The following is a 60,948-nucleotide window of genomic DNA, read 5'->3' as shown; positions in this document are numbered from 1 at the left end:
GGCTGCAGAGTATTATGAACCCCCTTCCAAAAGCAGAGCCTTCCTTCCTCTGAGGTGTTCTCTTGCTACGACTTTTTTTTTTGAGGATTTAGCCCTTTTAGCTAAGCTTCTGCTCAGACTTCTCCGAGAATGAGCCTCAAAGGAAGCCTGATCTCGACTTCTTTTCCCCCCGAGTGTCCTCCTTAGGCACTCTAGATCATCCTGAGCATGGTGACAGTCTCTTTCGACCCTAGATCTCTACCTCTCGAGGTCTTCAATTTTTCTTTTGGCCCTTCTCAACTCATCATCTCGACGATTGATGATCTCCCAGACTTTTCGATGGGCCTCCTTAGAGAAGCCGAACTCTTTGGTTAGTTCACCATTATTTCTCTCTACCTACTCCAATTGATACTTCAGTAAATCAATCTCTTCCTTGATCGCTGTAAGCTCCAATGATGAGGCATCTGAAGTAGCATCGGTGAAGCTGGCTAAGTAGTATCTTATCTGTACAAAAAATTTACAAACAGACATCAAAATACTGCTGTTGAAAAATATGTCCCAAAAACCAATCGTCAATCTGTTGACAGTTGAGCAACCTTGTATTGTAATTGATTTATTAATAAATAAAATATATTTTTGATATTTTCATCATAAGTTTTCATCTTCTAATGAACTCTGTTGTTGTGATGAAGTCCTTAGGACTATTTAGATTCGATAAAGAGAAGATTTATTGATTAGTCCTTAAAACTGTTCATGATCAAATGATAGGCTGTTAACAAGGACGACAACTTCTATCGAGCATAGGTCGCTGTAGGCCATATGAGTTGGTTGTCCTCTTAACCAAGGAGTATAGAAATATTGATATGGCATACAGGTGAGATGTAAAGGTACATCCTCATTGAACGTGACCAACTCCAGAGCATTCTGTTGTCGAGAAAGTCTCTGATGGGATATAGGTATAAGTGTCCCTTAGACCTGAGATCACCTCAGTGACTTGCAAGTAACTCACTGTATTTTGGTACTGGACTAATTAAATTTTTAATTCAGTGATGAAAAGCTTCTGGGCATAGTCAAGTACTTGTAAAGTCGGAGTGTGATCAAGATGGGATTGACCACTCCAAGAGTTGGAGAAGAATGAGTCGTTGTATTTCAATTTAGCAAAACCTTGGCCAGGATAATCCATCAGATGGATTTAATATTTTGAAATACAATGTGGACAACCTGATCAGAGTTGACTGTTGAACTCTGAGGTGTCCTATGAGTATTTTGGTCAAGAGGATGAATTATATGAAAACTATATCCATATGGGTTCTAAGGATGTTGTTCTACACATTCGACCTATCCGACCATCGGGTACCAATGCTAGATAATCACTTCGATTGATACAAAAATTTATTCCTATACTACCGACTTAGATTCGGACCTATGAGGTCACACACATTGGCGTTCACAATCCGATCAGATGGTTGATCAACGATTAAGAATCGTTCTAGGGTTAAACGATCAATACGATTGACATTTAACCTAGTGTAAGTATTACAGGAGGATCGATTAGCAATTTGATTGTTAATTGACTTAATTTGATTAAGCCAATGAGCTGAGATTAAGTCTAATTGAATATAATTTAATTAGATTTAGTTTGAGCTTGATTAGATCAAATCCAATTGATTTATTGGATAAGCCAAGTGCAATAAAAAATTAGTCCTAGTCCAATTAGGACTTGGATCAATCTAATTTTTAATTCGATTAAAAAATTAAATCAAATTTAAATTTAATTTAATCTAATTAAATTAAATTCTTAATTAGATTAAGATCTATTTTAATTAGATTGATTTAGTTTTGGTTTGATTTAGTTTGAGAAATCAAATTTGAACAAGTCATAGATTGAATCCTAGTAAGACTAGGATTCCACCTTGCGCCACCTTAGCCCCCCATGCCAACTCTCTCTTATTTTATGCGACAAAATCTTCTCTCCCAGGCCTTCACGCATGCCCAAAGTTTTTCACTTTTTCTCTCTTACATGGAATGTGGTTGTGGACCACGTCAAAGTAGGAATTAGTTTGGATTTCAAATTCTATGAGATAGAATTTTAGAAAACCAAAACTCTTTCCTTATGGCACTGATTTTATCCAGATTTTTTTTGAGATTTTTGTGACTTCTATGGCACATATTGTGTATCCTTTGCTGGTGGTCCATGGTAGAAAAAGAAAGAGGGGGCGCCCATGAGTTGGGCACCCCTTGTCTTACCTTGTTTGGATTTTTTTTGACTAGGTATTTGACCTAGACAATGATTCTTCATATCTTTTTATTTAAGATGAATTTTTTTTTGAAATTTTTGTGAATTATAGAGCATTGAGAGACCTTTGGGGCATGTAAAAATTAGAGAGAAAGAGTATAGAGATAGAGAGATATAATAGACACAAAACTAAGTGTCTGGGTTAGAGCAAAGAGAAGAAGAAGAGGATCTTCTTCTAGGGTTGCTGTGTTCACCTCTTCCCTTCCTCCATCTGTGAGTTTTCTAAGAGTATCTCATATCTAAAACTCTTTCTCCTACTTCTCATTTTTAAAAGAATCTAAATCAAGAAGAAAGAGGTATCTGATCGACCATCGAAGAAGGATCAGCACAGTACTAGAATACTGTGCTGATTTCCTAGACTAGGACTTCTGATCGTGATTCGTGGGCTCGTGTGGATGGAGGTTGGATATATGTACGGCTCACAACATCATCCTCAAGCTTGGATCAGCAAAGTTAGAATGTCTAACTTGCAAGGTAATAGATCTGATCTATTATATTTTACATACATTAGATGTAGTATAGAAATATGTTGATATGATCAACATGTAGTTTTTGCTCTTTATATTTTAATTTCTGATTTAATATCATATAATAATCATGTAATAGGATCTTAGATCTAGGGATTCTCTAATTTTATAAGATAAATTTTGATTTATTTTAGTCTTCCGCTGTCTGATCTTGAAAAAATTTCAAGATCTAATCCTGAAATTCTAGATCTGGTTCCTTCAATTGGTATCAGAGCCTAGGTTGTTTATTACATGATTATTTATACATGCTTAGATTATTTCTTAGATTAGATTTAATTTATAATCTGATTGTTAAATCTAAAATTAAAATTTTTAGATCAATCACAAACTGTAGGTTGTCCTACTGTAAGGTTTACCCCTTACAATGCAAAGGTTGTCCAAGTTCGTATAGATCTATCTTTAATCATAAATTTGTTAGATGTGATCTAGATTAAATTTATAATTTATTAGATTTAAAAAGTATTTAAATTTAAAATAAAATCTTTTTGTTAATAATTTCTGTGCAAAGAATCATCATATATTTGTCTAAGAAATTTGCGCAGTTTAAAGTTAAAATTGTTTCAATTACATGAACCTATTTAAATTAGATTTAAAATAGTTTCATGCTTATTTCACTTGCATTTTGATTATGAATCAAACATGCAACTTGGTTGGTAAGAACTATGTTATAAAAATATTTTACAAACATAAAAATTATTTTTAAAAAATCTAACCCCAACCGTCAGTCCAAAATTTAATTGAGAATTAAGAAGTTGTTTGATTAGATTCTAGGATTATGAATTGAAGAACCTAAGACACAAACCATAACACATTGGGTTAATGGGTTAGTGAAAATTAGATCCATTAATTGGGTTAGACCTAAAGTTAGATTAAAGATGGACTTAATTAGAGAATTGACTAAATCTAATCAATTATTGTCTTAGATTAGGTCAAGGATTCTCTAGATCAATTACAATAGTTGTAGTTGGTCAAGTCCATGTCTTTAACGAGAACCAAATGGACTTGATTTTTGGCTAAGTGGTCTAGCACGAACTGTTAGGTTGATCTAATTGAAACTAATTAAACCAGTTGGTGTCTAAGGTAAACCAGACCGGTGATTTTTAATTGGCAGCCCGCTTACCTGGCCATTTCTGATCGTATCGAAAGCAAGCTTTGGCAGACCTTCCCATCGATCAAACTTACCTGATCTCTTGGTGAAATTAAATTTTGATCGGATCACTTGACTTTTCGAGCTGACCCATGTCAGCTAGGTAAATCAGTGTGACTGATTTAGGTGCTCCCAGACCAGCCCTTTTAATGGTCTCCCTTAAGCTGACTTGGTGAAGCCAGTGGGAGGATCATGATAAGCTGGTTCATCTGACCTCCTCCTCTAAATCAATTAAATTTTTTAAAATTATTAGGTTCTTAAAATAAAATAGTTATGATGATAACTAGATCATAGCCTCTTATTAAGTGGATGATAATGGGTCCATCAGTTGGATAATCATTAGAGGCCCAAAGGCCTGGTGCTTATCAGCTGTAGAATTATCATTCATAATATGATTTATTGACTGCATCTTTCTAAATAGTGGTTAAGTTAGCCAATCAAAGTTGGACCTAATTATTCATTGGCTAGATGGGCCAAGTATGGTCATGTTAATAGTTGGACCTAACCAGACCTTTTCAATGGAGGCCAAAGCCTACTGATTCGAGACTGGGATAAAATAAAAATTATTAAAAATTATTTAGAGAAATAATTGATTATGAACCTATCCTTAGATGTACATGGGTTGGCCAACCAAAGTTGGACTTGTGTGCAGTCTAAGTGGATTCTAGTACCCACTAAGAAATTAGGGTAATTCCTCGAATTGGAGGTAGAAGCTATCAATTCGATTAAAATAGTGAGAGAAACTTTTTGATTAAAGTCTAAATCTTTAGGTTTAATGAATCAATTACTAATTAGATTATGGTTTTTTCTTGTACAGATATGGCCACTTCTCTATCACTCCGATCATTGTTGGACAATGATAAGTTGGTAGGACCCAACTTTGGTAGCTGGTATCGAAAGTTGAAGATAGTCCTAGAGCATGAACGGATCCTATATGTGATAATGGATCGTGCACCTGAGGAGCCAGTTGTCAATGCACGTGGAACAGTCAGAGATACTTACCAGAAGTGGCTCAGTGATCGGACCACAGTGCGCTGCATCATGCTGGCTGCCATGAGCAACAAGTTCAGTCACAGATTTGAGATGGCTCAGCCAAAGGACATGCTTCAAGTATTGGAGGATGTCTTTGGCACATCTGATGATACGGAGAGGCACAAGACTAGTTGTGCCATCTTCAATGCCAAAATGCAGGATGGTGCCTCTGTCACTGATCATGTATCGTACATGATCGAGCTGATGGAGCATTTGAGTAAGCTCGACTTTTTCTTGCATGAGCAGCTTGAGAAAGTACAATACTGAACTCACTGCTCAAGTTTCCTCACTCATTATAGAATGATAAAGCCTGAAGTAAACTACCACGGGTTACTGGGGTTGCTTTAGAACTTTGAGAAGAATCACCAACTCCACAAGGAGTCGGTGAACTTAGTGGGAGGTTCGTCTTCTAGTTCTCGATCTTTTAAGAAAGGGAAGAAGAACAAGAAGAAAAAAGTGAAGAAGGTGCAAGTTCAGGCTGGGACATCTGTGTCAGGCCAGACCAAAAAGATCAAGCCCAATAAGAGTCAAGCTGAATGCTTCTTTTGCAAGAAGCGGGGGCATTGGAAGAGGAACTGTCCTCAGTTCATTGCCTCGCTGGACCCAAACAGACAGAGAAAGAAGCAACCTGTTGCTAGGCAAAGTATTTATATGATAACTCCTTGTAATTTCTCTATTTGTGATATAACTGACTGGATATTGGATACCGATAGCCCTTACTATATTTGTAATTCGTTGCAGGGGTTGCAGGTCAGTAGGAGATTCGAGCAAGATGAGAGGTTCCTGAATGTTGGAGATGGAAGATCAGTTCTAGTTCTAGCATTAAGAATCTTGAAACTTGTATTTGAGTCATATACTGTTGTTCTTAATGATTGTCATTTCTGTCCCAGTTTCTTTTTAAATATTATTTTTGTAGGCCTTTTGGCCAAAAATGATTATGAATTTCAATAAAGAAACAAGTTTGTAATATCATTATGAATGATGTTACTATTTTTTGCAGACATTTAAACAATGGTGTGTATATGTTATCACAACCTGTTAACGTAGTTTATTCTACAGGCAAGCACCCTAGATTAGATAGTGTATCAGATATCTACTTATGGCATTGTAGGCTAGGTCATATAAACAAGAACAAGATAAACAAGTTGACTCAAGAGGAAATCGAAGTCAGTGATTGTGAATCACTTCCAACCTGTGAGTCCTGTCTTCTTGGTAAAATGACCAAATCACCTTTTACTGAAAAAGGTGAGAGAGCTACTAAGCTCTTGGGCCTAGTACATACTGATGTATGTGGGCCCATGAGCACAAGTGCTAAAGATGGATATTTTTACTTTATCACTTTCACGGATGATCTATCCAGATATGGATATGTCTATCTGATAAAACATAAGTCAGATTCATTTGAAATGTTCAAACGATTTCAAAGTGAAGTAGAAAAATAAACTGAAAAGAGTATTAAAACTCTTCGGTCTGATCGAGGAGAAAAATACCTTTCTGGTGAGTTTCTCACATATCTAGGAGAGAATGGAATTCTCTCTTAATAGACTCCTCCAAGAACACCACAGTATAATGGTGTGTTTGAAAAGAGAAATCAAACTCTGTTAGACATGATCCGATCCATGATGGGTTTTGCTAGCTTGTCGATATCCTTCTGAAGATATACACTCGAATCGGTCTGTTATCTGTTAAATAGGATTTCAAGTAAGTCTATAATTAAGACTCCATATGAGATATGAACAAGGTGTAAGCCAGTACTTTCATACCTTAGGGTCTGGGGGTGTCCGGCCTATATCAAACGGTTAGTTACAGATAAACTTGGACCTAGGTCTGATAAATGCACATTCATAGGGTACCCCAAAGAGACCAAAAGATATTTTTTCTACCATGCTGATGAACAAAAGATGTTCGTCAGCCTTAAAGCAATCTTTTTAGAAATGAAGTTCCTTGATGAAGGAACCGTTGCCTCTAAGGTTGAACTTGATGAAGTTCAACAGGTAGAAGGACCGACACCAATAGCTGAACCTGAGTCGGATTTGATTAGATCAGATTCAGAGCCCAATGTACCTGCACCATTAAGACGATCTGGTAGAGTACCACGTCAGCCAGATAGATACTATGATTTCTTGATCCGAGACGGTGATCCCATCGAACTCAATGAGAACGATGAGGATCCGATCACCTATATGGATGCAATACAGAGATCTGATTTTGAGAAATGGTTTGAAGTCATGAAATCCGAAATGGGGTCTATGAAGGTCAACGATGTATGGACATTGGTTGACCCACCTGAAGGGGTTAAACCCATTGGGTGTAAATGGGTCTTCAAAAGAAAGAGGAGCGCAGATGGAAAGGTGGAGACCTATAAAGCCCATCTGGTTGCCAAGGGGTATCATCAACATTATGGTATTGACTATAACGAAACATTTTCCCCTGTGGCAATGCTCAAATCTATTCGAATAATGCTTGCAATAACTGCCCATCTGGATTATGAGATCTGGCAGATGGATGTAAAGACAACTTTTCTGAATGGAGAGCTGACCAAAGAGGTGTATATGATACAATCTGAGGGGTTTACATCCACAGATGAGTCCAAGGTGTGCAAGCTTCTGAGATCTATTTATGAATTGAAGCAAGTTTTTCAGAGTTGAAACATACATTTTGATAAGGTGATCAAAACGTATGGTTTCGTTAAGAACGGAGAAGAGCCCTGCATCTATAAATGGATAAATTATCCAGTTGTGATATTTTTTATCTTGTACGTGGATGATATTCTCTTAATCGGGAATGACATCCCCGTACTACAGGGAATAAAAGTTTGGTTGTCATCGCAATTCTCCATGAATGATTTGGGTGAAGCATCCTACATCCTAGGGATAAAGATCTATAGGGATAGATCTAAAAAGATACTTGGATTATCTCAGTCCACGTACATGACACTATGCTGAAGAGATTCAGCATGGAGAATTCCAAGAAGGGCTATCTACCGATAGGCCATGAAATTTTTCTCTCTAAGAAGGATTGTCCGACAACTCCTGAAGAGAGAGAGCGTATGAGTAGAGTCCCATATGCTTCGGCTGTGGGATCTATCATGTACGCCATGACATGTACAAGGTCAGATGTGGCATACTCACTAGGAGTAGTGAGTGGATACCAAACTGATCCTAGAGAAAATCACTGAAAAGTGGTTAAAGCCATTCTTAAGTATTTGAGAAATACTAAGGACTAATTATTGATTTATGGTGAGTCAGATCTGAAACTTATGGGGTTCACAGACTCCAGCTTTCAATCTGATCATGATGATAGCAGAAGCGTGTCGGATTATATCTTTACTTTGAATGGTGGAGCCATCTACTGGAAGAGTTCCAAGCAGTATACTATGGCAGACTCTGTTTGTGAGGCGGAGTACATCGCAGCATCAGATACTGTGAAGGAAGCTGTATGGCTGAAAAAATTCATCATCGAGCTCGGAGTAGCACCCTCCCTCAATGGTCCGATCCTGCTTTTCTGCGACAGCACTGGTGCCATTGCTCAAGCGAAGGAATCCAAAGCACACCAGCAGACAAAGCATATTTTACGTCGCTTCCATCTGATCTGGGAGATCGTGGATCGAGATGACGTCGACCTTCAGAAGATCGATGAAAATGAGAACCTGACCGACCCCTTCACTAAAGCCCTGGCGATAAAGGAGTTCGATAACCACAAGTCGAAGATGGATATTAGATACTGTGCCGAGTGGCTTTAGGATAAGTGAGAGTTGTTAGAAAATATATTCCAAAAGCCAATCGTCAACCTATTGACGGTTGAGCAACCTTGTATTATAATTGATTTGTTAATAAATAAAATATATTTTTGATATTTTCATCATAAGTTTTCATCTTCTAATAAACTCTGTTGTTGTGATAAAGTCCTTAGGACTATTTAGGTTCGATAAAGAGAGGATTTATCGATTAGTCCTTAAAACTGTTCACGACCAAATGATAGGCTGTTAATAAGGACGACAGCTTCTATCGAGCATAGGTCGTTGTAGGCCATATGGGTTGGTTGTCCTCTTAACCAAGGAGTATGGAGACACTGGTATGGCATACATGTGAGATGTAAGATTACATCATCATTGAACGTGACCAACTTCAGAGTATTCTGCTGTCGAGAATGTCTCTGATGGGATATAGGTATAAGTGTCCCTTAGACCTGAGATCGCCTCAGTGACTTGCAAGCAACTCACTGTGCTTTGATATTGGACTAACTGAATTTCTAATTCAGTGACGGAAGGCTTTTGGGCACAGTCAAGTACTTGCGAAGTCAGAGTGTGATCAAGATGGGATTGACCACTCCAAGAGTTGGAGAAGAATGAGTCGCTGTATTTCAATTTAGCAAAATCTTGACCAAGATAATCCATCAGATGGATTTGATATTTTGAAATACAATGTGGATAACCTGATTAGAGTTGACAGTTGAACTCTGAGGTGTCCTATGAGCATTTTGGTCAAAAAGATGAATTATATGGAAACTATATCCGCATGGGTTCTAAGGATGTTGTTCTACACATTCAACCTATCCGATCGTCGGGTATCATTGCTAGATGGTCACTTCGATTGGTACAAGAATTTATTTCTGTACTATCAATTAAGGTTCAGACCTATAAGGTTACATACATTAGAGTTCATGATCCGATCGGATGGTTGATCAATGATTAAGAATCGTTCTAGGGTTAAATGATCAATACGATTGACATTTAACCTAGTGTAGGTGTTGCTGGAGGATCGATTAGCAATCAATTATTAATTAGCTTAATTTGATTAAGTCAATGGGCTGAGATTAAGTCTAATTGAATATGATTTAATTAGATTTGATTTGGGCTTGATTGGATCAAGTCCAATTAGTTTATTGGATAAGCAAAGTGCAAGAAAAAACTAATCCTAGTCCAATTAAGATTTGGGTCAACCTAATTTTTAATTCGATTAAAAAATTAAATTAGATTTAAATCTAATTTAATCTGATTAAATTAAATTTTTAGTTGGATTAACACCTATTTTAATTGGGTTGATTTGGTTTTGGTTTGATTTGGTTTGAGAAATCAAATTTGAATAAGTCATAGATTGAATCCTAGTAAGACTAGGATTCCACCTTGCGCCACCTTAGCCCCCCACGCTCACTCTCTCTTATTTTGTGCGATAAAACCTTCTCTCCCAAGCCTTCACACATGCCCAATCTCTTACATGGAATGTGGTTGTGGACCAAGTTAAAGTAAGAATTAGTTTGGATTTCAAATTCTATGAGATAGAATTTTAAAAAACCAAAACTCTTTCCTTATGGCACTGATTTTATCCAGATTTTTTCTGAAATTTTTGTGGCTTTTATGACATATATTGTGCACCCTTTTCTGGTGGTCCATGGTAGAAAAAGAAAGAGGGAGATCCCATGAGTTGGGCACCCCTTGTCTTATCCTGTTTGGGTTTTTCTTGACTAGATATTTGACCTAGACAAGAATTCTTCATATCTCTTTATTTAAGATGAATTTCTTTTTAAAATTTTTATAGATTACAGAGCATTGAGAGACCTTTAGGGAGTGTGAAAATCAGAGAGAAAGAGTGTAGGGGCATGGAGATATAATAGACACAAAATTAAGTGTCTGGGTTAGAGCAAAGAGAAGAAGAAAAGGATCTTCTTCTAGGGTTGCTGTGTTCACCTTTTTCCTTCCTCCGTCTGTGAGTTTTCTGAGAGTGTCTCACATCTAAAACTCCTTCTCCTACTTCTCATCTTTGGAAGAGTTCAAATCAAGAAGAAGGAGGTATCTGATTGACCATCGAAGAAGGATCAGCACAGTACTAGCATACTGTGCTGATTTTCTGGATCAGGACTTCTGATCGTGATTCATGGGCTCGTGTGGATGGCTCCTAGAGATCAGATGTATGTGTGGCTTGCAACATCATCCTCAAGCCTGGATCAGTAAAGTTAGAACGTCTAACTTGCAAGGTAATAGATCTGATCTATTATATTTTACATACATTAGATGTAGTATAGAAACATGTTGATATGATCAACATGTAGTTCTTACTCTTTATATTTTAATTTCTGATTTAATGCCATGTAATAATCATGTAATAAGATCTTAGATCTAGAGATTCTCTGATTTTATAAGATAAATTTTGATTTATTTTAGTCTTCCGCTGTCTGATCTTGAAAAAATTTCAAGATCTAACCCTGAAACTCTAGATCTGATTCCTTCAACTGCATGCTATCGGAGATCAATAAAAAGATCTAAAAATTTCTTACATGCGTGAGTGACCTCAGGGCACTGGCCATCTGCTCCTGAGCCTTTTGTTCATCCATATATAACTTCTCTACGGGCAACACAAAGCTCCTCAAAAAATCTGCTGCTGATTGGAGATTCTCCACCACGGATGGGACAAAAGATGACAGTTTTGAGGGGCCTGCTTGAAAAACTATCAGAGGAAGACATCTGACGGGTATCACCTGCTCTAGGGATTTTTCAGTTTTGGACACCACCACTGGAACTCCCTCGAGGTAACCAGCCACGTCCTCTGCTTGTGTCACCGCAGTCAGAACTTTTGCAGGGCTAAAAGTTGTTCCCACCACCTACACCCTCTCCATCGGTGCCTCCTCTCTCGTCGAAACCCCTTCCAGTGAATCTTTCATCATATCCTCCGACGGAGTGACGCTAGTTCCACAACTGGAGGGAGATTTTCATCTCCTATTATTGCTGGAGTAGTTCCGGTAGTCGGAGCTTGGGCATAGTCACCCTCTGGAGCTGAAGGATCGGTGGTCGGGACCTTGGCCTGTTTCTTTTGGACCAACGTCAGTTCGAGCTTCCTGATGAGTTCTGCGTTCATATTGCCTCTGAGGGTCGCAATAAGGATTTGGAGTAAGGAGGTCTCGCGATTACTTTTCTCTGACTAAATGCCCAGGAGCTTGATTTAAAAGAGAAATGAAGATAAAGACAAAAAGCTGCCACCTAAGAAATTAAATTTTTGAAAAGACCACTAGCTTTGGAGTCCCACCAATCACGATCATTCATGATGATCGTACCAAGATGACATCAGTAGCTTCAAATGCCGGACATTCACGAAGATATACTCAGATCTGAGATACGACTTTTAGAATACTCCTTTCACCTGATTTTCAGACTCAGAAGTAGGGAGGTAGTGTTATGGTAGTTACCATGAGTACTTCAGATTAGCGCGACAACCATGGACACCTCAAGTCTTCAAGCTATCATCAGGACTTTGTTTAAGAGCATAGCCATATACAATGCAGAGCAACTTGCGTCTGGTCTGTCGTATAGTCTGCCTAGTGCACTCCGTTGTCTCGCAGGCCAATGTCTTAATGCGTGGGCTATCCCAATTATTATAGCCGACTCATCTTATGATATGCGTGACAACTATCCATCCTGAGTGGATGACTCAGACGTAACCGACCCTCCGAATCTCATGGGAGTGATTAAAGGCTGAATTATCTCATCCGTAATTGTATGTTTTACGGTTCTACAATCTCGAAATCGCATAATCTCACAGTTGTTCGATAGTCTTCTATATAAGCAACCAAAGTTCTAAGGATCAAAAAAATCAATCAATCCTTCTCAGATAATTCGTTGCTGTTCATATTATTTTCTGAATCTGACTTAAATGTTAGAGAATCTTTATCGGAACAAAAATCTCTGATTTGGTAGATAGATGCTGATCCGATTTTGGAGGATCTAAGAAAGGTGAGCTCGTGAGCCATTTCAAGACTATTAATATATACAGAGAGATAAATAGCGTAGCTAATTGACCGTAACTTTCAGTATGGCAAATAATATCTATTACCTCGGAGACCGCACAGGTGATTCCCTGCCAGCTTCAAGACCTTTTTCATATTCTGATGCTTCTGGTTGCATCTTCTCCAGCAAACTGCCATCAGGCCGGGAAAAAATATACCACTTTAGCTTAAGTACTGCCTAAACTTTGTAAACTTGTGCATAGCACTACCAAAAAAATAAAATAAAATAAAATCCTTGCGCCGAGAGAGAGAGAGAGAGAGAGAGAGAGGGGGGGCGGGGTGGGTGTGGGTGGAAAAAAAAACCTAGAACATGAAAGGTAATAACTTGATGGGGAAAAGAGGCACCGGGATTACGTAACCAGACTTTGTTGTCATGATGCGTGTGGGGGACAAAAGGGTCATAAAGACAATTTATTTCCAACTAAAATACGTGGTGAGGAATGGTAGCTTACGACTTAACGAGTAGCGTAGGGCCGAGGCAAGGGCACAACAAGCGGTAATCTCTCTGTTATGTGGTGGCTGGTTGGCCCGTCTCAAGTGGCAACCTACCTACCAACACACACCGGCCAGGTGACGCGTCCGAGCGTCAGCCGTCGCGCCCCACCTAAATGTGTTGAAATCCGGCCGGAACGATGAACGATGACTCTATAAGCTTTGGCCAATCTTGCCCTTTAATTACCATTCTGTCCTTTTTAAGGCGATCAAGAAAAATGGGTGGGCTTGTGCCCTGGATAAGAAGGTATTATTGGTTGAATTAGAACCACTGCTCAGCTGATAAGTCAATCCAATTATAAAGTTATATGTATATTATAATACATGTATGTTTGTGCATATCACTTTGTTGTTGGATTGATCTTCTAGCTCAATAGAAAATCTGATCCAACTAAAAATTCCACCTACATTAAAGGTAAAATAATGCTTGAAGTATCTGAATATAGGAACTTTTTAAGAATTGTATAATCTTTAGAATAAAATAATGGCTGTTATTTGTTGCATGGGCCTTGAAAATAAAATAATGTTTGTTAAATTGATGAGCAACAATGTTCAATACGTAGTTGTCATGGATGGTAAATTTTATTTTCTAACATAGCATGGTAATTGAACTTACGCAATATTTTAACTAAATAAAAGTATTAAATAGTCATTATTATTCATGTTAAATAATGGCTATTTTATTTTGTTAGCAGCTTAGTGAACATTTGTTATCTATCCCTCTTATGTAAAGGGATAACATAATATGGTTAACAAGAATATGATGGTTGTTGTGCTGAATCATTGTCTTGAATTTCTAAATTCCTTGTGATGGACCATTTCATAGCTAGTTCTTCTTTGCATTATTTTGTGGTAATAGAGCATTTGCAAATTGAGTTGAGAAAATATCAGGAACTCATTATGATGTTGAACATAATACCTTCTGTTGGCTAGGCTTTTGTTGGATCTTTTGGAATGAAAAATAACTATTAGCTAACATCATAGTAAAATAAGGATGCTATTTGTTATATCATGCCATGTAATAAAATATTTTAATTTGAGATTAATAAGATCATCTTGGACTCTCAAAAATATTATATACTTTTCTTTAGAAACTACTATTGTACTGAGATAAATGTTCAATGATATCATTATTTATATAAAGTAGATATTTAACAAAATAACCTAAGCCCTCCCTTTATTCATATATACAATCGAGTGGTCAGATTCTCTAAAACCATCATATCAACCGTTCTTTTCAATGCAATAATTAAAAATTCTCAAGCATAACTCTACCCCATAAGTTTAGCCAAATGACCTTAACTACAAGTCACTCTTAACATCCACAAAATACAAAACTATTTAACTTTTTTTTTTTGTTTATATCTCCACGAGATAATTTGTTAGCATGAACTGACCTTCAAAAATGGACCACTAGCATGAAGAGCAACCACATGCAAAACAAAACGGCCCCATGATACAAACTACGATACTGAACTTAGCTCAATCCATTATCACCCATTTGGGTCAAACTTCGAGGATAAAAATGTCATCTTAATAAGTAGGAGTAGATTCGAGATTTAACAACAAAGTCAAACGCTCCAACCATGGTCGATCCCGTACGTGGTCAGCCGCCTTTGCTTCATTTCGCTTCTCTTCTCCCCCCCGAGTCCCAGGCATACCTCTGATGTCCTCGTTCATACTGCTTTAAACTAAAACACTTTGTCGGAGACTTTAATGGTACATCTTCCATGTCTGAATATGAAATGCAGGTCCATAAATTAAACCTTGTGGTCAATAACTTTACCTAATGAAAAATAGTTTGAATTGCTCAAATAAGAAAGAGACACCAAGAATAGGATTCGGTTCTAAGCTGGGCACAACTCAACTATCTATCGAGCGTGGGTCAAACTCGAACGACCGAAGAGATTTTTGAATTGAATACGAGTAACAAGATACTGCAACTGATAACTCACAAACCTAATCGAATATATATATTTTTAATAATATTATATTTATATATAATATATATTAATTGAATATTTTAAAAATATAAAATCTATATATTTTTTAATATGATCTAACTCTTAATTTTTTAACTATATTTTTTTAATTATTTTTAAGTTTTGAATTCAAGTTAGAACTCGAGGTCGATTATCACTCGATTGACATTTAAATCGAGTCAAATTGAATCTCGAATATTATTTTTTTAATCAAATTGAATAAAAATTTAAATATTAAAACTTAATAGATCTTGAGACAACTTTTGAGTTCAAAACTTTTAAATTGAATCAAGCTTGAGTCCCGAGCTTCCCAACTTGATTGAGTTTGGCTTTATTGCACCCCTAGCTCCCCACAACATTTTTCTAATTCAATATATATTCATCTCCCTGATATGGATTCCAAGATGGTTAGGATGACAACCGCAACTATCAATTAATTCATGTTCCTCCAAATCCATGGATCCAGCCGCAACCCAATTCTAGGTACGATTTTTATCCTTTTTTTTTTATTTTTGTCGCGAAAGGAACAACACTTGTCACCTTAGCATTACTCATTCATAATTTTTTCTTTTTCGTAAATTCAGTGGTTATCGTCATCCAATGGGAACAAGACTCATCATGTGCTGACCAGCGCCCAGAGAAACCGACCAATGCCCACTGTCAACAGCCCACGTAACGCCACCGCAACACCGTAATCCCACCGAACATTTTCCATCCCATCCCCATTCTTCTGATCTAAGTTTCCCACCGTACACGTGTCCCCTACCCACAGAGGACCGGTTGCCCATCCCCTCCATCTATATGAATCCTCCACTCCCCATCTTTCCGATATGTTTAGACCTCTCTCTTCCCTCCAAGCCTCCAAAGCTTTCGAACCAGGTTTTTTTCATTTTAGAAAAAAAAAAAAGGAAAACGCTCTTTGTAGTATTTGCTTCTGTTCGACGAAATCTCCATGAGAGATCGAAAAGGATCATCAGCCGCGGCGGCGAATAGCCGACCTCCGCGATCCTCCAAGCTCTCCAACCTCCTCCGTTCTGAACCCATCACCCAATCCAACAGTGAGGACGACCTCCCCATCTCTACCGAGGCCGCCTACTTCTCCCAGCGCAGCCCCACCGCAACCTCTCCATACACTCTTTCTCCCTGGAATCCGACGGCCTCCCCCTTCGCCAATTCCCCGTGGACTCTTCTCCCGCCTCTCTCCGACGAACCCCATTCCGCCGGCCTCCTCGGCTCCCTCGTCCGGGAGGAGGGCCACGTCTACTCCCTGGCCGCCGTCGGCGACCTCCTCTATACCGGCTCCGACAGCAAGAACATCCGCGTCTGGAAGGGCCGCCGCGAGTTCGGCGGCTTCAAGTCCGGCAGTGGCCTCGTCAAGGCCATCGTCATCTCCGGCGACAAGATCTTCACCGGCCACCAGGACGGCAAGATCCGCATCTGGAAGATTTCCTCCAGAAACCCCAAGGTCCACAAGCGCATCGGAACCCTCCCGAGGCTCAAGGACATCCTCAAGAGCTTGATGTTACCCTCCAACTACGTCGAGGTCCGGCGGCACCGCAACGTCGTCTGGCTCCGCCATTTCGACGCTGTCTCCTGCCTCGCCCTCGACGAGGACGCCGGGCTCCTCTACTCCGGCTCCTGGGATAAAACGCTAAAAGTCTGGAGGATTTCCGACTCCAAGTGCTTGGAATCGATCAATGCCCACGACGACGCCATCAACGCAGTGGCAGCGGCGGGGTTCGACGGGCTGGTGTTCACCGGCTCTGCCGACGGGACGGTGAAGGTTTGGCGGCGGGAGTGGGTGCATAAGGGAGGCGCCACCCGGCACGTGGCGGTTCAGACTCTGCTCCGGCAAGAGAGCGCCGTGACGTCTCTGGCGGTGGCAACGGCGGCGGGGGCTGTCTACTGCGGGTCGTCGGACGGGCTGGTGAACTTCTGGGAGGTCCGCGATGGCGGCATGCTGCTGACCCACGGTGGGGTTCTCCGGGGGCACAAGATGGCGGTGCTGTGCCTCACGGCCGCTGGGAGTTTGGTCGTGAGCGGGTCGGCGGACGCGACACTGTGCGTGTGGCGTAGGGAGAAGGGCGGGGTCCACACGAAGCTCGCGATATTGGCCGGCCACGCGGGCCCCATTAAGTGTGCAGCCATTGAGGAGGACTGGAGCGTTGGGCCCAGTGGCCCACATTGGGTAGTATACAGTGGGAGCTTGGACAAGTCTGTCAAGGTGTGGCGGGTGTCGGAGCGGGCATCTGAGGCGGGCATTCGCACGCCGCAGCACGTGCGGGTCGAATCCGAGGCGGGGCCTGGGCGGTCGCCTTTGCACGTGTGGGCGACCGGGGGCGGCGGACCCTAGGGGATCGGGAGTTTCCCTCTTCACGTGCGAGGGGAGAGGGGGACATACCGGAGGAGCAATGGCATTTGTGGGCCCCAAAAGGGCTACGATTCATCGGTGGGCCCTGCGTTGAAAGGGTGGCAGGCCAGCGTGCGAGTTGCCGTATGAGCTCGTGTAAGATATTGATTGGCTCTTTGTGGTGGAGGAAGACGTATATACTACCCAAAGATGGCCTTTTGGTTTTTAATGTACAGGTGAGGAGAGAGCGATACACAAGGTAATAAATCCAGCCAACTTTGTGCAAGTTAACTTGTCATGATAGGGTGGAGTGGATGCTAGGAAGGTTTGAATGAAAACAATGGCTAAGATAGAAATTTATGTGAGGTTTGTTGAAACAATGGATATTGTATCGAATATACCATTTAATCTCGTTGCCGAATCAGAATATAATACTATATCTTCCTGGTATTTGGCACATCTCCACATCTCATACCATATTATATACTTATATTATATTAAAATAATTCTGGTATAGGATGCAGTATCAAGACCGTGAATTTTATTTGTGTGCATGGTAGGTTGTTTTAATATATTAAGCTTGTAATCTGCAAGCAAATTTCAAGAATCTCATATAAGAAAGTTTTTATGTATTTTTCTCTAGTGAATTTTATCTTTAATTTTTATATGTAACCGGACATGCAATTGATGGTTGCATTAAATGCTATAATGTGCTATGATGAGTATCTAGCTGGACATGTGTTCACTTAAACTCTTATTTCTTGGTGGTAAGCCATGCTTTAAAAAAAAAAAAAGAATGTTATCAGGGAAATGCTATTTTGCTAATTAATTTGTTTTCTTTAATTGATTATGTCATGCTTTTAGCAAAGGTTTTCTTTCCTATGTATAACATGAGCTTATATTTCGATTATGTTTTTAATAATTATCAGTATTGAAGAAGTGCAATGTATGTGGTCATTAATTTGAAAAGAAAAAAAAAGAGTGGTGGATGGATAGTTCTAATTTTTTTGAACATCTCTTTTTTAGAGGATGTGTTTTAATAAAATGATAATTTTTTTCTCGTTTTCTCAATAGAAAAATAATATTTGTTTATAGGGATAGTAAAAGCCTAATGAGAGGGAGATATAAAACGTTATATCTTATCTCTATCAATATCTTTCTTATTTATATATGATCCTCATTATATAACTTTACATCTTAGCTCCGTCAATATCTTTCTTATTTATATATGATCCTCATAGGAAAGTGAATAGATGTTAATATTAACACTTTTTTCAGCTAAAATTAACATCTAAAATTGCTCCAACATTCAGAAAAAAATAAAAGAGTGAGATCTTTTATTTTTCAAATCCACATATGTACATTGCATGGATAATCATGCAGTGGATTGGTTGATAGCTTGTATCCAGAGGAGTACCTTATTTTGGATGGCTGAACCTATGTCCCACTTCTCTAAGATCTATTTTGGGCTCTCATGCTTATAGTGTTACTTTCTCTAAATTTTAGTTTAGCTTTGCCCTTTTACTGTACAAGAAAAATTATGACTTTTCACTTTAAAATTTAAACAATAGAGATGAGATGTGGTTCATAAAAAGGTGTGTATTCATTATTATAAATTTAAAATATAAAAAAGGAATTACTTAAAACAAAGGATTTATGTGAGAAATTTATAGAAGACAAAAGTTTCTAGTAATGCCAAGAGAGTTAAATTTTTAAAAGGATAGTGCAATGGGTGCTCATTTTGTGTGTAAAATAGAATCTTGGGTTATAATTAGAAGTTGATCATGATGGGTTGGCCTTGGGTACAAATAGTGTCAATTTGTAAATAGACTTGGCCCGAAGCCCTACTAAAAATTAATATAGTTTAGGCCTAAGGAGTGACCCATCATAACTGTAGTTATATGGCATGAGGGGACTGACAACCAAGTATCAACTTTCCGAAATGTGGGTGGTTCAAAGAGCATCTCATTCACAACAACTGGTGCACTTTTTTTTTTTTTTTCATTTCAAAAAAGAATAAAAATTATACAACTGGTGATCCAATTTGGAGGCGAGTTTGAATACTGCCTATTTAACTTTATGTTGGATAATTTTCAAATCTTTGGTAAACTTGTTGAGAGACTTATAAGTAGGCAAGCTTGCATTTTCCAACTTTACAAGTGTATTAGATGCCAATAAGCTGAGGTTTGTTAGTACTGAGCCCCATATATCATACATCAATTTTATGATCGGTTTATCTTTTATTAGCAACCAAACTTTAGCCTTTGTTTTAGTGTTATAACGTTTTAAGGCAACCTAGCCCGCTGCATATTGGAGGTTGGACAGAGAGACGGCCTGGCCCATATGGGCCGGGAACTAGAGGTTAGCTTGGTAGCTGGTAGGTAATGGTGGGCGCGATAGGTTGTGCATCCACCCTGCAGTCCAAAACATTCATGATCCAATAACTGGGCTACTTGATTTAGAAAACTACTTCAATTTAACTTGTTTCTTTCGATCAATCTAGACTATTTTTACCAACCATCCTTTCTTGCATTAAGTAGTCTTAAAATCTCCTTGATTTCATTGAGTGGCAACCCTAATGCTAGATGTATCTTTGTTTATCTTTAAGTTACACATAAAGTGCAGGTTGTCAAAATTATAAGGTTACTTTATGATAGATATATGCAAATCATCCTCAAAATTTATGCAAGTTTTATTATACAATTAGACAAGTGTGCAGGTGTAGATATGTTAGCATGATATGGGCTAAAGGCAGTGTGTGATGTGTTGACGACAAATATCTCATTTCTGTATAAAAAAAATAAATTTAAATTATAAAGAAAGTGTTAGTCTTAGAATTAATTTTGATGGTACCAAAAGTGTTTAAATGTAAATCATATTTGCTGAAGATGCTTTTGAGAATAATTATAAGTTTCTCACAATGCTCAATGGTTAAATTTCTTTAAGAAGAAATCCTCTTAAATTTAAGTAAAAATTATATTCCCAAGTCAAAGACTCATATTTCAAAGCAAAGAAATTGAGGTTGGCACAAAAATTTTGGATAAATGGAAAGCCTAATCTAAAAAGATCTCTCAACAAGTTCAAATATACACAATTTAAGTTCGAAAAGACAAATCTAATCTAGAACAAATTTAGATAAAAAAAGCTATCTAAAATCAATATTGGCATGCTTGGCATATTCTTAAGTTGATCAAGTATGGAGCTTAACCCATCCAGTCTCAGTTTGAGGGAAAGATAAAAAAAACTAAAATTTAGAAGAAATTCCTTAGCCGACCAAGCTTTCATCTTAGCCGATCAAGATAGGGGTTTAGCCAACTTATGTATTTAGGTAGCTAACCCAATGTCTGACTCAGGATGAAGACAGAAGAATAAATTTTCAAGATATTTTTCTAAGCTGACTCAGTAAACATCTTAGCCGATCAAGATTGGAGCTTAGCTGACTCATAGAGAAAGAGAGCTGACTCAATCTTAGAGGCAGAGAAACACAAGATATAGTATAATTTCATAAGTTCTCTGAATCAATTCAGAAATTCAGTTAGCCGATCAAGTTATAAAGTTTGCCAACCAAGAATAGATTTGAGCCAATCCAATCTTAGGTAGACAAAACAGATAGAAAGATAAAATATTTATACCTACTACTGAGCCATCTCAAGTATTTTACTTAGTCGACTCAAAATTGAAAGTTAGCCAACTAAGAGCCTGGATGAGTCAACTCATAAAATTCTGATAGAATAATGGCTAATTTTTTTAAATTTTCAAAACATGCTCAATTTATTTGTAATGGCTATTTTCAAACTTCCAATGGCTAGAGCATTAATTATAGATATTTTTAGGCAAAAAATGAGAAGATTTTCAATGGGAACAAGAGATTAAGTTTTTGAGAAGCATATTTTGTAATATTCTTCAAGAAACAGAGTTGAACTCAAGTGAAAAAGTGGAAGAAATTTAAGTAAGCTTTTAATCCCGTCCTTCTCACATTTATTCAACTTGAATAAGAGGAAGAGTGTATTGATTTGAGCCAACCACTTCCGAACTCAAGCATTGAAGTCTACATCAATCTTCTTAAGCATTCAAAAAAGTCAAAGCATTCAAGAGCTTAACTATTTTGATTTATTCAAGAGTCTAAAGCATTCTATCTAAACTTCAAACTTTTATATATTTTGGTTTATTAATTGTGATAAATTTCTTGAGAGAAGAAATTTGGGATTGGTCTAAGCTTAAAATTGAGAGTTTGTAAGGTTTCGATTAGTATCTCCATAAAAATTAATTGGATTGATTATGAGTCTGGGATAAAATAATTATTTGTAAGATTTTGATTAGTGAGCCAAGAAAAATCAATTGAGTTAAATTATGAACTCATAAAAATAATTGAACTGTAATCTTGAAAGATTATAGCTAGAATTGTCAAGTGGATTGACTTAGAGAGTGAATATAGGTACTGAGTTTAGTACCGAACTACTATAAAATTTAGTGTATTTATGATTGTATCATTATAATATTTATTTTATTTTCTGCTGCTTATTTATTTATTACAAAGCACTCCACAAACACTCGAAAAATCTATTCTTAGGCATAAGTTGTAAATTAAAATTTTAAGAAACCCAATTCCCTTCACTCCCTTCACCCAAAATATATAGAAATGGCAAAGGATCATTAGATAAAATGGAGTCTAGAAATATCTGAAACCACAATAAGAGAACTCATGCCAATTCAGCATTTCTAGACTCCATACAGGAGTTAGGAAGCATAAAATGGTTTTGCATGTGATCCCTATATGGAGACATACATTGAAACATACTAATCCAAAAAACTCAGATCTGAATCCTTCTTCCTCCTCTCATTTTAGCCATCATTTCAACTTTTGAAAAGGACACCAAACCATCGGTAGTAGAAAGAAGCAGAAAGTCTATAAATAGTTGGAAAAATTCTTGTTTCAGACGGTTTGAAAACTTACCTGCTTCCACTTCCTAAGCACTTCCTCTTTTTCCCTCCTGGTTTTTTTGTTTAAAGATCCACTTCCTTGCAGGTGCACTTGAGTCTGCTTCTTTGCTTGTTCTCATTTTAGGTAATTAAGGTCGTTATCTCCTAAAATGGGAACAAGCAAAGAAGGGGACTCAAATGCATGTAATTACGGTCGTTATCTTCACTCTACCCAAAAAAGAAAAAGAAAAAAAAGGTCGTTATCTCCCAATTAATTAACTAATTAATTGGGATAGAAAAATTTGGAAAACCATTAAATGAAGAACAAAAAAATCAGGAATTATTTGTCACTTTTTATTTGCTAATTTAAAGGAACTAATGTAATGCAGCTTTGATTGTAGGTGCAAGAATTACAACTAAGGGTAGTTGGGCCTAAAATCTCATAGAATTTATAGATTATAACATTACAATTATAAAAAAATATTGAATTGGAGACTGGGCTAAGTCTTATATCTGCAATTATCCAAGATTATTTTTTATATAGGCTGATCCGATTCCCATAGGGAGAAAAAATAATCTCAGTAGAATTTTTTCTCCGTAGAAAATTTGGGCCAGTCTACTTCAAAGATATTTAGATATTGAGAATATAAGTTTAGCCCATGCTTCTTTTTTCTATTTGCACTGGTCCAAACTTATGAATCCTATAAAATTTTGAATCTGAACATCTAACCAGATCCAAAGTTGGCAGACATTTACATTATATGTTGCATCCAAAATCTGCTTGATCGTTGGATTCCTCTCTCCCCAATTCGCATCCTTTCAAAATGAAGCAAGAATTAGCAAGTCACTTGAGACAAATTGGAGGCGTGGTTGCTTAACTATGCCAAGTCCTTATATTAGTATTTTTCACATATCAATAATATTATCCTAAAATACATCAAGAAAATAATTGAGAGGTTATTGCCGGTTGCAGTGTTTTTCAAAAAAAAAAAAAAAAAAGGGGAAAAATCGTGAAATGAAACATTGGACAGCTGCCTAAGTACCAAAAGTACCAGCATTAATTGATTGCCCACCAGAGATGGCCCTGGATAGCTTTCTATCAGCCCCCGGAATGGAGAATTACCGGCCTTGCCCGCTATAACGCCCTCGGATTTTGGGGATAGCCAAACGAGTTGCCCTCTGGTTTTATAGCTTCAGCCTTGGCACTGCCGTCTCTCGTGCCGGACCATAGGTTTAGAACCACGTCTCTGGTTTCTACTTTCCAACATTTCTTAATAGAAATTGGGATCCTCGGCAGTGCCTCCAGAGTTGTATAGCTCGGGACAGCTGTCATATTATTTGTGTCAGAGACAAATGAGCATCATTCATCTTCGGAGCTAAACATAGTATATATTTTTTTGGGAAATTCTCTCTAAAATAAATGATGTGATGGCCATTCGGACTATTCAGCACTTCATCGCTGGTGCAAAGATGCATGTAGAGATTGTGAGTGGATGGATGAATAGTTGACGTGACAAGATTCTTAGCTTGTAGAACTAAAGTTTCGCAGATTATGGAAAACAAATTGCTGCAAGAACCGTCCTATGAAGCAAAAGATTAATTACTACAGTCATGAAGCTACAATTATATAATTTTTCTATGCTTTCTACGAGTATTCTTGCATGCCTCTTCTATTTTATTGCACAGCACGTGTTTTCTTTTCTTTTTTTTTTTTTTTCCTCCCCGTTTCGTTGTGCAAGTGCATGGCCCCTGCTTCTCTTTGTACAAAGACTCTCGGATGCATTGCACATGTGAAGTCACAGAATGGTGCGATAAATAGGCAAGTGTATGAGCTTCAACGAATAATTGTTAAACGATCATATTTTAAGAATTTAAGATATTCAGATAAAGATAATTTCAGCAACATATTTTCAATGTGGAGCATTACTGGAATGAAATATGCAAGTGGATAATCTTAGATTGATATCATAGTAACTATCTAATTGACCTCAAAAGAGAAATAATAATGCATATCAAATTTAACACCCGTCATCCATTCTAGCCTCCATCCCTACTCCCAAACACAAATTCTTTGAGATTCTTTGAGAATGTTATATGATGTTTATTTGTCTCATGGAACAATGACCTATGATTTAATCCTAATGACCGTGATTTGCTAGCACAATGTCATGAAGATAGAGTAGTGCTCTCTTCAAAGCTGATTATAAACATGCGATTGTAGTATTTGTTGGTTCTCGTCAAATTTAACCTTTCAAATTCCCTAAAATGTTGTCAATCTTTTATTCAAAGAAACGAAAAAGAGTCAAAAAAACGATAGGTGTTTTGATTTTTATTTTTTTTATCGATGTCTATGTTTTTTTTTTTGATGAAAATGGAAGAAGCCTCAGGCTTTCACCAGAATATATTATGAACTTAGCTAATTACAAAAGAAGCGGGGTGTTTACAAAAGCAAGTTCAAAATCCCCCAACTCAACTTGCATAACCGGAAATATAGAACATAAAACAATATTCCTCTTTACAATTGAGAGAGAGAAATAAGTGTTCTACTTAGTTTCAGATAGTCTTCTTCACGAGTTCACTTACACAGAACCTAAATATTCTGTAACGAAGCTAAAATATTTCTCATCTTGTCCCAAATCTTTTCAAAAGAAGATAGTAGTTTTTCTTTTGGGTAAATAGAAGGTAGTAGTTTTTGATTACATAAGATAGACCATGCATTGAATAAGGTTCATCTTATCTATAGATTTTAGAAAGGTTCATCTTTTTGATGATGCGCAAGATGGGATGCTACCAACTTGTTTATATCCATCAATTTGGATTCAGATTGTATCTTCAATATGAAAGAACAATATTTTCTTTCATGATATGTATGTTGGATCATACTCTATATAGATGTTCAAGTATTAATCTAAAATTTTTTCGTTCATCTATCTGCAAAGGTCTCACAACAACTATTACACGATCCGTGCATGACGGCGAATCCATCTTTCACGTGAAACATATATGCCCAAATCCATCAATCACTACAATAAATTTGCTGATCAGTGACAAATTATTTCGTTACTAAAAAATTTATTTCATCATAATAAAAATTTTTTGATGAAAAAAATCGTCAGTCCTTCGTAGCTATATCATGTGTCACAAAAGGAATATAAAGATAATTTAATATTTCATCGCTAAAACAATGTCACTTCAACTACAAAATTTTTTTCATCCCCAAATGCATAGTATTAATGATGAAATTATTGGTCATAAAAAGTGTTATAATTTTGTACGTAAAAATTATCTTTTTATCACTAAAAATATCATTTTTGTCATGAAAACTACTTCGTCACTAAAGAAAATTTCAATTGGTGACAATTGAAAATATCTTAAAAGCTATAGGTCATTCGTAATTGAAAGAATACAATTACATCACTAAAAACAAGGATAATTTGGGACAAAAATTATTTTTTTCACTAAATGTGACCAATTTGTGACGAACTAAAGTGTGATAATGTGAATGAAAATTCGTCGCTAAAGAAAACTATTTTTATGATAAAAATATAATTGTCTCAAAATATATAGTATAATAGTTGCTAAAAAGAAGTTCATTAAGGACGAAAATTATTTGTCACTGATTATAGACAATTGGTGATGATTAAATTAGTCACCATAGTATTTGTAATTTATAGTTAAATGGTGTGTTATTGTTTTTAATTTTTAAAATGGTGACAATTTTCTCATAATTGAAGACAAAAAAATTTATAACTTAAAAAGTTTTATGAGATAAAACAACAATCATCACTAAAAAAGTTCACCATTTGTAACAATAAATTTTGTAGTATATTGTAGTCTAATATATATTTTATATTTGTCACTGATTATAGACAATTGGCGATGATTAAATTAGTCGCCATATTATTTGTAATTTGTAGTTAAATAGTGTGTTATTATTTTTAATTTTTAAAATGATGACAAATTTTTTCATAATTAAAGATAAAAAAATTCGTAACTTAAAAAATTTTACGAGACAAAGCTACAATCATTACTGAAAAGGTTCACAATTTGTGATGATAAATTTTATACTGTATTATAGTCTAATATATATTTTATTGTATAAAATTAGCATTATTTGAATTAAGCACAATATAATTGGATTTGGAGGCTAGGAGATATCTATCCATCAGTCTTGTGAGATATTTTGTATCTTGATCATTTAAACTGCTCTCACATCAAAATGGTGTGATCGTTCATTTATATCAAAAAAATTAAGCACAATATAACAAAATATAAAATATAATAATGAAAATATTTACCACAACCATTTGAATAAGAACATTCAAATCTCATTTTTAAATAACATCTCATTACAAACTCATCAAGTAAGAGTTTTGTTTTCTACGAGCAATCAAACAGAAAAGGTTTAGCTAAGACATACAAAAGCTAATGAAGTAAAAAGGCATAATAATATTGCTTCTCCAAGATACCAATGCTGCACCACTTAGCCAACAACCTAACTAGTCAAGATGTCATTTCCACCTTTACAAACTTGTGTAAAAATAAAATAAAATTCAAATAAATAAATTTAATATCATAATATAAAATAAATATAATTTATGAAACTCAAATTTATTGTTAATTCATATAGTTTTAATTAATGGAACACAGAATAGAATATTGAACAAAAAGAAAATAGATGAAAAATTAAAAACAAAAATAAAGTTATACATACTTGAAGGTTGATAATTAGATGGAGTTCAACTTTCACTGCATTAAAAAGAGAAATAAATAAAAAAAAAAAGTTAGGTGGTGTAGTGTTAGAGAGATGCACTTTATTTATTAAGAAAAAAAATATAAAATTTATTTTTTAAAATTATAGTACTTTCTAACCTTGATGGCAAAGAGCGAGAAAAATATTGTATTTTTACAAATATTTCCTCTTGACGAGCCAATATAGTAGCCAACTGTGAAGTTAAGGTTTGTATCTGAGATTGTCAATTCGCTGCCGAGGTTTCAGTTGCATGCAATCGTTCTTGTAACTCACATTGAGCATTAGCAACATCTTCTCTAGCTCTTCTAAGAGAATTCTCCAACTCTGCGGCCCACCTTTGTGTTGTTCTAGCTGTATTAGGTTTTGGACCATAGCCAAGGCCTTTAATTACCCCGACTTTGTGCCTAGTACAGTGTCAACAATTTCATCAGCAGTCAACAGAGTCTCTTCTAAAATAGATCGAGCCTGCAATTCTTTCATTTTATTCTGCAAAAAACATTATATTAGTTAAATTAATTATAATATAAAACAAAATATATTATACATATGTTTAACTAAAATATTAGTTTCATTACATAGTTGGCCTCAGTCTCTAGAGATGACCAGCCTTTTTCAGTAGAATAATGGGTGCATTTGTAAAACTCAATTCTATCAGGCTCCACTCCTTCATTTTCTTTTTCACCCTGTAAATTAAAAAAATGATTAGTAGTAAAATATCATGCAACACTTATTTATTACTCAATGAGTCCCGTAACCAAAAAAAATTGACAAACTAACACAAAGTTTACTTTGGGTGGGGGAAGCAGAGGGAGAACAAACAAGCGAAATTCAACAATCATAGCCACAGTCATTAATTCGTGAAGAATGATGTAGCATACGGATAAGATACATAAGAAAATAAGACCTTTTCCATGCATATATACTATATGATATATATTATATATAGTAATTTCTTTCAAACTGCTTCAAGGGTCTAGAAGGAAATAAGCATGACATGGCATAGATGTCTAAATGCTAATCCACCTTGATGAATGCCAGCTAGCATAGACATGCCTATTACAATTCTTTCACTGTCACACATGCCGAAACCAAAAGTAGTCTTCTGAAATGCAATAAGCAATGTTAGCATTCATAACAGACTTATGATATAATAGAATATTTCCCAATATAAACTTATATAATCCAAAATCATCCTCGATTGTCACACTCTATTACTACACACCTACTTTCTATTGTCTTATATCTACTGTGATCAAATAAAGCTTATTTTAACTTCCTTAAATGCATAGGGATGACTTATTAGCTCTAATAGCAACAACATGGTCAGAGGTTGTGGGACAGGGAAGAGAAAGTACGTATAAAACACACAAGACAATTACATTCTTCTACTCTCTGACTCTGCTTCTTTTAACCTCAAAAAGTACCCAAGTTGAAGGCACTAGGAAAATTAATTTTTACCATTAAAAAGGCAGAATTTATTAACTAAAGACTTGGCATTGTATACCAACTAGAAAAGGAAAAAAAAAAAAGAAATTGTGTCACTTACAATTTCAGCACGAGCTGCTACAAATGCTTTTGACCCCATATAATCATTAAATTTCAGTTTTGATCGATTTTTCTCGTTTAATCGCGAACATATATAGGACCTCCTCCTAATACGCAACATGTGAAGCCACTAAATTATCATTACATTATTTGATGTGTAATCCAGCTTTTTCCTTTTTTCTAATTACCTGATCGTGATTAAGCACTAATTTCACCACCGTTCGTGGAAGTGGAAGAAAAACTATGACCTATCCTTACTCAGGGGAAAAAAAGAAAAAAAACTGGAACATGTCCTTCTCAACCTCTCGTCCAAATCATTACTGTACTATATTAATGGTGACATCGCGGATACCATGTCACCTATTAGCACAAGGAACAGCGAACACTCACGCAGAGGCCAAGTACAAAAAATATATGGAGCTATATACTGCAAGCCCTGTGGTTTAGCACTCAACCTAGCATCCAAACAAAGCTCTCTACGTACGGTCTCTGTAACGCGTCTAATCTTAGTTGAATTTATCTAAGAATAATAAAATAAATCTAATCTAATCAATAATTTTTTTTCATGTTATAAGATATTCGATGAAAAGTTCATTAACATAATTATATTTAAAATAATTTTTATTTTTTATATATTAATTAAAACAGATAATAACTCAATAATATCAAATCCAATGAATATAGATTAAATCAAGTATATGAACATCAAATTTATATTGTAAATCTTTCGGTGTATAAAATAATAAAATTATTGCAGATCTTTTCTAACTTAATCAACTAGAGACTATATAAATATATGTCATCAAAAATAAATTTTAATTTTATAATAAAATAATCATCATCAATAAAATAAATATTAATAATAAATAGAAACAGATCTTATTAAATATATGGATATTTGAAATAATTATTAGAGAAAGCTTTTCAAAAATCAGAATCGATCAACTTGTAGTTCTCAATGTCAAAAATAATATACTAGAATTTCATCAAAATCGAAATATGATCAACCATTCGATCATTCAATAAAATAATATCAAAAATTTTTTCTTTTCCTCACTGTGCCGATTCTCTACGATGCTCTCTATCTCATGCATTGCTTCTCACCAAGCTTTCACGCACTGCTGCACACAAAGCTCTATTGCCCCACATTAAATAGGTCAATAATATGAGTCCTCAAAGGACTCTTTTTCCTTTTTATTTTGGCTTGATGGATCCCATCACAAGTGGGTGTGGCATCATCAACAAATCTCCTTCTCACACTCATACAGAGAGGATTAATAAACCAGCACTAACTCTGCAGCTTACAAGCTTCTCTATAGACAATGGCTTAGTGAGCATATCTGAAGCATTATCATCTGTATGAATCTTCTCTAATTGTAACAACTTCATCTCCAAAGCATCATGTATTCAATACGATACTTCACATCAATGTGCTTCAACCTCGAATGGAAAGTCGGATTCTTGCTGAGATGGATTGCACTCTGACTATCATAATACAGGATAAATTTTTTTTATCTCAGACCAAATTCTTGAAAGAAATTTTTCATCCACAATAACCTTTTGCTAGCTTCTATCACTGTAATATACTCTACCTCTGTAGTTGATAAAGCAATATATTTTTGTAGTCTAAACTATCATGAGATAGCTTCCTCTGAAAAGATCATCAAATATCCCGATGTAGACTTCTTAGAATCAATATCACCTGCCATATCTGCATCTGTATATCCATCTAATACAGGTTCATCAATACCAAAACACAGACATACTCTAGAAGTGCCTTTGAGATACCTGAGAATCCATTTCATTGCAGCCCAATGCTTTTTTTCAGGATTAGAGAGAAATTGGTTGACAAAACCAATAATATGAGCAATATCCAGCCTAGTGTACATTATGGCATACATCAAACTGCTAACTACGGATGCATAAGGGATATTCTACATTCTCCCTTCTTTTCCTCATTAGTGCGATACTATTTGGAGCTCAATCTGAAGTGACCTACAAGTGGAGAGGTAACTGATTTGGAGTTGCTTATATGGAACGTCTGTAATACTTTCTCTATGTATCTCTCTTGAGATAGCCACAGTCTCCCATTCTTCCTATCACGGATAATCCTTATACTAAGTATCTGCTTCGCAGGTCCCAAGTCTTTCATAGGAAAGTACTTACTCAATTCAGCCTCTAAATTTTGAATCCTCTTGACATTATGACTAATAATCAGCATGTCATCAACATATAATAAGAGAATAATGAAATCATCATCACTAACCTCTTCACAAATGTACAATGGTCAGAAGTGCTTTTGCTGTACTCATGATCTATCATGAAGGAATCAAACTTTTTATACCATTATCGAGGAGCTTGTTTCAAACCATACAAACTCTTCTCAATCTGCATATCGAGTTTTTCTTATCTTTAGCTATAAACCCCTTTGGCAGCTTCATATAAATTTTTTCTTTAAGATCATCATGAAAAAATGTTGTCTTCACATCAAGCTGCTCAATCTCCAAATTTAGGTTGGTTGGCAAACCAAGAACAATTTGGATCGAAGACATCTTAACCATGGGTGAAAAAATTTTCTCAAAGTCAATACCTTTCTTCTGACTGAAGCTCTTCACAACCAGTCTCACCTTGTATCTCAGTTGCGAGCTATGTTCTTCTAACTTGAGTCTGAACATCCATTTATTCTTAAGTGCTCTCTTCCTCTTGGGTAGTGCCACCAAGTTAAAATTATGGCTTTCATGCAATGATTTTATCTCTTCTTGCATGGCTTCAAACCACTTTCTCTTTTGTGCATGTGATGTAGCCTTCTGAAAATATTCTGGCTCTCCTCCATCAGTTACCATCACATACTCATAAGGAGGATATCTTTAAGAAGACTGACGCTCTCTAGTAGACCTTCTCAGTTGCTATTCTACTATTTACTATAGAGGAGCTTGCTCATTATGCTCATCTGATGCACTGTCACCTTATGTAGGCTCATCATTCATCGTATCATCATTCTTTGTCGTTTGTCCATCATCAACATCTGCTCTAGCTTGAGATACAGAAGGTGGATCAATAAATAACTGTAGTTGACTCTAGCTTATTTGCTTTCTTCATATCATTAATGGTTTGATCTTCAAAAAATACTACATCTCGACTTCTGACCAACTTCTTCTCTGTTGGATCCCATAGCTTGTATCCAAACTACTCATATCCATACTTAAAAAAAATACACTCTTTTAACTTGCTGTCAAGCTTTGATCGCTCATTTCTAAGAATATGAACAAAGGCTCTTCATTCAAATATGATCATAAGAAACTGATTTTTCTGTCCATACATTCTTAGGAATATCACTGTCAAGGACATATGAAGGAGAGAGATTAATCAAGTCAACTATAGTCTTTATAGCTTCACCTCAGAAAGAGCTAGGTAAATTCGAATGAGAAAGATGCATCAGACTCTTTCAACAATTGTGCGGTTTATTCTCTCTGCTGCTCATTTTACTGAAGTGTCTTTAGGATAGTCTTCTCCAATCTAATTCTATGCTATCTATAGTATCTCTCAAATGGACTTCGATTTTACCATCATGGTCTGCTCAGATTGATGTATCTCAGTTTTTTTCCCTTTCACCTTTCAACACTAGCATAAAATTCTTTAAAGATGTCAAATACCGGTCATTAGATCTCAAAGCAAAAGTTCACAACTTTTGAGAATGGTCATCAATAAAAGTAACAAAATACAGTGCACCACCAAGTATTTTTGAGGTCAAGGAGCACCACCAAGTATTTTTGAGGTCAAGGAGCATATATTAGTGTGAACTAAATCTAACACATGGGATCTCCTATATGATGGGAGCTTATGAAATGAAATCTTATGCTGCTTGCCATATAAACAGTAAATGCAAGGTCTTAAATGCGTATCTTTTAAAGGAAGCAGAATATGTCTGAATAGAGCATCAAGTTCCTTCTCACTCAGATGGCCCAGTCGCTGATGCCACAAGTTTGTAGAGATCTTCTCAATTGCATTTACTTTTCTAATGTACACCTTAGCCTGCAATTTAAAGAAGCCAACTTTTTTGCCTTTTGCTACAATTAAGGAACTCTTGATGAGCTTTCATTTTTCTTCACCAAAATAAATACAGTAGCCCTCATCATCTAGGACACAAACAGAAATCAAGTGTAATCGGATATCAAGAATATGCTTCACATTTCTCAATAGCAGTCTGCATCCAGTATTGGTCTCCAAGCAAACATCTTTCATGCCAGCAATCTGAGCTACCGCATCATTTTCCATCTAGATATGTCCAAAATCACCTTTGGAGTAGGATGAGAAGAAGTCTCTCCGAGATATAACATGATATAAGGCAGCTGAATTAATTAACCAACTAAGTTCCTGACATGTGAGATTAATACAGTACTCATCATCACAAGCACTCATGACCTCGTCGTCAAATGCAACTGCAGTCGTACTCTGCCTTTTCTTTCTTTCCACCATTCATATTTTGATCCCTCTTGTACTTTTTTCACTCTTTTGAAAATGCCCCGGCTTCTTATCGTAGTAGCAAGTGACATCCTTTCTGGACTTTGACCGACCTCTAAATTTTTTTTTTTATCTTTTCTGTCGTGGAACTCATCATCTTTTTTACTATAGGAGGGTTTATTTTTGCTTCTCTCCCTCTGCTTTATAACCAGTGCCTCAGAACCTGTATCAATCAAATCTTGCTCTTTTCATCTGTTTGCTTTATTCAATATACTATCTTTCATTACAGTTAGAATAAGTTTATCACTAATAGTGAAATTACTCAGTGTTACCACCATTGTCTCCGAATTGTCTGGTAAGAAAATCAGCAAGATCAATGCCTGCATCTCATCATTAAGAAGTAGTTTTATCATAGCCAACTGATTCAGGATCTCCTGAAAATTATTTAAGTGCTATGAAGCATTCTGCTATCCTTGTACTTTAGGTTCACAAGTCTTCTGATCAAGTAGACTTTATTTTGTATATTCTTTCGCTGATACAGATCTTTCAGTCTCTTCCAAATCTGTTAAGTATTTATTTCTGTAGTAACATCATGGATTACACTTACATTAATCTACTGTCTGATCGTAGTCGTAGGTTTCTTGTTCAACTTTTTTCACTCATCCGCCTTTATATTATCTAGCATGTTTTTCTGTAATTCAATTGGCACAAACAAATCTCGACAGTATAATAAGTCCTCCATGATCATCCTCCATAAAGAATAATTCGATGAAGTTAATTTAACCATGTTGGATTTATCCTTCATTTTAATTAGCACAAACCACACCGACTGTCTAACCACAGTACTCTGATATCAATTATTAAGATGAAAGGACCACAAACACAATTATACCTAAGATAATTTCTATCCTCTATGTGCTAATTAAAATAGGTAATAACTCAACAATATGAAATCCAACGAATAAAAATCAAATCAAGCATAAGGATATCGGATTTGTATTGTGAATTTTTTATTATATAAAATAATTGAATTATTACAGATCTTCTTTAAATCAACTAGAAGCTATATAAATACACATCATCAAGAATAAATTTTGACTTCATAATAAAATAATCATCATTAATAAAATAAATATCAATAATAAATAGGAACAAATCTCATCAAATATATGAGTACTTGAAATAATTATTAAAAAAAATTTTTAAAGATCAAAATCGATCAATTTATAATTTTTGATGTTAAAAATAATATATTAAAATTTTATTAAAATTAAAATTAAAATATGATCAACCATCCAATTAATCAATAAAGTAGCTCCAAAAATTTTCTCTTCCCCGCCGTGTCGCTCCGATTTTCCGCGTCGCTCTCTGTCTCACGCGTTGCCGCTCACCAGGCTTTCACGCACTGCTGCACACAACGCTCTCTTGCCCCACAATAGGGGTCCTCAAAGGACTTCTTTTCCTTTTTATTTTGGCTTGATGGATCCCGCCATAAGTGGGCGTGACACCATCAGCATAAGAGAACTGCTAATGCTAGGAGGTACTTGTCATTTAGCTTAACAGCTGATACGGACAAATAAGTAATGTCAATTTCGGTTTCTATTTAGCCAAACATCAACTCGCATCAGGATCTGAATAATAATCTGATAGATGTCTTCTAATATTTTCTAATATTAAATACCCATAATTTATTTTTTGATAAAATCAGATTTACACAGTTTTGGCCTTTTGCAAACAAAATTGTTATAACGTCCTTTAATTCTTATTCTTGATATCCTAAAGAAAAAGAAATAGACAACTACGTACATGTGGTTTTGGCCCTCCCTCAAATTGCTATAGAAACAAAAAGTTATTATCTGGACCATGTCCAGATAGGTCAGCCAAATCCTATGATGGATAACACACCACATTAATCCTTATATTTCATAAATTTCCGATTGTATGTTATCCATCGTATATATATTTTGAGATTTATGCTGATCTATGTGAACGTGGTCCAAATGATAATTTCTCCATAGAAATCCCTCCACCGTCCTAGCTCTTCCTATCCAGTTTTTACCATTTTACGATTGTTCCCATTCGGCTGCTCTGTCCTTCTTCCCAATACCGAAGAAGACCGTGGGTTCGCCCTCCTGACGGTGATGAGGAGTGGCCGGCTGCTTCATGATTTTCAATTTAATTCTACAAAAATATCTGAACCGATTTTAATAATATATTTAATTATTATTAAATTTATTTTAATATTTTTTGTGGAATCTCAAACTTTGTAAGCAAGTCTAGACGTCAGCTACGTATTTGTACCTTATAGAGTGGACAGACAATGGTGGACCTAAATTGCAAGATTTGCATGGTAAATACAAATTATGGAAGCGATTAAGTACCCAGTTTTAATTCGACACATGAAAGAGCATGCCAGTTTGGCCCTTTTGGGTGTCAGAACCTGACGTTGTGTCTCGTCGGTCCAACAAATCCTTCTGCGAGAAGAAGAGCAATAAATGAATGTAATTGGCTACATCCAGATAGGATGGATATGTTGGTTTGAAATTATTGTGGATACTGGATAGGATATCAGGTTCCCCTTGAGGTTACGTTCGATGCATCGCCGGACAAACTTAGACGGATTGCCTTTAAAATAGATTATCATCACTAAATTATCAATAATATTAATTATTATATTTAATATATATAAATAATATTATAATAAAATTATTAAAAATTATGATCGATATATTTGATATGATAACCAGATTATGGATGATGTTAAATTAAAATTTTAAAATATCTTTATAAAATTTTATAAAATCTTGAATTATTAAAAAAAAATTGATTTTATTTTTTGAATTTAAATTAAAATTTTTAAATTACACCTAATGAGAGGAGAAAACCCTCGAAGCGAGCCCTATCACCTTGGCCTCCGACGCCAAAGCCTGCCACCTTGTGAGCACTAGATCGATGGCATTCTCGTACCCGATGGTGGCTATCCACTGGATAAGTATCCATCTAGCCACTACACCAACTTTGAAATCCATCCCAAATTTGGCAATCCCATGGTAGCGCTGCCGACTCCGTCGGCATCCGAACACCTCTCTATTGACTTCTCTTTCCTAAAACTCTCGAATAACTTACCCCGCATTTCTCTCTCGAGCTTCCCCGCCACCTCCTTCCCCCATCCATGCTCTCCACCGTTCGCTGTCGTCGGCGTCATCGGTAAGCTAACAAAATCTGCCCTGAATGCCCCAACACCCCTCAACGAACCAAACCCACCATCACTCCTCATCCCAATCCCTGAAGAACACGACACCGACCTTGCCTTGCTTAGTTGCAGCTTCCTCATCCCTGCCAGGACCTCATTCACCACCTCTACCCCACCGATGACATTACCAGCGACCTAAACGTCGACGACATTGAGGTCGATATCATAGTCGACCTCAACGAGGTGATCAAACTCTTGGACCGTCAGGTCGGTGCTCTATCGTACGATTTCGAGGCGACTTGCAATGGTGATCAGTAGCTTTGGGGGAGGAAGCGAAGCTGGACAAGGGTGCGTGTGAAGAAGTAGACATAGTGTGGCAGTCGGTGCTGTCTTGCAGGATTGGATTTGATAGCACATCGGTGGAGCTAGCTCTCGAAGACTCTATGGGCGAGGTCATATGTGTTGTCGCACTCGCAACAATCAGTCTTCTGGAACTTGGGACGGTGGTTGGATATCGGAGGAGGGGGCAGCGGTGATGGAGGTGAGGAAGGAGAGGTCGATGCTAGTGTAGAAGTGGGGGCCATGGTTGGAGATGATGAGAGCACGGGCAGAGAGGAGGTAGTCAAGGGCAGCGAGGGCATGAGGAAGTTTGGAGAAGAAGAGGATGAGAGCCACCAGGGGAGGGGGGTGGAGGGGAGGATGTTGTATAATTTTTTTTTGAGGAGTAATTTTATCCAAAATTTTTTTTACAACATTGCCCAATAAATGATAATCTGGATAGCCATCTCTTTCTAAAACCATTTGGATTGCCTCCTGAGAGACAAGCTGGATTACCAAAGCAATCTAAATTGCCATCCAAAAAGTTTATCAAACATAGTAAATTAGTGGGCTCACTTTAAATTACTGGGAACTGGATAGAAAATTGCCGGCCACCAAATGCAACCTAATTGAATCATGGGGATAATAATTGTTCGCTTGGTTATTTGCTAGTGGATAAGATATGGTGGACCTAGGCTATATCTAATGATCTGTTGTGGAATATAAGGCAACTGTGGAAAGGCTTTGTGGGCTGTTGTGGCAGGCAGTTCTTTTTTTTCTTTTTGATGACAGTTGAAGTATATACCTACGCCACCTTGCAACGGTGCAGAGTGGAGATTGTTGAGTATTTGCTTCATTTAATACGATAAGACTATTGATTTAAGAATCTTATTCATGCGAGAAAGAAGAACAATAAACAAGTAGATCTAGTTGGTTGGCTCATTGACCTACCTCTATGTCATCCAAGCCATCTAACGTTAAACATACAACAATGGCGTGTCAAGTCATCGGATTCTCCACACTAACTTGGCAAGATGGACATTTTTGAAGTTTTCAGACTATCCTAATATAACATTGTCCCTAATACAAAAGGTGATGTGTATGAAGCATACTATCTTTTGTCTAAATATTAGTTCTCTAACCTTTCAACTCTTCATTTTTTTTCCTGACTCTTATTTGTTTTTCTAACCCATCTTACCATCTTTAACGTAGCATCTGGGTATTGAGACATTGTCAGCAGCTTGTCAGAACACATCTGAATGTAATTAGGCCAATGTAACTCTTTGCCTCAAGACTATGCCATGGTATTGAGTAAGGCTGCAGATGAATTAGGTTGACCCATGATCTGATCTGCTTAAACTTGATCCATCCTATTTTAAAGAACCTGTGGAGCTGGATAAGGTTCTAAAATTGGACTTGCATAATATTTTTTGGGTCGAATTTGAATTTACTAAATTTTAATCTGATCCGACCTGATCTGATTTGATCTATTTAATTTTCTAAATTGATCAATTTGAATCTTATGCTTAATGATCCGATCTAATCTGACTCGGTCCAAATCCAGTAGAGAGACCGGAATGGCCTTCCGAATCTCGAGCTTGACCTAATCGCTAATGGCAAAATCGCTATCTCAAGATCTCTCCCAATTTTCCAAATCGCTCTCCCAGCCCCATTTGCATCCCCTCCCTCTTCCCAGCCCTTTCTTGATCTATTTGCCTTGCAAAACCATAGACCCTATAGAGAATCAGTATATTCAATGTTTGGCAAAGCAGCAACTTTAGCATACCTGATGCTTCATCTTGAGATATGCTTTTCTCCAAAATCGTAGATCTTATTCTATATGATGAGACTCCACCATGATCTCATGATCTTTGTTCTCCTCCTTCCTTTGAAACGCTAGATCTTCGCCTATCTTGGTGGCTTTCTTCTTCTCTATCTTACTCTAAGGAAAGGAAATCTTGTTCTCTCTCTCTCTCTCTCACTATAGCTGAAGTCGAAGACCTAGCCCACTGTAGCCAGGTGCGGCCCATTGTAGCCAAAGTCGAAGATTTAGCCCACTATAGCTAGGTGTGGCCCACTGTAGCTGCCCATCCTACTATAGCCGAAGTCAAAGACCTGGCTTATTGTAATGAAGTGTGGCCCATTGTAGCTGAAATCGAAGACCTAGCCCACTGTAGCCAGGTGCGGCCTACTAAAGCCACTCGATCCATTGTAGCCGAAGTCAAAGACTTGCCCCACTATAGCTAGATGCAGCCTGCTGTAGCCGCTTGATCCACTATAGCTGAAGTCGAAGACCTAGATCACTGTAGCTATGTACGGCCCATTATAGCTGCTTGACCCACTATAATCAAAGTTGAAGACCTGACTTACTGTAACCAGGTGTGGCTCATTGTAGCAAAAGTTGAAGACCTAGCCCATTGTAGCTAGCTGCAGCTCATTGTAGCTGCTCGGCTCACTATAGTCAAAGCAGAAGACCTCTCTCTCCCATAGCCAGGCACAAATCAATATAATCGCTTGGCCCATCGAAGTTAATGATGACAACACAAGGAGGACTAGCCCTACGGGGACACCACAATGCTAGTAAGAGCCGGCAATGACATTAGGAAACATATGAGAAAATTTCAAAAATAAAGCACTTCATCCAAGAGGTCAGTGTATCCCTTAAGAAATTCATTGCATATTAATTTTTGTCGAGCAAAGCTCTATACAATTGAAGGAAAGAAAAAGAAGGGCAAGGCTTGGACCTGACCAAGGCTCGTAAAGCACAAGCCGAGTCCTAGCCGATATGACCCTCGATGAGAGAGCAGAACCCCTATTTCTACAATAAGCACCCTCCTCCATAAAAGAATATTGGGGACAATGTGGGTGCTTCCCTAGTGGAAACCAGTCTATCTCCTAGATATTCCTCCAAGGAGTGTCGGAAAGCTATGTTGGGTGAGGCAAGAGGTAAGTCCTTTAGAAAGGCCTAAGATCTTTTCGTGGAGGACAACACATGAGGAGCCCCCAAACAGCTGCCACCACGGCCCCATTACTGGGGCGGCAGGACTTTTCAACTCCTCTCATGCTAAGGTAGGTGCTTGCTGAAGCGAAGGAGAGATCTCCCAAGGCGGAGATGAATGCCAATGACCCATCAGCATGGGATGAGGTGATACCACCATCATGATATGAAAGGTAACCAAGGCAAGACCCCAATTTATAAAGGGGGGTAGGCCTAGGCATGTTTGAATGATCCATTGGGCATGTGACAAATGTCACAATCTGAGAGGCCTAGCGACTGTGCCTCTTGGAAAGCTGGCATCGACATTTAATGTAGAGCCTTATCAATTCTTTACTATGTGATCTTAGAGAAGAGTCATTATAGCCTCTGACCTATGAAGAGGCGATATGGTACTAGTCAACATCCAGTGCTTGGTGCACAAACAAACCCACCATTTTCAAAAGTGCACCCACTACATGCCGATGAAGCAAGTGCTTTGAACAAAGTCAAAAAAAATTCTGGCTTGAGTATGGAAACCAACCTTGCCGACCCATCCAAACGGACTTTCGACCAAAGAAAAGAGCCAGCTGATGCAAGGCATCACAGAAAGTGCAAAAACATCATGCACAAGGTAAATGCGATAAAAAAGCATTTTTCATTAACTAAATTTTTTTATTTACATAATGGTACCGAGGCATCGAGAAGCTGGTATAAAAGTAGGAGGGCCTAGTCCACATCCAAGAAAAATATCCTGACCTCTTCTTCACTGTTGCCAGAATGAAGGTGCTTTAGATCTAGCTTCGGGACCAACTATCTCAATCGGGCATTCATTACAAGAAAAATGACTTTTAGCGATGGCTATTAGTGATGGCAATTTTGTCATTGCTAATAATAATTTTTACCGACCATCAATCATGATAAAAAAATAAGCCATCGCAAAAAAAATTATTTATGAAACTTATTAGCAATGATGAAAAGAGAATTAACGACAGCAATTACTGTCGGTAATAATCATTAGCGACGGCACTATTAGTGATGAAATGAGCTGTAGTAAAAAAAATTATTTATTAAACTTATTAGTGATGGTAGAAATAATATTAGCGATAGCAAGTATCGTTGCTAACAATCATTAATGATGGCACTATTAGCGACGGAATGAGCCGTCGCAAAAAATATTTTTTTTTTATTTATCAAACTTATTAACGACGGTGAATATAGCATTAACGATGGCAGAACACCGTCACTAATACTCAGTTTCCATTTCCTACCCTCGATTTTAGCTTCTCCACTAAAACCCTCATTTTCTTCTTTTAATTTCCCCTGCCTTCAATTTTTACCTCCCCCACCGGCGACTAATCGAACCCCCTGGCCATCTCCCCCTCTCTCGATTTTCCTGCTCATGCCATGCCGTCAGAGCCCGCAGCCTCCATCGCCGCTCCTCCTTTCTCCCCCCTCGCCCCCCCACTACTGCTCCCATAGCTCTACCGACCTTGCCCCCACTTCGCAGCTCCCCATGCCCCCTGGGGCTCTGTCGGCCATCAATCACCGTGATGTGTAATCCAACCTTGGATTTGTATTGGATTTGCATCCAGATAGGTGAATCCTTTTCCGACTCCCCCAGCACTTTTTTTTTTCTTTTTTTCTATGGATAGATGGTATGTTGCTTTTTTTGCCTTCGATCTTGAGTCGTTTGGAAGGTTCCCGCCCTACTCTCCTCACGGCCACCCCCGTCGATGTCTGTTGCCACCTTCATCTCCATCATCATCAGTGTCGACCTTGCCCTCATCTCCCTCAGGTGCTTTTTTTTCTACATCCCCCCCTTTTTTTGGTTTTGGACCTCTCCTAAACCCTCTCGAAGCTCCCCGCCCCTTGCATCCCTCTTTTCTCCCACATCGCCTCCCACCCGGTCCCTTCCCACCACCCCAACCTGTAGATCCCCCGCCCCTCGCCCTCCATCACTGCTGCTCCTTTCTCGCCCTTTGCCTCTCGCCCGGCCCCTTCCTGTCACCTCAACCTACAGATTGGCTGTCCCTCTACCCCCACAGCCACTCCTCCTTTCTCCCCTACCCCCCATTGCTACTCCTGCGGCTCTGCCGACCTCGCCCCCACCCCCACAGCTCTCTGTGCCCCCTATGTGGCTCTATCGACCGTTAATCATTGTGGTGCATGATCTGACCTTGGATTTGCACCAAGATAGGTGAATTTAAAAAAAAAATTAATTATCAATTTTTTTAAAAAATAAAAACTATTAGCAAATTAAAATAAGTTTTAAAATAGATTTTAAAAAATTTAATTATAAATTTTTCAAAAAAAATTAAAAAATATTAGCACCGGCATTAGCGATGAAAAATACCGTCGTTAATTATTTATTAAATAAAAAATAAAATAAAAAATATTAATGATGGCATTAGCGATGAGAAATGCCGTCGCCAATAGTTTTGTATGAATTTTTTTTCCTTCCTCACGTATCCTTGTTTTCCCCATGCACCCTCGCATCCTCATTTTCCCCTGTGCCTCCTTGTTTTCCCCCACCCCCTCTTTCTCCTGCCTTCGGTCCCCCCGTCGCCCCCCTCTTTCCCCCACCTCTGATCCTTCGATCCTTGTTTTCCCCCACCATGCCATCGGATTCGGCATCCTCGAGCCCCGGTCTCCTCTTAGAGCCTCCGACCATCTCCCACCTCCCCAAGCCTCTGCAAGCCCCCCGCTGCCTCCCGCCTCCTCGAGCCCTCAGCTGCGAGCACCCGATTGCCTCCTGTCTCATCGAGCCCTCAGCCATGAGCACCCAACTACCTCTCCGAGCCCTCAATTGCCTCCTGCCTCCCTGAGCCCCTTGCCGGATCGGCCTCCCCGCCGCCTCTCCGTTCTCCCGCGGCCCCTCCCCTTGTTGGATCGGGCCCCCGCCGCCTCCCCTTTTTCCCCGACCCCTCCCCTTGCCGGACCAGACCCGCGGGGGCCTCCCCCTTCTCTCCTTGCCCCTCCCATTATCAGATCAGATCGCCCACCATCTCCCCCTTCTCCTCCTGCTCCTCCCCTCGTCGGACTAGACCTGTGGCCCCACCTCCCTCCTTCGGGGTGTCTGACCATCGGAGCATTGCACTGTCGGACCCGCACCGTCGCACCATGAGTATTAGCGATAGTACTGTCGCTGTTGCTAAATTTTTTTTTTATTTTAATATATTAATTAATTTTAATTACATAATTAATTAATTAGGTATTAATTATTTATTTAATTAAATATTTTATTTAACTATGATGACTACCTACTTCGTGTGCTCATCTACTCTGATGGTGGCTGGAGGAGCATTTCTTTAGGCCCTAGGTCCGATCCAAAGTCCGATCGGCTCGAGAAGACGGTTGGAGGCTGGGGGAAGCTATGATCACTTCCTGTGTGAGATGCACCTAAAGAGTCTAGAGAGAGATTGATGGAGGTGATATTTTTCTGTTCTTATTATTGTACTTGCATGACAAGCTTAGATGATCTGTTACATTATAGACAACCACTTGCACCCACCTTATGGTAAAAGGTGCAGAGGAACTTACAATGCCTTATTTTTAATAGTACATTTGAGCCTTCTTCTTTTCCTCTTTTCCTTATTTACTTTGTTGGTCTCTGATTTAAGTACTATTTTTAAGTTTTTATTTCATTTTCTTAACTACAACAAGCTTGAAAGGTAGAATCAATCTTCCTATTTGATGGATGGGATGAAGGTGTATATACATCCATATTATCGAATGAGTCGTATAGAAATAAGCTGTTTGAGAATCAGAAGAGTATATTGAAATATACTTTTCCATTTTGATTTAGACTTGAGACAGTCATCAATGGGTACAAAGAGGTCAAAATTTAATCTAACCATCCAATGGATGGGTTGGAAGTATCTATAGCTCTGTATCATTGAATGAAACGTATAGGCACAATCCATTCGAGAATCGAAGCAGTATATTAAAATATATCTCTCTGTACCAGTTTAGGCTTGAGACATATCAATTACAATCATTTTTTAATTTCAATTAATTTAGTTATAGACCATTGATTTTATTTTCAGATATTACAGAGCATGTCTTTCCAAGATCGGAGCCGTCACAATCGAGGAGAGAGCTCTCATGCAACCAGCTCGCATGGTTCTACGGCGCACATACCACGTGTAAATTTTGATACTTTAGATATTCTTTTTTATGTTATTTTATTTTTATTATCTAATATAATATTTTTTATGATGTCTTGATACTCTCAGATTCGGACGATGTGGGGTCACCAGCGATCCTACACTCACATGAAGTAGCATTCGGCTCTTAGATTCAGAGGCGTGGTAGAGGATACACCCGGCTCATGGTACCTCCGACTCAATTGGAGGATAGACTACTCATTCATATTCAGAGCCACATATAAGTACTATATATCTTTACTGAATATGTTTAAATTTTAACCTTTTAGAGTCTAACATTTATTGTTCAATTTACAGCATATTTATAGTGCCTGAGGTGCCTCGTGTGATTACTGACATCATTTGATGATTGATGCCGAGATCAGTGAATAAGTTCTCTAGTTGGCCGTCGAAGGCTCGTGATGCAACTTGAGAGATATTTTTGGTACGTCAAAGATGTTTAATTTTTAAATTTATAATAGATTTATATTCTATTTATTAATATATGGTTGCTTCTATTTGCAGAGGTACTATCAATTCAAAATTTCTTAGGATGAGGAGGCTGGCTGTCGGATCTTCGAGCATGTGGCCATACGTAGGTTTTGAGATGAGCTACATAGTCTTAGGAAGTCCATCAAATAGTACTTTATTTTTGAATCACCATCAGACTGAAAGTCTTACATAGATCACTAGATATGGATTAATATATGGGAGGCCCTTTGCGACCAGTGGAGTACTGAGGAATACTTTGATAGGTGGCAGAGGGCACAACAGAATCAGTCCATCCAGTAGCATCCGATCCTACACACTAATGGCTCCATTGGCACACATGTTGTGGCCGACAGATTAGTAAAAATTTTATTCTTAAATTATTTTCATATTGAATTGATCATGTGTATATTTTAATTAATTTTATTTTATTATTTATTTGTTATAGACACGGTAGCTGGGTCGTGCACCAGGACAACTGTAGATATGGGAGGCCACACACCAATCTAAGAGGACTGGTGATTACTTAGATCCTCGTTCTCGATAGATCGCGATAATAACTTAAAATATTATTTATTAAATTTTTATATATACAGATATATATAGACTAATGAATTTTTAAACTATATAGATGGATTATATGGAGTATCTTGTATCGCGACATGATGAGGATTCATCCTTTTAGCCCCTCCTTGACCTCGAGGGATGGCTGAGGGCCACCAGATGGATGACTAAGAGCTGGATTATAGGATTCACCCATAGCTTCGACCCTCCATCAGCTTGAGGATCTTCATCGACGTTCTCCTCTCAGGGCTCGATGACCTTAACTGGGACTGACGCACATGTGGAGGAGTCGTATAAAGGCTTTTGAGTCAGTAACCTCTGAGCTTCTGAGATGCCATCCACGATACGGTCATTGAGATTCTTCAGAACCCATATTTGCATAATCAGGTGGACTCATTGTCATAGTCATTACAGTAGATAAGTCTATTATTAATTTTCTTTACTTGTTTTAAATTTTTATATTTAGAAGCTTCACATGTTTAGGCTTTAGTCTGAAAATAAAATCTAAGGGATAAAAATTCAATCTAACCATCCAATCGATGGGTCAGAAGTATCTATAGCTCCGTATCATTGAATGAAATGTGTAAAAATAATATGTTTGAGAATCAAAGTAGTATATTGAAATATACATCTCCATATCGACATATACGCTTTCATATTGAAACCTTTTAATAATACAAGAATGAGATTTAGGAGAAAAAATTTAATCTAATTATCTAAATGATGGGCTGGAGGTGTATATAGCTCTGTATCATCGGATGAAATGTGTAGGAACAATCTGTTCGAGAATCAAAGTAGTATATCAAAATATACACCTATATATCGATATATATACTTTCATATCGAAATTTATTAATAATTTAAAAATAGAATCTAAGAGGTAAAAATTTAATCTAATCATCCAAATGATGAGTCGGAGGTGTCTATAATTTTATATCATCGAATGAAATATGTAAAAATAATCTGTTCGAAAATTGAAGTAGTATATCGAAATATACATCTTCATATCAATACATGTATTTTTGTATCGAAACTTATTAATAATATTTTATTTTTCTTCGTTATAAGATGTTGAGACATCTAGCTTTTATCCACCAGCTACTGAAGAGGACGTATAGGAGTAAGAGGATGAGAAGGACGATGAAGAGGATTTTACATAATGTTTTTGATATATATATACAATTTTGATATTTATAATGCAGTATCTATATGTAAAATTATATAATTTATATTTTTAATATAATATAATTAATTTTATATTTATAATTATATTAAATAATTATTATCTTATTTATAGTAGATTTTAAAAAATATTATTGCTTGTTATTGTGATTAAAGTAGATTTTAAAATATTTAATTATAATTTTTTAAAAAAATAAACACTATTAGAGCAGCATTAGCGATGCAAATTGCCCTCACTAATAGTTTTTTAAATTTAAAAAATTTTAAAAAATTATTAATGATGGTATTAGAGATAAAATTATCATCGTTAATAATTTTTTAAATTTTTTTAAAAAATAAAAAAATTATTAGTGATGGTATTAGCAATAAATCTATCGTTGCTAATAGTTTTTTAAATTTTTTTAAAAAATTAAAAAATTATTAACAATGATATTAGAGATAAAATTATCGTCACTAATAAATTTTTATCAATTTAATTAAAAAAATTAAAATTATTAGTGACAGAAGTTCATCGCTGATTCTGTTGCTAATTAGCATTATTAGCAACGGTATATCTATTGTTACTAATAATGATAATTAGTGACTAAGATATCTTTGTCGGCTTTTTAGCAATAGAAAACCATCGTTAATAGTATTAATGACGGCAAACTGACTATTGGTAATATCATTTAGTCATCGCTAATAGTCAATTTTTTTGTAGTGCGCTTGCAGTCCTCAAAATCCTAGATAAAAATGGCAGAAGATGTCTCAACCATCTTCTTCTCAAACTCTATCTTGGTCTTGTACTTCTCAATGCTCCAATTGCTAGCCGCGATTGGAAATTTTGCTGAAGCACTAGCGAAGCCCCTAGACAAAGGAGGGGCCAGCACAAGCCCTGCCAGCCTAATAGGAGTATGCATAAGTTAACATACCAAAGGAGGAGCTCGAAGAGGCTTCGATATAGACGATGCCATAGGCCTAGATTGCAATGCACCAAGCTCGATCTCGACGTTCCTTGCCCTTTTGGATGGAACTCCCCCTTAAGGGAGTTCATCTTCTTCTTCACTGCCTTCTTGATGGATGATGGTGTTGGCTGCATGGCTGCAAGGTAGAAAGAAAACTTCTCTCTTGACAACTACAATGACTGGTGATTGATGATAGAAAACTCTATGGAATGGCTAGCCTATTTGTAGAGGCCATTGACAGTTCGGATCCGATCATCGAACCACGATAACTAGGCGTTTGGCCAATCCTCATGAAGCAATGAAATTTGCGACTTTTTGTGACACCTTTATCGGATTGGGCCATGTGAGACCACTTGCAAACTACATCTCAATTTATTATCGATTGCCACATGGAGGGACCCCGGTAGGCCAAAAGATGGTCCCCAGATCCCTTCACTGGGAAATGCCATCTTGTGACTCCTTGAGATCTTCCCCTAATGAAGGCAGTGCAAGTCACGAAATGGTGCCTCATAAATTTCTAGAAAGTCCTCTCTCTTGAGGATAGTGGTAGGAAAATGAGTTGATAGTTTAATTACCAAGACGGCTACTTCTTTTATCCGAAGTTAAAAGGCCACTTCAAACTCGAAATTAGGGGGCATCTATTGGGAATAACCTGACGACCAAGTCCATTCCTTTCAGGCTCGCCCAAGGCGACTTGGTTGAGCTGCTCTGGGAACAAACTTGAGACCATCAACATGATCAACTATATAGGAGAAATCCGCATCTGACACCCACGACTAACAACTTCGATTCAAAGAACATGGGAAGAGATTCCTCCCATAATGAAGGACAGGACATGGCCTCAACATGGCCTAGTCGCCTACGTCGCCATGCCTAATAAGTCTATGGACTCCGGCAAATGTCCTCAAGTAAGGACAAGCAACAAGAAAGAACCCTCTCCATTCTCCATCTCTCAGCCATTCTCTCTGCTCCATTCTCTGTATCATTTCATAACTTCGGCTAACTCAAGCATGGAAAGGTCTTCCATCGGAATACCCTCGGTGAGTATAGACTTTCCCTTGCAGATACACTCCGTAATTATGGACACAGAATGACACCTGACTCTAGCCACATCAGCGACCTTCTGGAGCTCTGCGGCAGTAGACAGAAAGTTGGAGCTCATATGCCTCAAGCATTGCAACACAAGCCAAATAAGAAAGAGAAGAATCTAAAGCACATAAGAAATTCTCTCTTCACAAGCCTTGCAGATTGTTTCTCTTCCCAATACTAATTCCTTTTATTTTTTACTATATATAACAATCATTCAAGAACAAAGGTTATTCTTAACGATGAACACAGTAATGACACAAACACAAATCATCAAGGTATGATACTGCATTAGTACTGCTACCAAATATGTATTGAAAGGAACAAAATCGATGGTGAAAAGTAACAGTACTGAGTTATGAAATATAAAATCTATACTGGAAATAAGTCGCTTTGATCAAAAATTTAAAAGATAGCGGAGGCTGCATGAATAAATTTCGTTCTTTTCATGAATCAAAGCAGAGGAAACGCCAGAATAAATGTGAGAGAGACAAGACTCTAAATGTATCGGCAAGAAAGAATTGGGAGCGAGTTTATTTTACCACTGGGTTTGGGTTGGGTTTGGTGAGCCGGCTTTATTTTAGTGGGCAGCAGAGTTTGGCCCAGACGAAGCGATGCGTAGATGTGGCACCCGTTTCAGCAGTTCAACACAACCATCTGGGTCCCAGACTCCTATAATAGGGTATTCAATCCAATCGGCATTCTCTTGGCGAAGAGACGCTAAGAATAAAATGGCTTCCACCTGTATTTTGTGAATCTTCTGAACCACCCATCCGCAGCTGATAAGGGGCTGTTTATCTTGGCCTATGAACTACAAGTTGTAAAGGGCTGTAAGATATTATAACGTTGAATTCGTGAGTTCATGTATGGGACTGTTTACTGTTTAGAGAGGGCATCTAAGTGCAGCAGGAAGCGGTCATTCTTGAAGCCCTAATAATATTGATCCAGTTTGGCATGACTAGTCTTGTAGCAAATATGGATGAGAATCAAATCAATAGGTGTGGCCTGTGGTAAAACAATGATTCTACTCTGGAGACTTTGTGTACAATGATGATATGCCACCTGTTATATTTGGCTCCAAATCTTATTTCCATATCCTTCTCCCGTGACAGTTAGGAATACTACATCGGCTCAAACTCTATTTTTGAGAAGGTTTTCTTCCTTTATAAAGAGGCCACTGGCATCCTTTCTTGGTGAACAAAGGTAAGAGCGGGCGGAGACATCTCTAGGGCTCTTTGTGCGGGAATTTTTTCTTTTGCTTTCTCGTGTGCGCAGGCTCTGTTCTCGGGTCGACCTCTCACCTGTGAGTCGACCTCTCACCTGTGCCTCTTGTGTGCGGGTTCTGTTCTCTGGCCTGTGTCATCTCTTGTGCGCGGGATCTGTTCTCTGGCCGATCTCTCTTGCTTGTTCTTCGGTGCTGGCCTGTTCTCTGGCCGATCTCTCGGCTGTGCTTTATGCGCAGGTTGCTCTCTGGCTTCTTTCTGTTGGCCTTCGGTTGGTGATCTACCTGTTTCCTTCTTCTCGGTTTCACAGATACTTTGTGCTGCTACGGCTGGTAAGGAGGTATCATCTTAATTTTTTGTCGAGGATTGAGGAAGGTATCTTCATCAGGTATTGTTTATTATCTTGATCTATTGCCGAGGCTGAGATTGGTTGATCCGATTGGATCTTGGTTGCCTTCTATTCGATATATTGTTGCCTTCTTGTGGGATTCGGAAAAAGGTATTTTATACCTCATATTGTACCTATTTTTCGGGACAGATTTATAGTGGAATTGCTCCTCCTCCCCGTGGATGTAGGTCTTTTGTGCCGAACCACGTAAATCTTGATTCTTTATCTTTCTTTATTTATGCCTGCAATGTGTTTGGTGAATTATCTCAAAGAAATTAGATATTAGATCACAAGCCCAGATCGATCCAATCCGGTGCGCGTTGCTCCAACAATTGGTATCAAAGCACTTGGATGGCTGGTGACAAGAAACCAAGTTTCTCAATGGCTAATGATCCGGTATCTGTCTCTCACTCCACCACCGTCAGGCATGAAGTGGCCGTCTTTGATGGCACGGGAGATTTTTCACTATGGAAGGTAAGGATGAAATATCTGTTAGTTAAAGAAGGTGTTGCAAAAGCCCTTAAGGGTATAGATTCAATTCCGGGAGATAATGAAGCTGTTAAAGAAGAGATTAACGAGAGAGCCCTAGGAACCTTGTTTTCAGGTTTAAGTGATAAAGTCCTTCGTAATGTTGTGGAACTAGACACAGCCAAAAGTGTATGAAAAAAACTAGACAGTTTATACATGGCAAAATCTCTGACAAATAGATTATATTTGAGGAGAAAATTACACACATTTCGTATGACAGAAGGAACTTCACTTAAAGATCACTTGGATGAGTATAATAAGCTCCTGCTTGATCTAGTAAATGTTGGTGTTGATGTAGATGAAGAAGATAAGGCTTTGATTCTAATTTACTCTTTACCCAAGTCCTTTGAGCATATTACCACTACCATGCTTTATGGAAGAGAAACAATAAGTCTTGAAGAAGTAGAAGCTACTTTGTTATCCAATGAACTTAGATTAAAAGTACAGCTTCAGCATCAGGCTCAGACTTCAGCTCAAGGTCTTACTGTTAGAGGTAGAGATGAACAGAAAAAGGGTGGACAAGGTAGGAGTAAGTCCAAAAATAGATCAAAGTCTAGGCCCAAAAGATCAGGTATTTGTCACTACTGCAAAAAGCCAGGTCACTGGAAATCTGAGTGTAGACTTCTACAATCTAAAAGGAAAAAGGAACAAAAGGATAAAGGAACAATCTCTGATACAGCATCAATTGCAGTTTCTTCAGGAAGTCATAGCAGTATATCAGATGATGCAGTATTCACAGCTGCCTGCAGTGTTAGTCATACTGACACTTGGATAGTGGACTCTGAAGCATCTTTCCACATGACACCTCACAAGGAATAGTTCTCTTCCTTTAGATCTTGTGAAGGTGGTACTGTTCTTCTTGGAGATGATGGTATATGTAATATAGAAGGTATTGAAACAATTCAAATTAAATCAAATTCAAATACCATGGTGATATTAGATGATGTTAGATATTAAAAAAGAACCTTCTCTCAATACATGCCTTTGACAGAGCAGGATATGAGGGTAGATGGGGTAGAGGATCTATAACTATCAATAAAGGGGTATTAACTTTATTGAAAGGTAAATTAAGTGGAACCCTTTATTACCTGGATGGCAGTACAGTTGTTGGTCAGGCATCAGCAGTACAATCTTCTTTTGAGCAGTTGATACATTTATGGCACCAGAGACTAGGACACATTTCAGACAGAGGTCTACAGGAGCTGAGCAGACGTGGTCTGCTGAGAGATCAGAAGATTGGTGCACTTGGATTCTGTGAGCACTGCATATTTGGAAAACAACACAGAGTCAGCTTCACTACAGGCGTGCACAGGACAACTGGTATATTAGACTATATTCATTCTGACCTATGGGGACCTGTCCCAATTATATCCAAGGGTGGATCAAGATATATACTTACTTTTATTGATGATTACTCTCGAAAAATCTGGATATACACCATTAAAAATAAGAGTGATGTATTTGAAACATTCAAATGGTGGAAGTCTATGGTCGAGAGGCAAACTGAAAGGAAGGTGAAAACTTTTCGTACTGATAATGGTTTAGAATTTTGTTCTACAGAATTTGATGACTTTTGCAAGTCAGAAGGCATTATTAGACATAGAACAACAGTAGGTACACCTCAGCAGAATGGTGTGGTAGAACGCATGAACCGGACACTATTAGAGAGAGTCAGATCTATGCTATCTAGTTCAGGATTAAGTAAAGATTTTTGGACAGAGGCCGCTCACACAGCCTGCTATATTATAAACCGATCTCCAGCATTAGCATTAAGCATGAAGACTCCCGAAGAGATGTGGTCAGGAAGACCTGCAGACTATTCAAAACTTAGAATCTTTGGGTGCCCAGCTTATGCATATGTAAAAGATGGGAAGTTGAACCCTCGGGCTAAAAAGTGCATATTTATTGGATATGCATATGGGGTAAAGGGCTACAAATTATGGTGCACAGAACCTGGATCTCAAGGATTTCTAGTCAGCAGAGATGTGACATTCCATGAGACAGCCATTGATTCAAGGCAGCTACAGCCCAATTCTTCTCAAAGTGATCAGGATCGGGGTCAGCAGGATAGGAAGATTGTAGACATTGATCAGACTGTTAAATCACAACAACAACAGACAGATGCACAGATTCAGACTCAGGAGGAGGTGACATTACAAGATCAGGATCAGATTGAGAGTATTGCCACTCGTAGACCAAAGCGTCAGATCAGAGCACCTCAAAGGTATGGTTTTGAGGATTCTGCTTGTGCTGAGTTAGTCTATTATGCTCTGAGTGTTGCAGACACCATTGGTGATGAGCCGACCACATTTCAGGAGGCCATTAGTAGTTCACGAGCTGATGAATGGACTATGGCTATGGTTGAAGAACTTCAGTCTCTACAAAAGAATCAGACTTGGGAGTTAATCAAATTACCAAAAGGTGAAAAGGCAATTGGCTGCAAATGGATCTTCAAAAGAAAAGAAGGAGCCACTCCTCAAGATTTTAGATACAAGGCCAGGTTGGTAGCAAAGGGATACAGTCAACGAGAGGGTATTGATTACAAGGAGGTATTTTCTCCTGTAGTCAAACACTCTTCTATTCGTGTGTTACTTGCTTTTGTTGTTTCTCAAAATCTGGAGCTGGAACAACTAGATGTTAAGACAGCCTTTCTTCACGGTGATTTAGAGGAACAGATCTATATGCATCAACCACCTAGTTTTGAGGTTCCAAATAAAGAAGATCATGTATGCTTACTCAAGAGATCATTATATGGTCTCAAGTAGTCTCCAAGACAGTGGTACCGCAAATTTGACAGATTTATGGTTGACCATGGATACAATAGATCTCCATATGACAGTTGTGTGTATCACCAGCAGCTTTCAGATGGGTCCTTTTGTTATTTGTTATTATATGTGGATGATATGCTAATTGCAGCCAAAGACATGACAATCATCCAGAAACTGAAAGCCGAGCTCAGTACTGCATTTGATATGAAGGACCTTGGACCGGCAAAGAAGATACTTGGGATGGAGATTATTCGTGACAGACAGTCAGGTAGACTCTTACTTACTCAGCATAGTTATATTGAAAAAGTCTTGGACAGATTTGGTATGTCTATAGTCAAGCCTGTCACTACCCCCTTTGCCAGTCATTTTAGACTTTCTGCCAGAGACTCTCCTCAGATTGATGATGAGGAGAGATATATGTCTAGAGTGCCATATGCGAGCGCAGTTGGCAGCATCATGTACGCGATGGTCTGCACTCGACCTGATATTTCACAGGCAGTAAGTGTAGTGAGCAGATATATGGATAAACCTGGAAAGGCTCACTGGTCAGCTGTGAAATGGATACTTAGATATCTGAAAGGCACTTCTAAATTGGGATTGATATTTTCTACACAGAGTAATTGCATAGTTACAGGATTTTGTGATTCAGATTATGCTTGTGACTTGGACAGGAGAAGATCTTTGACAGGATATGTGTTTACTCTTTCTAGATGTGCAGTCAGTTGGAAGGCTACTTTGCAGTCTACAGTTGCTTTATCTACTACTGAAGCAGAATATATGACATTGACAGAGGCAACAAAGGAAGCCATTTGGTTAAAAGGGTTAGTACAGGATTTGGGTCTCGAACAGGATTGTTTAGACATTCATTGTGACAGTCAGAGTGCTTTGCACCTTGCAAGAGACCAGATGTATCATGAACGAACAAAACATGTAGATGTCAGATATCACTTCATCAGAGACCTAGTAGAGAAAGGTGATGTCAGACTTCAGAAAATACATACTGCCCATAATCCAGCTGACATGTTCACTAAACCAATCCCTGCTATTAAGTTCAAAAATTTTCTGAACTTGATTGGAATAAATATTTGGTAATGCCCTACGGGGCTTGTGGTGAGGAGGAGGTTATAAATTTTTTTTCCATCTGATATATAAAAGGTACAATATTTGTCGCAAGGAGGAGGATTGTTATATTTGACTCCAAATCTTATTTCCATATCCTTCTCCCGTGACAGTTAGGAATACTACATCGGCTCAAACTCTATTTTTGAGAAGGTTTTCTTCCTTTATAAAGAGGCCACTGGCATCCTTTCTTGGTGAACAAAGGTAAGAGCGGGCGGAGACATCTCTAGGGCTCTTTGTGCGGGAATTTTTTCTTTTGCTTTCTCGTGTGCGCAGGCTCTGTTCTCGAGTCGACCTCTCACCTGTGAGTCGACCTCTCACCTGTGCCTCTTGTGTGCAGGTTCTGTTCTCTGGCTTGTGTCATCTCTTGTGCGCGGGATCTGTTCTCTGGCCGATCTCTCTTGCTTGTTCTTCGGTGCTGGCCTGTTCTCTGGCCGATCTCTCGGCTGTGCTTTGTGCGCAGGTTGCTCTCTGGCTTCTTTCTGTTGGCCTTCGGTTGGTGATCTACCTGTTTCCTTCTTCTCGGTTTCACAGATACTTTGTGCTGCTATGGCTGGTAAGGAGGTATCATCTTGATTTTTTGCCGAGGATTGAGGAAGGTATCTTCATCAGGTATTGTTTATTATCTTGATCTATTGCCGAGGCTGAGATTGGTTGATCTGATTGGATCTTGGTTGCCTTCTATTCGATATATTGTTGCCTTCTTGTGGGATTCAAAAAAAGGTATTTTATACCTCATATTGTACCTATTTTTCGGGATGGATTTATAGTGGAATTGCTCCTCCTCCCCGTGGATGTAGGCCTTTTGTACCGAACCACGTAAATCTTGATTCTTTGTCTTTGTTTATTTATGCCTGCAATGTGTTTGGTGAATTATCTCAAAGAAATTAGATATTAGATCACAAGCCCAGATCGATCTAATCCGGTGCGCGTTGCTCCAACACCACCAAATATATGTAGGCAATTATGTACAGAGATACTATATGCGAATTTGTTACACCTTAATGGAGAAATATAGTTTCGTCAAGAAGATTTGGATAGGAATACTTAAATGTGTGATGATATAGAGAAAAATTCCATTTTTGTTTAATAAAAAGAAGCATGGTATTTGGAAACAAATGGTTATTTTATTGTGAAGGGAGAAGCTTGTGTGCGTCTACTCATCTTCAACATAATTGTTGGTGCAAAAATCCACTTGCGCCGGAGAAGCTGGAGTCGGGGAAGCCGCGGTCGCCGCCGGGACCTGCAAAGGAAGTCTAAACCGGAAGTGGGGTTGCTCCGGCAAGATCCTCCGACGCTCAAGTCAGTTCTCTGCCTCAACAAGAATGGAGTGCTCGAATGGAGAATTTAGCAGAGTTTTGAGATAAGAAATGAGCTTAGAGAACAACGTATCTGGGTCCCCCTTTTATAGGCGGAGGAGGCAACGGATTGATGGCGACATTTGTAACCGTCTGGTAGTGGGCCGCCCATGGTCAGGGGAATTTATTGCGAAGGGTAGTGGAGTAGACCCGTGGCTATTGTCATGGCCTGCCACGTAGAGCCTGTTGCAGGTAGTGGAGCGGCGTCCGTTGTCGCTAGTTGTCAGAGAGTAGTGGAGTCGCGCAGCACCTGCCGCAGGGAGCGGAGCAGAATCGTGGCCGTTGACACAGCCTGTCAGAGAGTAATGGGTCCGCCGCAGGGGATGATGGAGCCGCGCGGAATCCGCTACAGGAAGTGGAACAGGATCATGGTTGTTATTGTGACCTGCCAGGGGGTGCGGATCTGTTGATTGAGGCTCGACAGCGATCGGAGTCCGGCCTCTGTAGAAGCCCGGGAGGGATCCTCCTTGCGTTAGGGGTCGTGGGTGGAGTCCGGCTCCCGTAGGAGTCCGAACGGAACCTACCAGCAGTTGATACTGAGAGCGGAGCTCGGCTCCCGTAGGAGTCCGGGCGGAGTCCTCTTGAGGTCGAAGTTATCGACGGAGTCCGGCTCCTGTAGGCGTCCGGACGGAGCTTACCAGCAGTTGATACTGAGAGCGGAGCCCGGCTCCCGTAGGAGTCCGGGCGGAGTCCTCTGCAATCAAAGTTAAAGGTGAAGTCCGGCTCCCGTAGGAGTCCGGACGGAGCTTACCAGCAGTTGATACCGAGAGCGGAGCCCGGCTCCCGTAGGAGTCCGGGCGGAGTCCTCTGCAATCAAAGTTAAAGGTGAAGTCCGGCTCCCGTAGGAGTCCGGACGGAGCTTACCAGCAGTTGATACCGAGAGCGGAGCCCGGCTCCCGTAGAAGTCCGGGCGGAGTCCTCTTGAGGTCGAAGTTGTCGGCGGAGTCCGGCTCCCGTAGGAGTCCGGACGGAGCTTACCAGCAGTTGATACTGAGAGCGGAGCCCGGCTCCCGTAGGAGTCTGGGCGGAGTCCTCTGCAATCAAAGTTAAAGGTGAAGTCCGGCTCCCGTAGGAGTCCGGACGGAGCTTACCAGCAGTTGATACCGAGAGCGGAGCCCGGCTCCCGTAGGAGTCCTGGCGGAGTCCTCTGCAATCAAAGTTAAAGGTGAAGTCCGGCTCCCGTAGGAGTCCGAACGGAGCTTACCAGCAGTTGATACCGAGAGCGGAGCCCGGCTCCCGTAGGAGTCCGGGCGGAGTCCTCTGCAATCAAAGTTAAAGGTGAAGTCCGGCTCCCGTAGGAGTCCGGACGGAGCTTACCAGCAGTTGATACCGAGAGCGGAGCTCGGCTCCCGTAGGAGTCCGGGCGGAGTCCTCTTGAGGTCGAAGTTGTCGGCGGAGTCCGGCTCCCGTAGGAGTCCGGACGAAGTCTGTCTGCAGTCGTTGGAGTCGTCGGCGGGGCCCGGCTCCCGTAGGAGTCTGGACGGAGCTATCTTGTAGCTGAAGTTGTTGGTCGTCGAGGATGAAGTCTGGCTCCCGTGGGAGCCCGGGCGGAGATTTCTTTTGAGGTTGGCCTTGTTGGCGGAGCCGTTGATTCTGTGGAGGACTTCGGCTGGGGGTATTTTATACCCAACACCAGTCCCCCTACTTCCGAGTTTGAATTTCGAATGAAGGAAGTACAGAGAGATGGACACAGCCGAAGTCGCCCCTTCGAATCCTGTATACCGCCGCCCCTAGATATTTTGGCATTTAATGTGTGTACGTCAGAGCCCGCTTTTCGGTGAAGGTGACCTGAAGAGTCTTTTCGGAACCCCCATCGGAACGCGATCCCAAGCACCGTGCCGCGGGAATTTGTGAACGGTCAACCCTCGATAGCGATGAAGGGGATAAGCACGACACGTGGCATGCACCACTTGGCCCAGGAATACCCGCCGCCATAACTGCGCTAGGATCCGTCGGCTATTTAAACCCCCTAGTCCTTTCATGGCTTTATCCTGGCGCCTTTCTTTCGCCTGAGAACCTTGCTTCCCTCGCACCAGTCCTTGCCTTCTTCAGCCCCCCAATTTTTCTCTGAGGGTTTCTACGCCATGTTCTCTACCCCGAAGGCCGTTCTTGAGGGGATTTCTAGGGCTTGGAGGAAGGTGAGGAGGAGAACGGCGGCCGGTGAGAATCTCCGTCGTTTTAAAGGGGGCTCAAGGAAGAATTCCTTTAACAACAGGGGTTTAATAACGGGGGCTGTCGGTGAAGTTATTCTGCCCGCGAATTTTGGAGTAGCAAGGCGGGGTGATACCGGTCAAGAGGGCAGAGCTGTCGTCATAAGCTATGGCGGGATCCTTGATGCCGTCGGGGCCGAGGGACCAGAGGCGGTCGGTGTCGACGGTGGGGCAGTGGAACTTGTTGCGGGGACGGTGGAAGTAGCGCATGCCGACCTTGCCGGAGCATTTTGGGTGGCGGCTGTCGTGGAGCATTCGAAGATGAGGCACGTCTCTGGCATCGCTACTGCTTCCAAGGTGACTCCGGTTCTTCTTGAAATAGGTCTTCGCTACTGTCGCCGTTGCCCTTACCGCCTCCGGGGATCTATCCCACCCTTTTTTCGCTAGGGTTGGGACTTCGGAGACAGAATGAGGCGAGATGAGGCGAGAGCTGTTACACGCACTGGAGAACGCGGCTGAGAAGGACAGAGATGGGAAGAGGAGTTTGCAGCTTGGAGCGGCCTCCGGTTCATCCTTCCCGAACCGTGTTTGCGAGGCTTGCGATGACGTGTATCTTCTTCTTATTTTTTTCCTGACCCACCGGGTCCTGTAACGTATACTCTTGTTAAATGAAAAAGAGATTTTGTTACCTCGTCTGCGTCTCGCATTAAATGGCTGTCTGTCGAACTTCTTCATTTTCCTTTCCTCTTTCTTCCTTCTCTTCTTCTTTTCTTTTTTCTTTTTCACGTCGTCCCAAGGTCATCGACGACCTCTTCTGTTCATGTGGGGTTGTCATTTGTCGAGCTACTTTTCGGCTCTTACGCCGTTCGAAGATACCCAATTGTCATTCCGTCGATGGTTGCAGGTTCGCTTGGGGCCCTTCGGGCCCGAGGTCCCTCCTAGGGCTTGAATTCGGGGATTCGAGCTTCCGTTGCCTTCGGGCACTGTTTGCTTTCCTTTTTTGCTTGGATTTTTTCTCTGCTGAAGTCGGAGCTAAGTTCGGCTCCCTTGGGAGTCCGAACGGAGAAGCCCTCCTGAAGTTGGAGTAGCCTGACTCTCGTAGGGGTCAGGACGAAGTCTTCCTGCAATCAAAGTCATAGGCAAAGTTTGGGTCCCAAAGGAGTCTGGACAAGGCCTATCGGCAGTTGCTGTTGTCAGTGGAGCCCGGCTCCCGTAGGAGCCCAGACGGGGTTGTCCTGTAGCTGATGTCGGCGATGGAGCCCGGCTCACGTAGGAGTCCGGGTGAAGTTTTCTTTGGCATCGTGGACGGGACCCGGCTCCCGTAGGAGTCCGGGTGAAGCCTTCTTCGACGTCGGAACCCGGCTCCCGTAGGAGTCCGGATGAAATCTTCTTTGGTGTCGTGGATGGAACCCGGCTCCCTAGGAGTCCGGGTGAAGTCTTCCTTGGCGTCGGAACCCGGCTCCCGTAGGAGTCCGGGTGAAGTCTTTCTTGGCGTTGGAACCCGGCTCCCGTAGGAGTCCGGATGAAGTCTTCCTTGGCGTTAAAACCCAGCTCCCGTAGGAGTCCGGATGAAATCTTCTTTGGCATCGTGGACGGAACCCAGCTCCAGTAGGAGTCCGGGTGAAGTCTTCCTTGGCGTCGGAACCCGACTCCCGTAGGAGTCCGGGTGAAGTCTTCCTTGGCGTTGGAACCCGGCTCCCGTAGGAGTCCGGATGAAATCTTCTTTGGCGTTGGAACCCGGCTCCCGTAGGAGTCCGGGTCTTCCATTTTGCTCGAGCTGGCGTGAGGTTCTCCTCTTGTTACCAGCTTGGCTTGTGGGGGCGCGTTAGGGCACTGTAAGGCCTCTCCCCCATCCGGTCTAAAAGAACCGGGCCTTCGACTTTGCTCATGTCAGGACGAGGTTCTCCTCCTGTTCCTGACATGGCTGTGGGGGCACATTAGGACGTTGTAAGGCCTCTCCCCCCATCCGGTCTAAAAGAATCGAGCCTTCGACTTTGCTCATGTCAGGACGAGGTTCTCCTCCTGTTTCTGACATGGCTGTGGGGGCACATTAGGGCGTTGTAAGGCCTCTCCCCCCATCCGGTCTAAAAGAACCGGGCCTTGGACTTTGCTCATGTCAGGACGAGGTTCTCCTCCTATTCCTGACATGGCTGTGGGGGCACATTAGGGCGTTGTAAGGCCTCTCCCCCCATCCGGTCTAAAAGAACCGGGCCTTTGACTTTGCTCAAGTTAGGGCGAGGTTCTCCTCCTGTCCCTAACAGGGCTGTGGGGGCACATATGGGCGTTGTAGGGCCTCTCCCCCCATCCGGTCTAAAAGAACCGGGCCTTCGACTTTGCTCAAGTTAGGACGAGATTCTCCTCCTGTCCCTAACAGGGCTGTGGGGGCACATATGGGCGTTGTAGGGCCTCTCCCCCCATCCGGTCTAAAAGGAACCGGGCCTTCAACTTTATGAGATTGCCCTTTTGTTTTTGACACAGTTTGCTTGAATTGTCTAAAGACACATGGGTATGCAATTTTTGACTAAAACGAAGTCACTGGTAGTACATCCGTAAGTTTTCTGAGCTCCACGGTCGCGGGAGGTCGGCTCCTCCGAGCTCCTTGAGATAATAAGTTTCGGGCCGAACTACTTCTTTGACCACATAAGGTCCCTCCCAGTTCGGGGCGAGCTTCCCCCGGTCCTGAGGTTGGGAGACAGCAGCTCGTCGAAGCACCAGATCTCCTGCTTTAAAGGCTTTGCTCTTGACCCGGGCGTTGTAATATCGGGCAACTTTCTGTCTGTAGGCTGCCATTCGAACCTGAGCAATCTCCCGTCTTTCTTCCAGTAGGTCGAGGTTGGCTCTGAGACTTTGTGCATTTTGGGGTTCATCGAATGTCACGACTCGTGCCGACGGGAGTTTAAGCTCGATCGGGATGACGGCTTCTGTACCGAAGGCTAAAGCAAAGGGAGTCTCCCCTGTAGGTAACCTCTGGGTAGTTCGATACGCCCATAGCACGTGATAAAGCTCGTCCGCCCAAGTTCCTTTTGCTTTTTCAAGCCTTGTCTTAATTCCCTGCAAAAGGGTTCTGTTAGTTACCTCAGCCTCGCCGTTCGCCTGAGGGTGGGCTACTGATGTGAAGTTGTGGGAGATGTTTAGATCTTCACAGAATTCGGTGAATCTTGCTCCCGCGAATTGCCGTCCATTATCAGTGATTAGGGTTCTAGGTAGACCGAACCTGCACACAATTGACTTCCAAATGAAATCTTGTACTTTTGCT

At 39.4% G+C, this 60,948-nt stretch overlaps 1 protein-coding gene and 1 pseudogene across 1 annotated transcript; one reads left to right on the top strand and one right to left on the bottom strand.

Annotated features, from left to right (window-relative positions):
• The first annotated feature begins 16,078 nt into the window (after positions 1-16,078).
• On the top strand, positions 16,079-18,042 carry LOC105060124 (protein JINGUBANG). The gene has a single exon (XM_010943739.4). It carries the CDS (start codon positions 16,184-16,186, stop codon positions 17,582-17,584), a length of 1,401 nt encoding a protein of 466 aa, XP_010942041.1. The 5' UTR covers positions 16,079-16,183; the 3' UTR covers positions 17,585-18,042.
• Positions 18,043-36,267: 18,225 nt separating this feature from the next.
• On the bottom strand, positions 36,268-37,037 carry LOC105060125 (zinc finger CCCH domain-containing protein 20-like; annotated as a pseudogene).
• Positions 37,038-60,948: the final 23,911 nt, after the last annotated feature.

Source organism: Elaeis guineensis, chromosome 6, assembly GCF_000442705.2.
Source record: "Elaeis guineensis isolate ETL-2024a chromosome 6, EG11, whole genome shotgun sequence".
NCBI lineage: Eukaryota > Viridiplantae > Streptophyta > Magnoliopsida > Arecales > Arecaceae > Elaeis > Elaeis guineensis.
The sequence above is the reverse complement of the archived record's forward strand: the minus strand, read 5'-3'. Positions and strand labels throughout refer to the sequence as shown.

What these genes read in the sequence shown, in the direction of transcription:
- LOC105060124 (XM_010943739.4), top strand. Translation starts at nt 16,184, where the DNA reads ATGAGAGATCGAAAAGGATCATCAGCCGCGGCGGCGAATAGCCGACCT.